Below are 66,487 nucleotides of genomic sequence, written 5' to 3'. Positions count from 1 at the left end.
CACTTTTCACACACCTCTTTAAAGGCTTTTGATCGGAAAGCAGGGCCATTGTCCATTAACAGTTCCTCAACCGGCCTTCTCTCCAAAAATATTTCTTCGATGACCCTCCTGATCGCCCATGCAGCTTCTGCCCTGATCTCTCTCCATATGGCAAACTTCCCCGGTCCACAGTCGATCATCGACAGATACAGCTTATGGCGATAATGGGTCATATCAATGGCCAATCGCTTCCAGTCCTCCGCAATGTGTAACTCTCCTGCTTTGTGTCTGGATGGTCCGGGGTCTATCGATTGGCACGCCTGACAGTGCTCCACTACCTCCCTGACCTCCTTCTCGGTGGTTTCCGAGTAAACCTCTCTTACCAGGAATAACATCCGTTCTCGACCAAAGTGGTGCATTTCATGTAACTTTTTAACTTCCTTCCCTGCACAGCATACTGAGGAAACTTCCTTTCTCTCTTGCAGCCAGGCCTTCTTTACCCATGTCATCGAATCTGCCTTGTTCTTTTCTGATGGGAACAGCACTACAGATACTTTTAACTGGAATTCTGCTATCAAATCTGCGAGTGCTCCGAGCCTACGCTTGATCAGCATTTCTGCAGCACCTCCAGTCCTAACTCTCTTATCGCCAGTCACTGCCGACCTGATCCATGAAACTACCATTGCCGAATCGGATTTGATTTCAATCGTTTTCAATCCCCACTTAAGGGCCAGATGTATTCCTTTCATAGCGGCCTCCAGTTCGGCTACGTTGATATGGGAATAGTCGTTTTTCTTTCTTAGCTACGCCGCATCTTCCACAGTTACACCTCCCATCTCTAATACGACGCCCAATGCCAGCCAGCGATATGATAGCGTCCCACCAGTCTCCTGCAGACCAAGAAGAGTTCTCGTTTTGTCAGGTCGGTTCCGATTTCAGGTATTGCATTCCCTCGTCTAAAGACAAGGCTTCCTTTGCCATCTCGGCATAGTTTCAACCCCAACGCCGCTCCTCCATCCAGGGACTCCACCGGTTTTGCAGTCAACCCATACCTCGCAACATGGCCTCTCACTTTCTCCGCTGTCACCTCTGCTTTCTCCATGAGAATGTCGTTAATGTACGAACTAGTGGCCTTGTCCACTATACAGTCTTTACTCAGCACCGTCTTCAGCATGGCAGTCATAATTTTGGGGGCTGAGCTCAGCCCAAAGCCTAACCTCGTCAGGCAATACATCTTCCCCTTGTACCGGACCGATTGATGTTGCCAGAGTTTTTCATCTACATGGATCTGGAGATAAGCTGACTTCAGGTCGACAATCTTAGTGGCCTGCTTCATCCTCCTCCATTTCCTCATCACCTCTTCGCATACATCAATCCCCTTTCCAGTGTGGCAGGCTACGTATCTGTTTAATTCTCTGAAATCCAGTACCAGTCTAACTTTATTCTTTGTGGGTTGAACAACCGCCAGTAATGGTAGCACTCCTTTTTCTTCCCCCTGTCCACAGTTTAAAAATTCCCTCCTCTATCAACCTCTCCACTTCTTCCTCAAATCCTTTTCTTATTTCTCCTCGCAGTGTTTTCTCGTAGCAGTTTACTTTGTTTCGTAGTTCCTGAGGCCCGGAGATCAATTTCCATTCCACCGTCCACCTCTCACCATCGAACCTCGCCAGGAAATCCTCGTCCTTGATGCAGCAAGCCTCTGGTTTTTGCGTTCTGATATTGCTATCACCTTCCACTCCTGCCATTCCTACTGCACCGAGGCATCTGAAAGTTACTTGGCCCTCTCTCAACGTAGCGCCCCCCAGTTGGTTAATCGCACTTACACCTAAAACCACATCAACATCACCAACCAGACGATCCAACACCAGGGCTCGTAGTCCAATAGGTACACCTTGCACCAGTACTTCCGCTGTTGTCTCTCCTAGGCATTTCACCTCTCCGCAATTCACGGTCTTAATACTCCTGGCTCCACTCCATGATTTAGCGACATTCTTTGTTACCAATGTCGTGGTGCAGCCTGATTCAACAAGGGCCATGGCTCTCTTCCCATTGACTACTACCGATAACTGAGGCAACGTTTCGTTGTGCGCCATTTCCACATAGAAAGGGGAACCACTGGCGCAATGGCTCCCCTTCACTCGTTTCCCTGGTCCTGTGTAGCAACGCAATAGCGGCTAATGTGCCTCACTCATCCACATCGGTAACAGGTGACCTCCAGTCTCGGCTCTTTGCAGTCCTTGAGCAGGTGAGGACCCTGGCACCAGAAGCACTTAATGGCAGGTCTCCTCTCCTGTCGCCTCGCTGCCTGTCTCTCGTCATTTAAGTGGGGCCTAATGCACTTATTTCCACTCACAGCTGCAGCCACGATTGGGCCCTTGACATTCTTGACTAGGACTCTGGCGTGGACCAAGAGACCGTCCACTTCCATCGTATTGATCTCAGTGATTCTCTGCATGTTTGCAGAGATTTCTTCTGGGAAGCCGTTCACTAGGTATAGCTTTACCGTCATCTCCAGGCTCCTCCCCACGTAACCAGCCAATCCTGCCACTCCTGATCTCCACAGCAAAGACGTCAACAGACTCGCCAGTCCACCTCAAACTTGCAAGCTTGCCGAGTGCTTCACATTAACTCTCAGCAAAAGTCAATTTCAGTCTTCGCTCCTCTGAGGCAAGGTCTCCCTTATCTTCATTGCGCATCTGCTAGTAAATAGTGAGGGCATCCCCCTCTAAGTAGAGTGGTAGCAGGGTGACCATGTCTTCGATATTTTGCAACCTTGCCACCATCTTTAATTTTTCCAGCCATTTAATTAGGTCACCCTCCCCAGTGAAGGGTCTCAACATCTGAGGTGAGAGTCTCATGTTAACCTGCTTGACACGCCGAAATAGCTTCTAATCGATACGAATCGCTCTCCCAACAGCGCGTTTCTGCCCTCATCTTTTCCAATCGATCACACCTGGCCTCTCACAACCAATGTCACACTGCACAATCTGAACGTCAGCAATACGAAATTCTTTTCAAGAGAAGATGTTCACGACTCTTTTCTTTCTGCTTCTCCAGGGAATTTTTCCCAGCTTTTATATCCTCCTATTTTTTTTTTTTTATACACAGTGATCACCACTTATCAAGGCCTGGAAGCCACTCAGGGATAGGGGTTATTGCAAGTACATTACGTTTGTGTGGAGATTTGATGAAGTGTTTAATTAAGGGGGCGGTTCATTAGGAATTTGTTAACATTGGACTTGAAGACATCCAAGTTGTAGTCCGGAGGGAAGCAGGCAGACGGAACAGAGTTCAACAGGCGTGCAGTTCTAGAGTTCTAGAAAAAAAAAAGAAAGAAACAGGAAAAAAATAGCTTCTCCCATCATGCCCTGCCTTCCCAAGATGCTCTTCATGTGTATATAAATGAGCTAGCCATCCTTTCCTTCTTCTTTCCCAAAGAACGATACAGATATGCCTGGTACGTTTTTTTTTTTTTTTTTAACCATATACCCTACATAAAGTACTTTTTCACATGATAAAAATCCGAAAATTGGAAGATAAGCTGTAAATAACTTATAATATGTTTTCATTCCGCCATTTTGAATTTTAGCAAATTTTTATTTCTTTTGGTGAGTTAAAGGCAAAATAGATTCACAGATTGCTAAAATAATTACGTGATTAATTTTGCGCTACGAAACAGATACTATCAAGAATTTTAAATGTCAACTGAATTAAAGGAATAAATTATAAGATGATCAACATTATGAACTTTAATATAGACTTTCGTCATTTATTCATTATATTGCTCTGTAATTACATTGAGCTTTTTAAATAAGGATTGGTATATATTATAAGGAAATAAAGAGTATCTCCACAGTTATATATATATATATATATATATATATATATATATATATATATATATATATACAATAACAATCGCTCCTAGTGACGATCAAATGTACTGATGGAAAGCGCTGAGAGGAATATGACCGAACAACAACTACTGGACGCCATAATGTACACCATGTCAGCCGAAATAAAAAAAAGACTGATCGGCGAATTGAAAAGTTATCCAATAAAATCGGAAAATATAACTCAGTCGTGTTCAATCAAACGTGCTTGAATTATGACTTGCTACCAAAAATACAAATACACACACACACACACACACACACACACACACACACACACACACACACACACACACACACACACACATACATATTGTTTTAACAAAATCAAGACATCAAAGAATAGATTGATAGAAACAAATAGTGTATTTCATAAACTCAGTAAAATTCGGAATACTATAAATAAAACTATATATATATATATATATATATATATATATATATATATATATATATATATATATACACGATACTTCCATTCAATCTCAAGAGACAATGGACACCTCCGTAAGGGTAGCAGCGCAGGTAATGGTGAGTAAAGAGTTGCACAATCTCCAACCACATTTCTTCTAAATTGACACTGCTTGGGTCCAGTGGCAAGGAGAGGCCCAAGACTGATTGGAAACAATGCCGAGATAAGTGGAGAGCACACACACCATCTGAAATTCCCAAATGGTCAACTATTTTAGTACTGACCAAACTCTTCATTGCTTAACTTCGGTGACCTGATGGGAACCGGTTTGTCAACATGGCTATGCCATATATATATATATATATATATATATATATATATATATATATATATATATATATATATATATATATATATATATATGTATGTATATATATGTATATATATGCATATATGTATATATATATATGTATGTATGTATGTATATATATATGTTTGTATGTATATATATATATGTATGTATATGTATATATGTATGTATGGAAATATATATGTGTATATATATATATGTTTGCATGTATATATATATGTATATATATATGTGTATATATATATGTTTGTATGTATATATATATGTATGTATATATATATATATATATGTATGTATGGAAATATATATGTATATATATATATGTGTATATATATATGTATATATATGTATGGAAATATATATGTATATATATATATGTATATATATATGTATATATATAATATATATGTAATATATTCATGCATATATATATATATGTAATATATTCATGCACAATTACAGAGCTCCCACGCAATTCTCCCATAATAGACAATAACATTTTGCCACCAAATTATCCTTCCTCCGACCCTCCCTCTGATATAATTATTAATCCAACAAACAAATCAACCAGCCCCTCTATTTTCAATCATACAACCAGCTTTAATAATAATAATAATAATAATAATAATATTTTTCATAGCAGTCATCCTAACACTGACAACATTAATTATCCCCTCCAAACCAATCCTGCTACAATCACTGTCCTACCCTCTGTTCATCAAAATGAACAAAATTTAAATTCTCTTCCCAGTATAAATCAACAAATTAATATTAATTCTCGACCCCGAGCTATTAATAAAACATATACATATATTGGTGCTACTTCAACTTTAATAAAGAAAAGAATTTCAAACCACACTTCTTCTTTCAATAACCAAAATTCAAATAATAACCAGGGAACTTCTCTAACTACACTGGTTAAAAAGCTTAATTTTTCAATTAAATGGACCATCCTAAAAAAAGTTAAGTCTTATACTCCAGGATCTAAGTCTTGTCACCTCTGTACATCTGAAGCTATAACTATTATCACCTCCCCTCAAAGTAGTAATATAATAAACTCTAAAAACGAACTGATCTCCTATTCCAAACATATGTCCAAATTTAAATACGGTAAATTTGAAATTACATAGCTATTAAGTTAACCCTTCAAATATATATCTTTTCCCATAATTTTTTTTTTATCTTACCTTCTAAGCTTTTTATATGTTTAATTTTATTTGTTTTTCTTTATTTCTTTGGCCGGTTTCCCATCTGCTGTCTCCGTTTATGGTATAAATATACCTATTAATTAAATATATACATCAGCCTACTCATTATTATTCTATATATTTGTTTACTTATATTTTACTATATGCATTTACATACACATTTATTTGGCTTATTCCGGAGTTTGTAGATACCGGCCATTCCCTCCCCTTAAATTGTATGTAAGTATGTATGTATGTTTTTGTTTAAGTTGTATATGTTTTTGGATATTTGTATATATTTATGCATGCGTGTGTGTGTGTGTGTTTGTATATATGTATATATATGTGTGTGTATTATTGTATATGTATACATATATGTATATATATGTATATGCGTGTGTGTATGTATGTACATGTATGTGTGCATTTGTGTGTCTGTATGTATGTATATGTATGTATATATATATATATATATATATATATATATATATGTATGTGTGTGTATATATGTATATATAGGTTTTTTTTTTAATTTTTAAACTTTTTAATTTTCAATTTATTTATTTTCATTTTTTTTTTTAATATAATAGACGCTCCATTTCATAAACTCTGACTCGTGTTTCTTAATTTAATTGTGGGACTTTCACGTGCATATTTAAGTTGACCTAATTATTAACGCTAACTGTCGCGCTTTTTGTCTTGGTTAGTTTGACCTTGCTTTTCAAATTTAAACTTTCACCGTTTTTCCGTTTTTTTTTTAACCTTAATTTACTTGAATCCTCCGGCCTTGGCAGACGTGTTTTAAATATTCTCTCCAGTGCTTTTTCTGTGCACATTTGAACTTTTCTTTTAATGATTTGGAACTCATTCCATTTGTGATTATTTCCAAGGAATTCTGCCTTTTGGATCATTTTGGACCATTTGGAACTTACCTGTTGGATTGGAAGTTTTTAATTCAAACGTGTTTGGATTTTACCATTCTTGGATTTTTTACCCTTCACCGGACTATCCTTTCATGTGAAATCTTTTTATCATTTTTCTTTTACCTCCTATTCCCCTTACCTCACCCTTTTTTTAACCAAGTAAGATCTGTGACTTACTTGTAGTTTCATTAAATACTTTTACATGCAAAATCCGATCCCACATTTTGCTAATTCCTGCCCTCTGATGAGAAGGAGAGTATTTCTTCGAAGCTCCGCGGATTAAGGACTATCCACTTATCTTGTGCTTTCTTTTTAAAATTAAATATGTTTTAACTCTTTTTCAAGATTTCTTTTAACATGTTTTATTAATCATTTGTTCATATATATATATATATATATATATATATATATATATATATATATATATATATATATATATATATATATTACAAACGCGTCTGATTGAACACGACTAAGTTTTTCTTTTTTCGATTTTGATGGATAAATTTTCAATTCATCGAGCGGGCTTTTTTTATTATTTGGCAGGCATGTTGTATATTATGGCGCCCAGTAGTTGTTGTTCGGCCATATATCTTCTCAAGCGCTTTGAATCAGTACATCCGACTGTCGCCAGGAGCGATTATGGTCATTTTCTATTACGTCATTCAACTCACATCTCTTAACATTTAACTTTCAATCACGTTTTTTCTATTCCGATCTGTTATTTTGAAACCTATTTGAGCATTTTAACATTAATTTACTCAAGGTCGCATTCCTGGTTCTTTTGTTTATTGTTCTACAAGACCCGTTTCAAATTCAAACACCTAGAAACACGTTTGTCTTTGTACACAAACTAATTCTGTATACCGACAAACAATAATGTTCTTTATCTAAGATGTCAAGTTTTAATATAAATAGGCTTTAAATCGACTATTAGCAAAGGTTAACCAGTGTCTCCCTGGCATAATCTAACAGATTATATATATATATATATATATATATATATATATATATATATATATATATATTCGCAGCAGGTCATTCTTTAGACACGTTTGATTGAATATGACAGAGTTATTCCTTTTTTCGATCTTGTTGGATATCTTTTGCCGAGCGGTCTTTTTAATTTCGGCAGGCGTATTATACAGAATGGCGCCCAGAAGTTGTTGCTCGGCCATATTTTTCTCAAGAGCTTTCTATCGGGCATCCGATTATCGTCAGGAGCAATTGTTGTTGTTTTCTTTTCCTTTTGGGCTTGGTATATTTATAATTTTTTTCTTTAATTGGCTATAAAGATAGGTGCAGGAGGGTTGGGGGCGAATTATTTTACTTTATTTTATGTTTAGTTTCGATTTTCCTATTTTATAATTTATTAATTTAGTTTCATTATATTTAAATACTGTTAGTATATTTGTCCCGGTGTTATATATATATATATATATATATATATATATATATATATATATATATATATATATATATATATATATATATATATAAAATAAAAATAAAATAAATTTATCTAGTGTTTCCTTTTCAGATTAAATATGTTTTTAACTCATTTCAAAGTGTTTTTTAACATATTTTACTAAGTGTTTGCTCATATATATATATATATATATATATATATATATATATATATATATATATATATATATATACTGTGTAAACAAATCGAGCTTAGGTATTTCGGACGATGTCAAAACATCGTTAAACTCACGACTCGCACAGCAGCTGCCAATAGCGTAATGGTTAGGAACCTTGACTGTCCTACAATCCTGGCTTGCGGTAGTTGCCTGTCTAGCCGCACTGATTAGCTGTGAAACAGCGAAACAGTACTGTATGTGGATGACTATATATATATATATATATATATATATATATATATATATATATATATATATATATATATAACATCTTTGATTTAAATAAAGGTTTTTTTTAATTTCATTGAATTACTATAATGCTTGGATATCATTACCTCACTGCTTTAAAGGACAGTCATCTTCGATTTTACCGAGCAATTTGGAACTAAACCTTTATATCCTTTTCTGCAATTTCCCCTGCTATGTGATTTCTATTTAATCAATTTTTTTTATTATGATTTTCCATGTCTAACTGACTTTAGCAAATAGGGTGAATACCATTATATCTATTTGCTAATATTTTCTCCTCTGAAGAGATGGTAGGCATCGAAATCCTATAGGATAAGAAGATAAAATTTCTAAAGTATTCTTTGTCTTACATAGAATAATAAAAAAATCTTTGATATAAAAAAAGGTTTTTTAATTTCATTGAACCACTATAATTTGTTTTATTTGCTCTATCTTTATATTGAGCAATTCCTATTTAGATGGGAGAATAGATAGAATATTAGGACCAGTAATATTTTGTAAATCTTATAATCACAGCTTTCCATACCAGCTGATTGTTAAATAAAGTTATTCAGAAGTATATATATATATATATATATATATATATATATATATATATATATATATATATATATATATATATATATATATATACTGTGAAAGCAAAATCAAAACTTCGGTCCTGGATATGACCTAAAACTATATCCGATGGTGAGGGCCCCAGCTTGCAGGCCTTAGGGAGTGTGGAGCCACCCTTTAATTGGCATGGCTCCCAGGTCCACTCTGACCCAGAGTGGTAGCACCTGTTAGGGTCCCAACTATGGGTTAAATCGATTACGACTTAAAAAACAAATATACTATATTAAAAAAATCGTTCTTCAAAATCACCAGATTCGGCATTAAATAACCTGGAAAGAGTTGATATGCCGTAAAACAAAACAACCAACCAACCAAAATCAAGACTTCAAAAAGGGTGTTGATGGCAACAAAAAGTGTATTTCATTTTACGTTACAATTGTTTCCATGTCCAGTCGAACAATTTCAAACATTATATCGTTTGAAAATTTTTCAAAACCAGCATTTCTTCAGACTTTATGAATAAACACACTTTTGACAATAGAGCATTTTTGAAGAGAAAGAAAAAAAGAAAAATTCCCTTAACGGGAAAAAGCATGTGAGAAACATTTACCTTTGCTGTAGCTACAGAAAAGCCCATTTAAATATTAGTATATTGCCTAATTTTCGTATCCTTATTTAAGAACAGAGTCATGAGAAGTTTTCACAGAAAACCCTAGATCATTAAAAAAAATTTTTTTTTTTATATCCCATTCGTTGAGTTCCTAAATTATTTGTTTCTTTATTTCCCAATAATTAATTTTTTTATAAAAAGAATTTTTTAATTTTTATTTCTATATTTATAGTATGGCCGTAACAACCTTGCAATAACGTTATGGTTAATTTTAGTTTCGTATTAGTGGCAAGTAATGTTTACAGATTATCGTTATTATAGTACTTAGATTAAGACCATTTTAGGTTTAAAGTTTAATTGAATATGAGAATAAATAAAAAGGCTGTATTATATATATAAATCCTTGTACAACATTTCGAGTGAGGTATTCTAATCTATTTATTATTATTCAATGTTTTAAAATTTATTGTCATTCTACTTGAATATGTTTTCATATCGTTTCTAAAGACAATTATGAAGTGAGATAATCCAATTATGTTGTTAATGATTTTTATTTCCTATAACAGCTAAAGGGAGATAATTCAGGCCGTTTGATGTTTTCGGTTCATTGATTACTAGAAGGCGTCTATGATTTAATAATTAATTTAATCAGACAGATCCAGAACGTGCTACGATGGCTTATTTAACAAATTAAGAATATAAATTATGTTTTTAATCTTAAAAAATTGTTTTTTACCCATGGGTTTAACCCACATCTGTTATTAATCACTTATGCTGCTCATGTCTTATAATTCGTGTGTTCTATTCTTGGGTATCTAAATAAAATAGTATATATCCTTTGATTATTATTCTGACAGCAAAACCACCCAATAGCTACAAATGTGTTTCACTCCGATGAGAAGATGTCTACTCCTGCATTTATGGGTAAAAACTTTTAGAACAAGTAGTTTTTTTTATAGCGGAAAAAAACGTTTTTATGAGAGCGCGTTGAAGGCAGCCATCTTGGATTAAAAAAAAAATTGTTTGAAGTTTAGAAATGCCAGAGGGAGATAACTCCAGTTAAAGCGCTGAAACCCCTCCCCATTTTTAATACTAGCTTTTCTTCCTAAAAATCGAACATTTTGCTTGGTATCATAACAAATTGTTTTTTCGCTGTAAAAAAAAAAAAAAAACTACTTGATGAAATTAAGTGAATTTTTTTCCGGAGAACTTCGTTCCATAACGGATACATACAATTTAAACTTTTTTTGATATTTTCATTTTTTAATGTCTGGACTAAACTGCATAAGTACCTTATATTTTGATACATTTTTTATACAATAAATGTTTCGATTTTCATATATTTTAGTGTTATTTATTTTGTTATTATATATTTTTGTGTTATCGTAAACACGTGTTTATGGTTGAGATTCACATAATGGCCGCTTGATGACAGTCCTCTTTCTAAGAACAGGGGTCGATAACTCGTCTCTGTTGCTAATATGTCACCGATATGCAAAAATGCCCTTATTTTAATAAGGAATTATTGAAATTAGTTTTGTTTTTAAATTATTGAAAACAGTTTTTGCATTCTTTGTTTTTTAAGAATTATTGAAAACGATTTTAAAATCTTTAAAAACTATTTCGTATTCGATACGTTTTTTATGATGTTCGAAATTTTGTTATTTTGATTTCAATAATTTTATTTTCTGTTTTGATTTCAATAATTTCATTTCTTATTTTGATTTCAATAATTTCATTTATTTTGATTTCAATAATTTTATTTTTTGTTTTGATTTTAATAATTTCATTTATTTTGATTTCAATAATTTTATTTTTTTGTTTTGATTTCAATAATTTTATTTATTTTGATTTTAATAATTTTATTTTGTTATTTTGATTTCAATAATTTCATTTATTTTGATCTCAATAATTTTATTTGTTATTTTATTTCAATAATTTTATTTGTTATTTTGATTTCAATAATTTCATTTATTTTGATTTCAATAATTTTATTTGTTATTTGGATTTCAATAATTTTATTTCTTATTTTGATTTCAATAATTTCATTTATTTTGATTTTAATAATTTTATTTTTATACTTTCATAAACATATATTGATTATATAAATTCAAATCTCAAACTTTCATTTTTAACAATAAAAAAAAGTATTTTTATAATTTCATAAACATATTTCTTATAAAATTTTAAATAAAGTATAAAAAAAACTTTTATTTTTTAACGTGAAGGGTGTGAGTTCCGTTATAGAAATGTTGATTTAATTTGAATAAAATAAAATATGTATCAGGTGCGCTTGAAAGCCAAATCACAACGCAATATTACGAAAATAAACAAATATTTTATAGCGTTGTGATTTGGCTTTCAAGCCAAATTATTGAAATCAAAACAAAAAAAATAAAATTATTGAAATTCAAATAAATGAAATTATTGTAATCAAAATAACAAATAAAATTATTGAAATAAAAAAAATAAAATTATTAAAATCAAAATAAATGAAATTATTGAAATCAAAATAAGAAATAAAATTATTTAAATTTTATTTTATTCAAATTAAATCAACATTTCTATAACAGAAATCACATCCCTAACGTTAATCTCACATTCCGGCATTTCAAAATACAACCGCTGAGAGATAACGCGCGGATCTTTACTTACTGACTTTTCTTTCTCTAACATTACGACAAGGCAGGAAAGAAAAGGGGGGAAAAAAAGAAATAAATAAAAATGATGTACAAAATACTGAAGATGGAGTTTGACTCCGAAAAATATTTAAATTATAAATTTCAAACAAGTAAAATATTTGTTGATTTTCATAATATTGTGTTGTGATTTGGCTTTCAAGCACATCCGATGCGTATTGTATTTGATATTTTATTTTTTAATTTTGTTATTAAAAGTGCAAATAAGGATTAATTGTATTATTTTTATGATTTTGTTCATTTTTTAAAAAATATTTTTCAATGATGTTTTTTTCTTTATATTTTATTTCAATAAATATAGATATACAGACAGTGTCGCTTGTATCATTATTAAATGGTTACTATATATTTCGGATTTGTTTCAAATGTGTATTAATAATTTGGATTATTTAGCAAAGACGACTATTTTTTTTTTTTTTACATGGTAGTCACCACTTATCAAGGCCCGGAAGCCACTCGGGGATAAGGGTTATTGTACAGTAATCAATGGGATAGTATTGTAGTAATCATTGGTAATGGAGATTTGATAAAGTGTCTTACTTAAGGGGGCGGTTTGTAAGGAATTTGTTTATGTTGGACTTGAAGACATCCAAGTTGTAGTCAGGTGGGAAACAGGCAGACGGAAGAGAGTTCCACAGGCGTGCACTTCTGAGAAAGAAGCTTTGCTCATGGAATCTACGTTTGGGTTTAGACACAGATAAAGAGTGGGAAATAATTACTTTCAGCTAGACGGGTGTTTTCCGTGAAAGATTGGAGAAGAAGAACCAGAGATTGGAGCTCAGACGAGCACTGCCATGAAAATAATGATAAAACAAAGACAGGCTCGCAACGTCTCTTCTGTGGGAGAGAGGCTGCAGGGAAGAGAAAAGGGCATCCCCCACTAGGCTACGAAGCCTATTTTGTACTCTGTCAAGGCAGGATTGGCTGTTTTTAGCAGCTTCTGCCCAGATGTGGCAGCAGTACTCCATCCTTGGACATACTTGGCTTTTATATAGGTTGAGAATTGCATCAGTAGTGAGATATCTACTGGAGCGGTAGAAGGATTCCATCATTTTTCCAGTGACCTTGGCAACAGATTTGATGTATGTGTTCCATTTCAGATCAAGAGTAAAGGTCAATCCCAGAAGCTTGTCAAAACATGGAGCCTCCCCAAGACGAGAGCCACCCATTTCAATTGAAGCTTTGTTCATGGAATCTATGACTATTCTCATCTTATGTGCGTGCGTATATGTGTGTCTGCGTGCGTGTGTTTGTCTGTGTGTGTGTGTGTGTGTGTGTGTGTGCCTGCGTGAGTGTGTGGGGGGGATGCGCGCGCATGTGCATAAGTATGTGCGTGTATGCGCGTGCGAGTTCCATTCTGCTATTTTTATTCTCGGAGCTAACTAATGAAGAATTTCTTACTGTCTACCTGCAATAACATTGCAGTGTTCTCGCGATATAAATAAGTGTTGGCAGACACGTGACTGACCTCTGGGTCAATAATAATTGGCAAAAACAACCTGTTCCCTTACATACTAGCGTTTGCTTTTCTTTTTTCTTTTTTTTTTTTTACGCCAACTTGCTTGAACTGTTGCAGTAGGTAACAGTAGAGATGAGTTTGGATGTGCAGCAGCACAGTGTCGAAACAATGGATAACACCTGTCCCTGTTGAAAACCAACCAGAGATAGCATAAGTGCAGCAACCACAAAATATTTTTGACAGTTTCTCGCACATTCCTTCACAGTATATGCCAGCAAGGTAATCCAGTGTTGCCAAGGCATGTGAGACCATGTGCTCTCTCCCGACAACAATTGCCAACCCCAAATCTGTATACTGTGGTCTCCTTCTTATTTTCTCTGAATGCATATATATGTATATGTATTTATATACGTGTATATATATATGTGATATGTGTGTGTGTCTGTGTTCATATATGTATATATATGTATATATATGTGCATAGTGTATATATATATATATATAATTATATATATATATGCATGTATGTATGTTCATATGTATACATATGCACATATATGTGCATATATGTATGTGCATATGTATATATATGCATATATATGTCTATATATATGCACATATATATATATACATATATATATATACACTCATGAGCAAAAAAAAAAAAAAAAAAAAAAAAATGGACCAAGAGTGAAAGAAGGAAGAAATCGATTTTTCAATATTTTTCCATTAATTTTTTTCTAATTTTAACTGAAAATTTCTATTTTACAGATCATTATTATTATAGCATATAATAATAAGTGGAAAAATTAATCCTAAAAATGGTAAATAAAAAATCGAATCGCAGGATTAAGGCAGTCCAAAATGACTTACAAGCAGATTTTTGATATTTTAAGAAAAGAAAATGTGAAAACATCTCTTTCTGTAATGAAGCGAATTGGTCAAAGGTTCGAAGTCGAACGCTCGGTAAAAAGGAAATCTGGATCTGGTCGCCCTAGAGCATCTACTTTGAAGGACGACCACATGCTTAAATTAACTGTTTTGAAGGTCGGTTGTTGGTTGTTTTTGTTTTATGGCATATCAACCCTTTTCAGGTTATTTAATGCCGAATCCAAAGATTTTGAAGAAAAAATTTTTAATAGAATATATTTGTTGTTTTCAAGTCGGTTTCTATTTAACCCATAGTTGGAACCCTAACAGGTACTACCACTCCGGGTCAGAGTGGACCTGGGAGCAATGGTAATTAAAGGGTGGCTCCACACTCCCCAAAGCCCACAAGCTGGGGCCTCACCACTGGATATAGTTTAAGGTCATATCCAGGACCCCCATTGAGGGACTTTTACACTCTGCGGGGGGGGGGGGGGGGAGAGGCAGTCGGTGTATTTTAATGCTCCACCGACAGGGCTCTGTTTTGAAGGATCGAAAGAAAACTTATGCTGACCATAGCAAAGAATTCAAAACAAGGGCTGGAAATTCTTTCTAGATATACAATATCTAGACAAATGAAAGAAATGGTATTTTCCTCTAAAAGGTGAGAAAGAAGGCATTTTTATACAAGAAGAACATCAATGATAGAAAGAGATTTTTCTCGTGTTATGATGAGAATGATACAGACTGGTTCAGGAATGTTTTCTGGTCAGATGAATCAAGATTTTGTCTTGTTAGTGATGCTCCTGATGCTCCCGAACGGTGCAATCGAAGAACTGGAGAAAGATTTTTGACAAGTGGCATAAAAATGACAGTTAAACACGGGAATGGAGGGATAATGGTATGGGGAACTTTTACTGCAGCAGGAGTTGGGGAACTTATTAGATGTGAGAAGTCAATCAATGCAAAGGAATACATTTGAATATTAGAAATAGGACTGTTACCAATTATCCAGAAGAAAATAAAGGGGTCACCATTTCATGTTGCGGACCAGGATATAAATACTCTAACTTGCTACAAGAAAAAATAATGAAACGAATTGAATGAAGGAAACAAAAAACTCAAATGCTGGAATAAAATAAACGTGTCGTTAATTTTCTGTTGAAAAATGAAAGTCTTGGGTGTACACGTGTTCATTCAGCCATTGACGACTACGCGTGTGGAAGGAAAGGGGAATGCAATAGAGAAACGCAAAGTGGCAAGCCGGCCTGTAGAAAGAGGGGGTTAAGCTCAGTAGAGCATCGCGCACATGTCTGTTTTGATGGACCAAAGCCGAAGGGGAGATAGAGTGAGAAAGTCAATCCAGTTCATGGAGAGAGAAAGCGTATAAAATGTACGTGTGCTTACCCCACATTACAGTAGCAGGGAAAGTGACGTTAGAGCGTGCGGTCGGTTCGTCGACTCAACAGGTCGAACACTGATCCGGACGAAAAAGGGAAGTTGACAGGTTTTGTTGACTTTTATACTGGGGTCAGTGTTCTGACTGCGCATGTCTGGCTTTCACTTTAAAGGAAGTGACGTTTCGCATGTGTGCGTACTTGTGCGCGTATGTGTGCGTATATGTGTGTATGTATGTGCGTGCGTACGTGTGGGTGTGTATATGTGAAGGAAAACATGTTCGAACATGACTCCCCCTCCTGGGGAGAAAAAAAAATATATATAAGAGAAACGTTATTTCGTTTTTGTTTTTTTATGTATATTTCTTCTTTTTTTTTTTTTTAATAAGTTATATATTGTTTGAAATGTTTTGGCCAATGAACTTTTCGACCAGTTTTTGTTGTTGTTTGTGGTGTGTTGTTTTTTGTAATTTCTTTGTCCGTTTCTGAGTGTGTGTGTTCTTGTATTGGAGTAGGAGAAACGTGTAATTGTTCGTCTATGAATGCAGGTTTAAGTCTGTCTATTGCTATAGTGTCTTTTTTTCTCTTTTTAATATCGTAAAATACTTTCGAGAACTAAATAAGGTCCGGAATAATTTGGACATAGTGTTTTTTTTACTGCGTCGTTCCTGATAAAAACATATTTACATATGTAAATATCGCTTGGAATGAAAATGTTTGTGTCTGGCTTTTTGGTTGGAGTAAATTTTAATTGTGACATTTTATGTTTTAAGTCTGTCACAAAAGTTGTCGTTGGAGAAATGTCTGTATTGTTTTCGCAGAATTGTCCTGGTAAAATCAGTGTTGATCCGAAAACTAATTCTGCAGGTGTGCTCTGCAAATCTTCCTTCACAGTGTTGCGAATTGCTAGGAGAATGAGTGGCAAGTTGTCTGACCAGTCTGATTTGTTTTTGTTCATAGCCAAAGATGCTTTTAATTGTCTATGAAATCGTTCCACCATACCGTTTGTGCAAGGATGGTAGGCAGTAGTCTTAATGTGCTTTGTTCCAAACAAATGGTTGAATTCAGCGAAAAGAGTTGATTGGAACTGTGAGCCCCTGTCCATTGTGATTACGGAAGGCACTCCGAAAATCGCTATCCAATCTTGTAAAATTGCTCTGGCTATTGTTGCGGCTGATATGTCTTTCACTGGTATTGCTGTCGGCCATCTGCTGAATCTATCGACTATAGTAAGGATGTGGGTATGTCCTTTTGAAGTGGGCAAGGGCCCAACCAAGTCGATATGAACATGAGTAAACCTAGCGTCTGGTACACTGAAAGTTCCTGAAGGTGATTTTGTGTGCCTGTGAACTTTGTTTTTTTGGCAAGGAATACAAGTTTTGGTCCAACTACAGATGTCCGTATTCATATTTGGCCAAACAAAACGTTCTGCTATTAATTTCACGGTGGCACGTTTTCCTGGTGGGACAAATTGTGGAAGTTCTGGAAAACTTGTCGTCTGAGGCTGGGTGAAATATAAGGGCAAGGGTGTTTTTGTGAAACATCGCAATAGAAATTTGTTGTTCTGAACGGTAGCAGCATTTCTTTCAGCTTCAGTAAAGTTTTGTCCATTATAGCTGGGAGCGTGGTATCGGATAATTGATCTTGTGCTATTAATTCCATACTTAGTGGAGTGAAATTTAAAAAAGCAATTGTTGCACGAGATAAAGCGTCAGCTACAAGGTTTTCTTGTCCTTTTACGTACTGTATATCGGTAGAATATTGGGCTATAAAGTCCAGATGTCGGATTTCTCGTGGACCATATTTGTCGACATGTGTGTGTAGAGCAAATGTTAGAGGTTTATGATCCATATAAATGGAAAATTTTCTGCCCTCGAGGAGATGTTTAAAGTGCTTAATTGCAAGGTAAATTGCAAGTAACTATCTCGAGAAAGTGCTATATTTAGTCTGCGCTTTGTTTAACTTGGCAAAGAAGAATGAAATAGGGGTCATTTTGTTGTCAGAAATTTAGTGAATGACAGCTCCTACTGCTATTTCCGATGAGTCCGTCGTAAGCGTAAGTTCCGTTGTATCGCTATCTTGGATATATGTAAGTTTGGTGAAGTTTGCCCAAGCAGTTTTCGATTGTTCGAAGGACTGTAGTGCAGGTTCTTCCAAAACTAACTGTTGGTTTTTGGTTCGTTTTTTTTAACAAGTCCATTAAGGGTGCGAGTCACGTGGAACAGTTAGGCAAAAGCGTCGGTAATAGTTAATTATGCCTACAAAACGGCGTGCTTGTCTGACAGATGTCGGTAGAGAGAAATTTGAAATAGCACTTACTTTTTCAGGCAAAGGGGAGATTCCATCCTTGTCAATTAAATGACCGAGAAATTGAACTTCCTGGTGGCCAAAAGCACATTTATCGGTGTTTAGTTTAAAACCGAAATGTGACAGTCTTTCAAAAGTTTGTTCCAGGTGTAGCCGGTGTTCTTCAAGGTTTCTGCTGGCGATTAAAACGTCGTCCACATAAGCGAATATGAATGTCTTCTTCCGCGACTGGAATTTGAAAATATGCCTTAACGAGGTCTAGTTTGGAGAAAATTTTGGCGCCTTGGAGTCCATTGGCAAGCCGGCCTGTAGAAAGAGAGGGTTAAGCTCAGTAGAGCGTCGCGCACATGTCTGTTTTGATGGATCAAAGCCGAAGGAGAGATAGAGTGAGAAAGTCAATCCAGTTCATGGAGAGAGAAAGCGTATAAAATGTACGTGCGCTTAGCCCCACATTACAGTAGCAGGGAAAGTGACGTTAAAGCGTGCGGTCGGTTCGTCGACTCAACAGGTCGAACGTTGGTCCGGACGAAAAAGGGAAGTTGACAGGTTTTGTTGACTTTTATACTGGGGTCAGTGTTCTGACTGCGCATGTCTGGCTTTCACTTTAAAGGAAGTGACATTTCGCATGTGTGCGTACTTGTGCGCTTATATGTGTGTATGTATGTGCGTGCGTACATGCGGGTGTGTATATGTGAAGGAAAACATGTTCGGACATATAGCCTTTTATATATTAGATTTATATTTGGTAAAAAAAATTTCTATAAATAATGGAGATTTAACAACTGTCTGTCTGTTGAATCAATAATATTACTTCTATTAATAATTTACTAGCGGGACCTGTGAAAATTCCACAGGGGACTCATTCATCTTCTCTATCTCTTCTCTATATAAATAAAATGAACTCATTTTTTCCCGTGGGATTTTGACCTTAATAGGATTAAAAATCAAGATATTTCATGCAAATACATTATGCACAAACGGCAGAACAATATCTGAGGTTTGTTATAGGCTTATTAGTTCTCAAATTCCTCGATAATCTTAGATTTCTATACTTTTTCTGCTGAGAAGTCACGGCCAAAATCGGTTAAGATCAATGGAAGTGGTAAAATATTTTCTCTCTTAAAAATTCCTCCTCCCCCTGCCACCACTTAACACCGTTTGGAGATCGTTCACAAGGAACAGTTGAGAAGAGAACACCGGTTTGGCTTCGTAGTTCTTTCATGTGAAGTTATTTAAAATCACTAAACTAAGCTGCAGTGCTCTGTGGCGTAGTGGTTAGCGTGCTGGACAATTCTCATTATATTTTCACGTTCGCGCCGACTTACCGTATTCGTTTTTTTTTTGTTTTTTTTTCCTAAACAACTGGAATGGACTTTTCTTGGTGGCCGAACTGTTAACGTTGCAGATGCTTTTTCTTTTTTTTTTTTTTTCACACTTTATTTTCCTACTTTTACTCATGACTCCGGGTTTGATCCTTCCTACTTACCTACCATAACATTTTTTAAAACTCCCCCCGTCCCGGAAACAAACACTCGGGCAACGCCGGGTACCCCCGCTAGTATGTAATATATTGATGTTGGCATTATTCAGCGTAAATGGACACGCTCTGATATTATTGTAGCTTTTTTGTTTAAATTGCAAAAGTATTTATCAAGCTAGCAGGGACGTCCGGCGTTACCCGGTCATAAAGCACCCTTAAATATGATATTTTAATTCTTGTAGATTTCGTATGAGATTTAAAAAAAAAATATGTTCATATGACTTAGGTAAATAAGCTTGAATCGAAACCGAAACCAAAACTTATGATTATATATATATATATATATATATATATATATATATATATATAATGAATAGTACGGAGTTATTCTGTTTACAATTTTCCTTTTTATCTTCTCTAATGTCCGAATAGTCCTTTTTGTGTTCTTCTCGAAATTGTATATGTTGGATCCATAATCGCGAACGCTTTCGACAGAAGTACTTCTATCATCCTCAGGCATATTGTAGAAATAAATGTAAAGATTGTTTTTTAATTTACGTATATATACATTTTTTCCTAATCACGTGGTAGCTTGTTACAAGTTAGGTGGACAGACTTTTAAAAAAAAATTTTTTTTTACATATATTAAACATTTATATATACAAACACATATATCGATAGTATAGTTTCATATCACAGATTATATCAAATCGAAATTAATAGTAGATGTAATAATACAGTTTCGGCTTCGGACAAACAGACAGACAGACAGACAGACAGACAGACAGACAGACACCAAATTTCCATTAGTAATTAGTATAGAAACAATCGCCCCCATTGATGAGTGAACCTCTGATTCTGATGTTGTACGCAGTTCGATATAGGGAGCAATTATTATTTTTACAAGGAAAGAATTTTTGTGAGTTTTTTAAAATTTTTTATTTTGGCGTGAACTTTGCGCTTTTTCGTATTAGTTCAAGCCAACTTGAAATTTTTATCTTTATTTTTATTTTTAAATAAAAAATAATTATAACAAAAATAGTAGTGTTCTCGTCGAGTAGTTTTTCTGTTTTTGTTTTAAATAATGACGTTATTTTTTAGGAAGCCATTCTTAACATGGGGACGGGAGGGTGTTGTGTACATATTCTGTACTTTCATCTAACAATTTAGTAAAAACAGGTATCGTAAAACTTTAATTAAACTTGAAAATACTATCAATAAGTGCACTTGCAACTGCACTAGCACCAAATAACATTTCACTGTGTTTTGATGAGCTTTTTCTTTATTTTTGTTTATCGCCACAAGTGCTAATCTGGACTTGCACCAATTTTCCTGTCAATAATTGCCTGTAACTATAATCTCCGGCAAAAAAAAAAAAAAAAAAAAAAATTATATATATATATATATATATATATATATATATATATATATATATATATATCCATAAAAAAAACGAAAAAAATAAACATATAACAAAATAACCCTTCGCGGGTAGATTCGAAAAAGTTGTCAAAAAACAAATATATAACAAATAAATGTTATCAAAGGCAAGATAAATTACTTTTCTACCAAACTAGATATAATTTTCGTGTTTTTATTCAATTTAACATGTTTATTCAGCTCAAAAAGCATACAGTGTTTACCGATGTATTGGAAAATTCAAAATGGCGGCCGACTCTCTCTTTAACACGGTAAGTTCGGGAAAAGGTGTTATAAATAATAAACTAGACAAAATACTATAAAAAAAACCACCGAATATGTCAACTTATGTCACGGTAACATATATTGAGCAAATTTCTACCAGTATTTTGTCTAGTTTATTATTTATTACACATTTTTCCGAACTTACCGTGTTAAAGAGAGAGTCGGCCGCCATTTTAAATTTTCCAATACATCACATCGGTAAACACTGTATGCTTTTCGAGCTGAATAAACATGTTAAATTGAATAAAAACACGAAAATTATATCCAGTTTGGTAGAAAAGTAATTTATCTTGCCTTTGATAACATTTATTTGTTATATATTTGTTTTTTGACAACTTTTTCGAATCTATGTGTAATACAAACCCTAATTCGCAAAGTTCAAGCCAAAATAAAAAAAATATACCCCCTCCAAAAAACAAAAACAAAGCAATTCGAACAAACCAAAAAAAAATGAATAAATAAATAAATAAATAAATAAATAAATAAAAAGCCATAATAAATAAGAAAAACTAGGCGCTCCCTAATTCGAGCTGCGTACAACATCGGAGCCAATGTGTATTTCGCTAGAGGGGTCTCACTCGTGTAGTCGTGTACATGTTGACACAGACAAGACACACTTGCAGAAGGTCGGAGTTTCCATCGACCGAGACAGTGAGACAGACACATTTAGATGAATATACCGGATATTTCGACGTATAAGGCGACCGTCAGATAAGACGAGGTTCAAAATTGGAGCAAATTTTAATAAATTTATTATATATCGGTTGTAAGACGACTGCTAAATCATGAAACAATGTTTGTTTAGCCTAGGCTAGAGATTGCAACACACGGTATCTTATGAAATATTGGTTTTAAAGATGAGTTACGCCGAAATATATGGTAGGAGTTCGAATAATCCAAATAATACCGATAATCAATCGTCATCTCCAAAATTCTGAAACATTAAATTATTTTTAGTTTTAATCTAATGAAGAGACGGGAGGTGTGAAGTTGCAAATTGGTTGCTCCTTTTTTATTTTAAAAAACAAAAACAAACAAAAAATATACGTTCCCACACCGGGAATCGAACCCGGGCCGCCTGGGTGAAAGCCAGGAATCCTAACCACTAGACCATATGGGAGAACGCCGAACATTGACGAGAATTATACGCTATTTAAAAAGTATACAGTCAGCAGCTAATATCAGCTTTTTGTCAGCAATTTGCTCGCTGAATTTGCATGACCCGTTTGTAATTACCTTTCCGCACTGCAGCAGCAAGATGTCACACAAGGTCGGAAGATGAGGATTGAAAAGACGAGAAACAGAAGGAAGAATACTTTGGCCTACTACAAAAAATGCCTGAGCATCCCCGTGAGTATTTAGTATTAGCTTTTCCTTTTTGTTTTTGAGGGTGTATTTTTTCCCTTTTAAAAATAAGTCACCACTTATCAAGGCCTAGAGGCTACTCGAGGATACGGGTTACAGCATGTAAAGTGGTCAGTGAGACAACAGCTTATTGATCGGTATTCCATAGGATTTGATTATTTAAGGGGACAGACAGCTCAACAAGTACTTGTTTACATTGGACTTGAAAACGACTATGTTGTTGTCAGTTGGATAGCAAAACCGCGGTAAAGCGTTCTACAGGCGAGCAATTTTGATTAAGGCAGTGGTGTGTTGAAATTTTTGACAGTTGTTGTAGTTAGACGAGTGTTTTTTTTTTTTGGCGAATGTGTACGGTACGACGGCGTATCATAGATTGAAGCTTAGGTGAAAAAAATGATAGAATAGAGATAGACTCGCAACGTCTCTTCTGTGAAAACAAAGAAGTAGGGAGGCACAAAGGTCCCCACCCACTAGATTTCGAAGACGGTTTTACACTTTGCAAATGTTGGAAAGGGTACTCTAAGCAACTCCTCTCCAGGTGTGACACCAGTACTCCATCTTAGCATGTATTTGGCCATTGCATACGTAGAGGATGGTGTCGGGTGTGAGATACTTTCTGGAGCAGTAGAATGATCCAACCATTTTTCCAGAGATTTTAGCAAAGCATCTGATATAAGTCTGTAACAAAATGCAAACGCGCGTATGGTAGCTGTATGAAAATGACCCAGCCGTGTGCGAAGTGACGTCACGGAAAGAAGGAAAAAGAAAAAAGATTATAAAAAGAACGTGTGTACAAATTGATGATCACAATCACGTTTTATTCGGGAAAGTATCCTGAAATAAATGTTGTATCAACAGAAAAAAACGTGAGTTGAGTTATTCCTTGTCTTGGTCTCCTTTGCGACAGAGTCTACAACGTGTTGGGTTCCGAGCGTCTGCATGTTTATAAATGTGTGTAACGTTATAAATCTTCCATTTTAGGTTAGAAGTGAAGGTCAGTCTCAGAATGTTCAGTTGTACTTTTTTTTTTGATCCCTTATCGGATATTGACATGTCGGGTTAATATTTACATCAGTAGATTTACTGCAATTTTCATCATCTATCTATATATCTATAAAAGTGAAATTGTCTCTGTGTGTGTGGCTGTGTGTGTGTGTGTGTGTACATTTCCCTACCAAACTACTCTGTTAATTTTCAGTCTACAGACTCGAGATTTGACAGAAGGGGTATTGAGATTTGGGAAAATCTTTTTAATCGGTTTTCGGACAGAAATTTTAATGTCAAAGAGTTAAAGTTCAACGATTTCACCTTTGAAAACTCTACCAAACTCCTCCGCTAATTTTGGGTCTAAACACTTGAAATTTTATTTTTATTTATTAATATTAAGGGGTCAAAATTGGAGTCAAAGTTTTAAAAAAATTGACCTCTGCGGCCTCTACTAAATTACTCAGCAAATTTTTGGTCTAAACATTTCAAATTTTACATAAAGTTTATTCAGACATAGAGCAAGCTTTTTACTCAGTTTTTGGCCGAAAATGTGGCTGCCAAGGGGTCAAAGTTCAAAAGATTTGACCTTTGCGTTTTCTAGCAAACTATTTAACCAATTTTGTGTCTAAACATTTGAAATTTTACATAAAGGGTATTCAGACATGCAGCAAGCTTTTTAATCAGTTTTTGGGCGAAAATTTGACTGCCAAGAGGTCAAAGTTGAAAGAGATGACCTTTGCAGACTCTACCAAACTCCTCCGCAAATTTTGGATCTAAACACTTGAAATTTTAAATGTAGGTTACCTGGACATGACTCAAACATTTAATACATATATACATACACATATAACGCCCGGGCTGAGCTGCTAGTTTCTAAAATAAAAATGAAAAACGTTAATTTCAAATTTTAACTTATACTTGTTCATTAGTTGTTCCTGTTTGTGATTTTACTATATTTTTGTGTCTGCAACCATTTTTTTTTTTTTTTTTGATTAATAAAAAATATTGCATTTTTTATTTATTTATTTATTTTTTTTTACTTTTTTATGAACCATCCTGAAACTCTTTACACCTGTAGTTACGTATCATATCTCTTTTCGTTAAAAATGATCAATAATTAGATGTCTGCAACCATTTCATTTTTCCATATAAAGCATTTGGTATTCTTTAAGGGTTTGTGAAACCCCTCAGCCTCACTTATGGAGCCCCAGGGCAGCATGGAGCCCACTTTGGGAAACCCTGCTCTAGGCGACAGGCTGTAAACTAATTCGTATTCCAAAAAAGGGCAAACATCTATGTATATAAAAGGCAAAATGTGTGTGACCATTTCGTGTATGTCTTCAACAGGCTTTTCGAGCACACGCTCCCGGGGTCGTTACTATCGCTTAAAACTGTGTATATAGGTCCTATATTATAATATCTAGGAATTAGGAAACCGCGTAGCGTATAGATTTATTTACGTCGATTTTTACAAAATTATTGCTATTTTGGCTTCTCGCGTGTTGATTGGGCTTTTTAGTATAAATAAACTGAAACTAAACTCAAACGACGTGTTCGCGGCATTGCGCCGTGAAAAACGTCGAAAAGCAATCAGCTTTGATCAATCATGTATATCAGACAGTCAAATTTCGATAAACAAACTCAGACGCTGCGTGACTTCTATTTGACCTTCTTAATTAGGTCAAATGGAAGCAGCAAAGTTAACTTTTATTACGCACGCCTTTTTTTATAGTTACATAAATAAATTCAAACATGTCTAGGCTGTATGTCGCAGTGGCCCAATGGTAACATCGCACGTTTTTTTTTTTCACACATTAATTTCCAACTCAAGGCTACGGGTTCGATTCTCATACTCACCTACCAAAACATTTTTTATTATTATTTAACACCCCCCGGAGTTTTGATTTACCTCAAGACACCCGGGCATCGCCGGGTACCCCCCGCTAGTCTATAAATATAAAAGCGAAAATGTATGTATGTAGGTGTGTTAACTTTTTCTGTGTCTACAAAAGGCTTCTTTTAGAGAAGCGGTCGCTCGCTTCACAACTTTTTAAAACTTTTTATATCACATAGAAATCGTAATATCTCACAGTTAACAACGAAGCTCGCCTGTCTATTTAATTTGCTAGATTTCGGGAAGATAAATATTCAACATTTGTCGCTCGCCGCATGTGGGTGAGTCTTTTTCCTATAACATCTTGGGGGGGGGGAGCGTTTAGCAGTAAATACTATCCCGCAGTCAAACTTGACCTCATTAACTCATTAAAACGAGCACCTGCTAAATCCAAGTAATTAAATAAATTCAAACGTGTTTCCATAAGCATGTCGCGGTGGGGCAATGGTTAGCGTCGCACGTTTTTTTTTTCACAACTTTGCCTCAACGGTTCGGGTTCGATCCTCATACTTACTCCCCCCCCCTCACACACACCTCCAAACACCCGGGCAACGCCGGGTACCCCTCGCTAGTTTCCTTAGAAAATAAAAGATCAAACAGCATTCTATTTATTATTTAATAACAGGCACAACAGGAAAACAAATGAACACATATCTAAAAAAAATGGCAGAAACACTAGAGGATGACCTCCAATCTGTAGAGGAATAGGGACAAAAATAGATGGTCACATTCAATGCTGCCAAGACTAAACTAGTTCTCTTCAATGATTAAGAAACCTTCTCTACCACCAACAGCAATGGCCAATGACTCTTTATCTGAAAGTACATCTTTTAAACTGCTTGGCCTAACGTTCACAGGAAACATCAGTTGGAACAATTACATTGAAAGCATTGCCAGGACCGCTGTGAGGTAGGTAGGTTCTCTCTACCGTGCTAGAAAACTACTAACACCCCAAAGTATCCTGTACCTCTATAAGGCCACCATTCGCCCATGTATGGAGTATTGTTGTCATATTTGGGCTGGTGCATTTGCTACTAGTCTCTCGCTCCTATACAAGGTTCAAAAGAGAGTTGCCAATCTGATAGGCCCTGAACTGTCATCTAAACTTCAGCCTCTGTCCCACTGATGAAATGTTGCATCCCTCTGCTTGTTCTACAAGTACTTTAATGGTGAATGCTCTGACGAACTGCAAGCACTTGTGCCTCCACAACGTAAATACCCTCGACACACCTGACAGGCAGCTACATCCCACCCTTTCACAGTTGAAATCCCTAGATGTAAAAGAGCTTTCTACTCCAGTAGTTTCTTCCCCAGAACCGCTAGACTTTGGAATTCTCTTCCGAGTCCTTGCTTCCCCAACTGTACTGACATGCAGAAGTTCAAGTGTAACGTGAACCGACATCTTGCTGCCCAACTCCCTACATAGTACCTCAGTAGTTGTTGCCCCTGATAGTAGCCCCCTACACCAAAGTAGCAATGTGCCTTGTTTGGGGTGAAAATGTAAAAAAAAAAAAAAAAAAAAAAATTGGAATTCATTATTGAGATGTATTTATTAATTTATTGCAGACAATTATCCTCATCTCTTCTTATCAAGGCCTAGAGGCTACTCGAGGATACGGGTTACAGCATGTAAAGTGGTCAGTGAGACAACAGCATAGTGATCGGTATTAGCTTAAATTCCATAGGATTTGACTATTTATGGGTAGAATTGAAACCTTGATCACCCTCCGGTGCCCGTGACGCAGTGGATAGAGACGTTGAGTCTCTACGGTTTGAGGTGAGACTTGTCTGGAGGTAGCGGTTTCAACCCTACCTAAAGCCGGCCAGAGGCTTAGTTGGCCAAAAACGTGGTGAAACAACTAAGAAAAGATGAGGATAATAGTCCGCAATAAATAAAATTAATAAAGTACTCTATTTCACGTTGACAAAGCCAAGCGACCCCTCTATCAAAACTTACTTTGGGTTTAAACACTGGAAACTTTAGATGTAGGTTACCTGGACATGAGTCAAACTTTTTAATATATATATATATACATATGCACATAAAGTTATGAACAGTATATAGGGCCCGAGCAAAGCCAGGTCGAACTGCTAGTTTAAAATAAATTAAATAATCATATGAAGTAGAAAAGGTATCCACAGTAGAAGCATCTTGAAAATGAAAAAATAGAATAAACAGATAAACTGTTTTAAAACACGTTTTTAGAGACAAATAAAAAAATTTTTACTTTATTTTCTCATCTAATTAATTTCGGATTTAAAATCCCTCGTCAGAGAATAACAATATTAATAACTAGCGTGACCTGTGGAAACTCCACAGTGAGCTCTTTCATATGTAATATATTGATGTTGGCATTCTGTGGATGCTCAACGTAAATGGAGACACTCTGATATTATTGTACCTATTTACTATGCCTCCCCACGGGACAGAGTTAGACACCAGGGTCGTTTTTTAACGTGGAGAAAAGGTACAAAAATAAAAATGGTCTCAGTCGTGAAGGATTTCTCCTCCACCGAAAGAGAACAAGAAATAGAAGTGCAGCATCCGAAGAACAGATACTAACCTTTGGTCTTGTCCCGCTGATATTATTGTAGCTCGTTTGTTAAAACTGCAAAAGTTTTTATTTATACTAGTAGGGATGTCCAGTGTAGCCCGGTCATAAAGCATGTTTAAATATGATATTTTAATTCTTACAGAGTTAATGTTCTATCGATTTTTATATATCATAAAGTTGCAATTTCAAAAATCAAAAAGAAATAAATCCATATGACTTGAGTGCATCAGCTTGAATTAAAACTAAAATCAAAACTTATGAAAAAAAAAAAAAAGAAAAAAAAAGAAATATATATATATATATTTATTATATATATATATATAAAACATTATATATACATTTGGATTTTAGCGTCACAGGATTATTTATCTTCCACCAGACTATCCATTCATGTGTAATCACCTTTTTCTTCACCATATTCCCTCTGCTTCACTTATTCTGTTTTCAAGTAAGATCTTTGACTTACTTGTTGTTTCATCAAATACTTTTGCATGCAAAATCCGATCCCGCATTTTGTTAATTCCTACCCTCTGATGAGAAGGAAAGTATTTCTTCGAAACTCCGCGAATTAAGGACTATCCACTTATCTAGTGTTTCCTTTTCAGATTAAATATGTTTTTAACTCATTTCAAAGTGTTTTTTAACATGTTTTATTAACTGTTTGCTCGTATATATATATAGATATATATATATATATATACAGGGTGGGCCAAAATACGGGTCCTATTTTTAAAAATTCATAAATTAATGTAAGTTTTAAGAAGTGTTGTTCGGCCAAAATTTGTTTTGTTTATTTCAAAAAAATCTCGGAAGGGTCAGTCTACACACACATAAAGTTTGGTGAGTTTAACTTTTATTTTGTGGAAGTTATTCAAATTTAAAGATAGGACCCTTATTTTGGCCCACCCTGTATATATAATTTGAGTCCAAAACGAAACCAAAATTCATGAAGAATTCTTGGTAAAATTATTTAAAAAAAAAAATTAGCTTACTGGAGTGGCATCAGCTATAATCGAAACCGAAACCAAAACTTATGAAGAATTCTTGGTAAAATTATTTATTATGAGAAATGGAAGTCCATAACAATTAAACGACAGTCACTCGGATGTAAGCGTGACACACAAAATAAATAAGACATATGCTATTCTATTAATATGTAGATAATAATAGTATAATAATTTTGTAAACAAAAAAAAGACACATGTAATCGAAATACCAAGTAAATATTTAAAGTTAATAATTCAGATTAATTTAGAACCATTCGCGTCACTATGGATAAGAATTTGTTCCGAGACTGATCGGACTTATAACTTTACAAAACCCTTGAATGCAGAGACTAGTGCACATGAGCTACAGGCGCAAACCAGACACGCAGAAACTGCTACAGATGTAAAACACAAAGAAACATCACATGGAATCATGAAAACTGAAACTGAATAATTGTAGGTTAACCCCACCTGCCTTCCCCTCACCTGCCTTCCCCCCACATTTTTTTTGTGTGTGTGTGTATGTGTGTGTGTGTGTGTGTGTGTGTGTCAACATAAACTTGTAGGGGAATAAATAAGATTACCGGTGTAGGGTAAGGAGTGAGGTCCCTTGAGAAAAGAAGAGGAGAGTCCGTACACATGAGGCACGGACGCAAAAAGTTCTTCTCCTAAAAGACAATGTTGGACAGGCAGAGTACAACTCTAGAATACCGCCCTCACTCCTCCCGTAAACCCCACTATTGAAGTGAGTAATCTTTTTACCTTAATGTTCTGAATTGCAGTGTTGTCATGTTTTCATGTTTGTTAATAAATTCTTGTCGTTTATACTTGTTGTACGTTTAGTAATTATTAAAGCTGGTCGGTAGTTTTGGGACTTGGAAGAACCTAAACCCGTACCAACAAACTGATGCCACACCAAATAATGAGGATCAAAGAAAATGGAAAGACTAAGGAGAGAAAGCACTAGCCAGACCTCCACTGGATCAATGCAAAGAAGACCGGGACCTTGGGGAGGGTTATTGCCACCCAAATTCCAGTGAAGGCCAATGGTCACCGCCAATGAGAAATCATTGGTAAGCGGCTGTTGCGATAACACAAATTCTTTTGCAAAGGTTATCGAAAGAGATGGAGAGAACTGGAAATCTGAGGAGACTTGTTGTCCCTCAGATTCCAGAGAACACTGCAAGTTGTTCTCAAAGAGAAATTTTTGATGATGGCCTGTATGACTACTCCTAGTGAGTAAATAATAATAGTAATAATAATAATAATTTTGTAAAAAATGTATTCAAAATCTAATATATAAACGGCTATATGTCTGTCTGTCTGTCTCCATATTTTCAAACACCATCTCCTCCGAAACTAACAGTCACACAGTAGCGCTAGGATCTTCAAATGATTGGATTTTTTTACAAACCTTTTTTTTATGGGTTTTTGGCCAATTAAAATAGGTTTTAAGGGGTCAAAATTGTAAAAAAAATCGTTATACATTTGAACAGTCATCTTAGTTTATTTTTAATTTTAATTTTTAGTCAGTTCATATTCGTGTCACGTTGGTACAGTGGTAACGTCACCAGCTTTTGATTCTAGCCGATGGCACCCAAATATATTTTTTTTTACTTTTGAAATCGCGACTCTATAATAACATATACGAAATCTGGATAAATTAAAATATCATATTTAAGCGTATTTTACACGCGGGCAAAGCTAGCCCCCCCCCCTCCTCCTCGGCTAGTCTTGTTTCTCCACTGATGATGGGTTATTACCTGAAAGGACCTTTGGAATAAGTACCATCCACAGTTAAAAAAAAAAATAAAAATTCAGGTAGATAAATAAATAAATATAAATTAAAAAAATAATATAAAAAAAAATTATTTATTCATTTATTTATTCATTTATCTGCTCGTAACGACTGTACATTCCTGTATTGTAAGTCTTCAAAAATATTGTTTATTCTTTAACAATGCTTCAAGCAAACTATGCCATACTCCTTGCATAAATATATTTTAATACAGAAACTGAGACATGTGCCTGCAACTATTGTTCACTTCTTGTAACGGGGGGGGGGGGGGGATACTCAAGCTGAGATCGAAACCAAAACCTAAAGACAGTGAATCAAGTATGATAACCATTAGACCAGCGTGACACGATCTTTAAAAGATGTTTTCAAACCTACTTATTCTCAATATAAATAATCAGTAATGTGAACGATTCATACATGTGCATTCGTGAAACAGTTAGCAAACAGATAAAAATCCGACGACTCCCACATACCAATTTTTATCCTTTAGCAGCCCTTTTTTCCAATTAAAAAGTTTTCCACATGTCTGAATATCCTATATACTAAATTTCAAGCATGTAGATCAAAAATTCGTCGAGTATATAGGCTGAGAAGTGTCCTCACACACACACATTCTCAATTTTATAGATATATAGATAAATATACAGTAGAACCCCGGGATACGGCATTAAAAATTAGTAACAAAATACAGTACAGTAGATAATACACATGTATATAATCAAATAATATTATAAATTACACCGTAAGGTGAGGCAAATACCGTAACCAGATGCCGAAAAAACATCGTATTCCACATTGTAACCTGAAAAAACTGTCTCTTAGGGTCACCAAAGGAGCAATTGATGGAAATATAGTTTTGAACAGTGTAAGGGACGTAACTCAGCGCAAATTAATGTTTTTTTTTTGTGTGTGTGTGTTTTTTTTTGGTGTTTTTGTGTTGTGTTTTTTTTGTGTGTGTGTGTGTGTTTTTTTTGGTGTTTTTTTGTTGTTTTTTTTCTTTATTTTTTTTTGTGTTTTTTTGTTGTGCTTTCTTTTTTTTGTTGTTTTGTGTTTTTTTTTGGTGTTTTTGTGTTTTTTTTTGTTGTGTTCTTTTTGTGTGTGTGTGTGTGTGTGTGTGTGTGTTTTTTTGGTGTTTTTTTTTGGGGGGGGGGGTTCAGTCTGGCGATAATAATAATATTACCAACACTAAAATATTATGTTTATTCGGGACTAATTAGTTAAATAATATTATAAACGGTGCGTATTCTCTCCTGATGACCCAATATTATCTATAAGACGAAATACCCCCCAAACATGACTATATAAAGTTTTAAAAGATATGCTATGAAATACCCCCCCCCCCCCCCCAAAAAAAAAAGCACCATCCTATAAAACTTAGATGAGGAAAGCCCTAGAAAGGCGCTTTATCTCTCTCTCTTGACATTAACTTTATCCGAACAGAAAACCGCTAATAAACATCAGTATATACAAGCTTATAAGGTAAACGGTTTCTCTCAAATACAACTTCTGTTGTTCGCTTGCTTCATAGTTTCTACTATTGTTCCGGTAGTAATTTTTATCCTCTATAAATATATTATTATAATATTTTTAAGGTAATCAAATTTTAGTAATTGATCATTTCAGTTTCATTTAAGTTAACTGCGTGATAATTTTGGGTCTAAATACTTGAAATTTTAGATGTAGGTTACTTGGACATGGATCAAATTTTTGAATTTTTTTTTTTTTTTTTTTTTACACACGCATCACCACATTATCAAGGCCAAGAGGGTACTCAAGGATAAGGGTTAAAGAGTGTACAGTAGAAATTGGACAATATAGTAATCATTAGTAATGAAAATTCGGTAAATTTGATAACTTATATATTGAGCCTAAAAACAATAAATGTTAAAGGAGTCAAAATTGGGGTCAAAGTTAAAAAAATTTTTACTTCTGCAGTCTCTACAAAATTACTCGGCCAATTTTTGGTCTAAACATTTGAAATTTTACATAAAGTGTACTCAGGCATAGGGCAAGCTTTTTAATCGGTTTTTGGCCGAAAATTTGCCTGCAAAGGGGGCAATATTAATATTACTAACACTAAAATATTATGTTTATTCGGGGCTAATTAGTCAATAATATTATAAATATATTATAATATTTGCAACGTAATCAAATTTTAGTAAAGTTAACTGCGTTATAATATAAATTTGTTTACTTAAATCGCTATTATAAGCTGTATAGAATTTGCATATCTTGTAGTTTCACATATCAAGGCCTAGAGACCACTCAAGGACAGGGGTTAATGTGTGTGTTAATGTGTCATTCGGACAGTTGCATAATAATCGTTTGTAGAAGTAATTTGGTATAATTAGATTATTTATGAGGACGGCGCAACAAGAACTTGTTTATGTTAGACTTGAAGATAATGATATTGTATCTCCTAATTTTGTAATGTTTAAAATTTAATATTCTTAACTGTGAATCTAATCTGACTAAAATTAATTTATTATTATTATTATTAGTTTGGTGCAAAAATAGTGTCGTTTTTTGATATTCAATTTCAAAACATTATAACTCCTTTAATACTAAATTTTATTAATCAAATTAAGAACCACTAGAATCGACATATAACATGGTTATATATATCAATGAATTCATAAATCTATGAATATAAAAACGAAAATGTATGCACGTGTGTATGTGTGTTCGCTTTTTCTGTATGTCTACAAAAGGCTTTTTTCAGAGAAGCAGTCGTCGGTTCACAACTTTTTAAAACTTCTTATATCACATGTAAATCATAATATCTCAAGAGTTAACAACGGAGCTCGCCTGTCTATTTAATTTGCTCGACTTCGGAAAGATAAATATTCAACATTTGTCGCTCGCCGCATGTGGATTAGACTTTTTTCTATAATAAAAGCGACACTAATTCTGGTGGTATTTTTCCGGTCTCGATCGCCGGAAATGTCCGAAAGCAATCAGCTTTGATCAATGTGGAAATATCATTTCCTTATATCAGAAGACAATTGCTATTCAATTTCGGCAAGTGGAGCGGGGGGGAAAAAAAAGCATTCCCGCACTAAATGAAATGCTACCCCGCAGTCAAAAGTTGACCTCATTAAAACGTGCACCTGCTAATTTAAGTAATTAAATTCAAACATGTTTCCGTTAGCATCTCGTGGTGGCCCAATGGTTAACGTCGCACTTTTATTTTTTTTCACACTTTAGTTTACAACTTTGCCTCAAGGGTTCGGGTTTGATCCTCATACTTACCTACCAAAACATATTTTTTTAAATTTTACCCCCCCCCCCCGAGTTTTGATTCACCCAAAACCACACACACCTCCAAACACCCGGTACCCCTCGCTAGTCTATAATATAAATCTCATCTGTCTGTTTAAATGTATGTATGACTACCTAAAGCTTTTGACAGAGGCGACGGATTTTCACGAGGTTAGTATCGTTTTGAAGCTTGTCCCTTCGGATGACAAATATTGAAAAATTGGCTAAAAGCATTCATTCTTTGACTGAGCACTTTTCTACAGAGACGGATCGCTTTTGTTCACTGATATTTTCGATTGACTAGCGTTAATTTAAACCTACGTCACTTCCAGTTTGCCGATGGGCGCAACAGCAAACGTCATGTTTTTTTTTCTTTTTTCACATTCTTTTCCGCCTTCGTGGTACGGGTTCAAGCCTACCTGCCTGCTACCACTTTTTTTTCCTTTTTTTTTTTTTTTGTCTCAACACGAACCTCCAAACACCTGGGCAACACCGGGCACCCAGGCTAGTCACATATAAAAGTAACATATGTGAGAAAACGATATTGTTTTTTCACCAACCCAATATTTAACAAATAAGTTTACCTATATATTATTTTAATTGGAATTCATTATTGAAATGAGTATTATTTATATTAATTTATTTATTGCGGACAATTATCCTCATCTTTATTAGTTGTTGTTTCACGACGTTTCGGCCAACTATTCCTCTGGCCTTCGTCAGGTGGTAACCGTGACGGATAGGAACTTTGAATTTCCTAACTGCATTCTCAGCAATCACTGCCATCTGTAGTTGTTATCATCGCACTCACGGTTCCAGATGAGCATTGTCTGAAGATAGCGGTTTCAATCCTACCCAAAGCCGGCCAAAGGCTTACTTGTCGTCTCACCACGTTTTGGCCAACAACTACGGGTGGCAGTGATTGCTTAGAATACAGTTAAGAGATTCAAAGTTCCTATCCGTCGCGGTTACCACCTGACGAAGGCCAGAGGAATAGTTGGCCGAAACGTCGTGAAACAACAACTAATAAAAGATAAGAATAATAGTCCGCAATAAATAAATTAAAATAAGTTTAACCTAATATTTAACAAATAAGTTTAACCAAGGTTTTTTGAGTGAATCATAATTTTCTTTCAAAACATAGATACGTAAATCTTGTAATGTTGGATTCAAATATGGGCGCATGTACGGATTTAATCACCCAGTTGGGTGTGAATTAATGTATACCTTTTTTCGCATTGGTAGGTTCCAATATTTTTGAAATTAGACTTATTAGTTTCTTTTTTTTTTTTTTTTTTAATGATTTTTAAAAATTTCCAATTTATTTTAATACTAGCAATGGGTGCCCGACATTGCCTGGGTGTTTGCTGAGCAAAAAAAAAAAAAAAAAAAAAAAAAAAAAAAAAAAAAACGGTAATTTTTTTTTAACTTTGACCCCTATTATGACCCCTTAATATTTATTGTTTTGGGTTCAAATCAAGTTATTAAGTTAGATCCATGTCCAAGGAATCAATATCTAAAATGTCAATTGTCGGAGGAGTTTGGTAGACTTCTCAAAGGTCAAATCGTTGAACTTTGACCCCTTAACAGCGAAATTTCTGGCCGATACCTGATCACATCGATTTTCCCAAATCTCAGTACCTTGTATATTAAATTTCGAGTCTGTAGACTAAAAATTGACAGAGTTATTGCGTAGGGAAATGTACACAGACACAAACACACACAGACACGTTCACTTTTATAGATATATAGATTACTTATCCTTTTTAATCCAAGGAAAAAAACATACACACACACTCCTATAAATTTGTCTTTTTTTGTGTATTAATATTCATATTAAAAACCCTTTTTACTATTTATTTCAAAAGAAAATACAACTTTGTTATATATAGGTCGTGGAATTGCATTCATCTGCAAAAGATCTAAAAAAAAAAAAAACAAAAAAAAAAACAAACCAAAAACCTAATAGATAATTAATTAAAATGAATGTTTAAAAAATATGCAAATTAGCTAGATCTTTTGCAGATGAATGCAATTCCATGACCTATATATAACAAAGTTGTATTTTCTTTTTAAAGTCGTATCAAGATTTTTTATTATTTATATTCTAAAATATTTATACTTTAAATTTTTTGTATACTGAAACTTTTGGCTTGTAAACTTAATTTTTATTTCTTGATTTTATACATAGACACACACACACACATCATAATTTAGTGATTTCAATGTTATATGATGTGAAATGGTTAAATTTCAAATCTACAATTTTTTTTCTATGCAAGACAAAGAATACAATTCAATAAGCCCTTAACCTACAGGTTTTCGATGTTTACCGATCTCCTCAGAGGAAAAAGTATTAGCAAATATTATAAATGGTTTTTACCTAATTTGCTAAATGCAATAAACATAGAAAGTCATAATTAAAAGTTATTAAAGTTTTTAAATCAGAGTAAGGGAAATTATATATTGGTTCAGAATGAAAAGGATATTGAACTTCATATCCAAATTGTATGGTAAATCCAGAAGATTTTTGATAGCAGGGAGGTAATAGGATCCAATGTGTATCAATTCTTTCAAGGCACAAGGTAACAATCCGAAGTATGCATGACTCCTTGGTTTCTCCTTTGGTTAGAAGAGATATCCGGTAAATATTTGGTTATATCAATCCGGTGAAGATGTTTTTTTAATAAACATATAAATTATTTTTTATTAAATTAATTTATTAATTTTTATTGAATTATTTTATTAAGACCGATAATCACTGGATTTGCATGTAGATTTATTGCATTACATTATTCTGAAATATATATATATATATATATATATATATATACTTTATTTTTATTATAAAAAAAAAAAAAAAAAAAGATTCACCTGAAGAAGGTTGGCGGTTATATTGGCCGAAATGTTGCAAAAATAATACTCAAGAAAAGAACAGTAGTTTGAATAATCCAAATTTTATTTGCCTTTCTTTTTTTTAGGGTTGGGTATATATCGAATTTCCTTATAAGGTGGCACCATATGCGTCATGGAGTGTCTCTTTATCTTGTCCGAGTGAGAACAATTTACGAGTTGTAAAAGATATGGCAATTAATTTCCATACATATTTTTATATACATACATGCATACACACATATATATATATATCTATATGTGTATAAAATTATATGAACATTCTAAGTAGTCTACATGGATCATCAACGTTTTAACATTTTCATGTTTCTTCATGACTCCAAATGAATTTTGTAGTTAGAAAAAAAAAAAAAAAAAATTTCCCAGAATGCCATTGAAAAAATGGAAGGAACAAAAACTACTATTTTAGATTTTATCCATTTCTGTCAGCAAAAATTAAAAAAAAAAAAAAATAAATAAAATGTCTGGGTCAAAAATAAAAGTTGTCGCTTGTTCCGCATTTTCGACAGCCCACTGGGAAAATTTAAACAATTTTTTATTTTTTTTTATTTACGATATTCACTTGGAGTGCTGACAAAACATAAAAATGTTGAAACGTTGATAGATCTGCGTAGACTCCTTACAATGTTCATATAATTTTATTTATTTAAAAGCTCTACACATGTATTGAGCACTTTTGGACAAATATTGGTTTTTAGTTTATTGTTAACAATATACTTGAACAAGTATTACAATAAAGACAGAACATTGTTGAACACATAATTTGCTTTGTCCCTTTCTCTCCCTCTCTCTCTCTATATATATATATATATGATGATTGCAACGTCTTGTCAGACGCGTGCCACTCCCTCAGACATTTAAAATCCATGAGCCCAAATGCCTGAGGGAGTATCTATACACAGATGATGTTACAGAGTCTTAGCTTTGTACGACAGCTAAGTCTCTCTCTCGGTTCAAAATGTTGAGATCCAGCAACAAGCAAGAGCAAGATAGCCAGCAACAAATTAAACTGCAGACCAGCTTAATGCGGGTACTGGTCTTCCGCTTTATGGTTTTTTAAATCAGAGATTTGCTTCTCCTAGAAGGGTTGCCTTCACCACGGCTTACGGGAGCCCTCTCCACCCCAATACACATAGCTATATATATATACATACAGAGCGCTCTATTATAAGAAAAAATTCTGAAAATAAGAGCATATTATTTATATTTTTTTAGTTATAGAAAGTTTAGATGAGACAAATCATCAGTACCGTTGGTTTCAAACCTGATAATACGGGACCATGTTAGATTCTCATATCAAGCTCTCTTCAGCCAATACTCATCTCTTTTTTTTTTTTTTGTATCGGCTGAAGAGAGCTAGAAATGGGTATCTAAAACGGTCCCCTATGATCAGATTTGAAAACGATGGTACCGATGACGTCTTATCTAAACCATGCATGCATGCATGCATACATACACACACACACATACATACATACATACAGGGTGTCCAAAAAGTTACTGAAGGGTTGAAAATCTTTGTTATTTTGCCATTAATGATTATTCTTTTCTCTCTATTTCAGATATTTTGCAGATTATATTTTAGAAATTAATTCATGGATCAGTATAGCATTGAACAACATAAAATCAGGGCTCAATTGTTTTGACGTAAAGAGCTTATCGACGGCATTTTCATGTAAGAGATAACTCACAACACAATTTGAAACATTGTGCGCCGATTTGAAGACCAAGGAGCTGTACTTGATCTTCTGCAAGCTGGCAGACCTCGAAACATCATCACAAATGAAAATAGGGAAAGAGTACGAGAGAGCATGAAGCAGCATCCTGAAACATCGATTCGGCAATGTTCCGCATAACTTGGGATATGTCAAAGTTCAGTACTCAATATTCTGCAAAGTTTAAAACTCTTTCCTTATAAAGTGCAGCTTATTCAACACTGAAGAATTTCAAACAAGGGTTCAATATGCAGTTCAAATGCAAGAATTTGTCTGGAATGACCCCAATTTTCTGCAAAAGTTGATTATGTTAGATGAAGCCTATTTTCATTTGTTAACCAACAAAATTACAGATTACTCCTGGTCTTAAATGGAACTCATACATCAAATCTGTTGCCAAGGCCGCTGGAAAAATGGTCGGATCCTTCTATCGATCCAGTAGATATCTTACTGCTGATGCAATTCTTTATCTATATAAGAGCCAGAAACGTCCAAGGATGGAATACTGTTGCCACATCTGGGCAGGAGCTGCTAGAAAGGACTTGTCCTGCCTTGATAGAGTTCAAAATAGACTTCATAGCCTCGTAGATGTCCTTTTCTCTTCCCTGCAACCTCTATCTCACAGAAGAGATGTTGCGAGTTTGTCTCTGCTGTATCGTTATTTTCATGGAAAATGTTCGACTGAGCTTCAGTTTATGATCCCCCCTCGCCAAACTTTCACAAGAAACACTCATTTAGTTGAAAACACTATTAATAATTCCCCCCACTCTTTATCTGTGTCTAAACCTAAACGTAGATTCCATGAACAAAGCTTCTTTCTTAGAACTGCACGCCTGTGGAATTGTCTTCCATTTTCCTGCTTTCCAGCTAACTACAGTATGGTTGTCTTCAAATCTAACGCAAACAAATTCTTGATTAGCCGTTCCACTTGTTAACAAATTTACTGAATTTCCATTTACTAACGATTACTATATTGTCCAATTTCTACTGTAAACTCTTTAACCCTTATCCTCGAGTGGCCTCTTGGCCTGGATAATTGGTGATGCCTATGTAAAAAAAAAAAAAAAATCCATAAAATGGCGTGGAATAACGGAGGAGAAGATTATTGGACCTTATTTTTTTGAAGCTCAAGACAAAAATGCTGTCACTGTTACTGGAGAAAGATAGCTGATTATGATTACAGACTTCCTGTGCCTACAAATTCAAAATACACCCCAAATATAGTTCTAACAAGATGGGGCAACGGTGCATACAGCGCAAGAGATACCATGGAGCTTCTCAGGCAATGCTTTGGCGGCAACATTATCTCTCGCATTGGCAATGTCAAATGGCCACCACGGTCCCAAGAAAGTGCACTCTATTATGTGCAGTAACAGAGGAGAAGATTATTGGACGTTATTTCTTTGAAGCTCAAGATGAAAATGCTGTCACGGTTACTGGAGATAGATAATGGACTATAATTACTAACTTTCTGCACGCACAAATTCAAAACAAGCCCAGATTATGGTTCCAACAAGATAGGGCAACGGCACATATGGCGAGCGAGTTTCTCAGACAATACTTTAGAGACAACATTATCTTTTGCTTTGACAAGGCCACCACGTTCCCCAGACTTGACTAGCACCGACTTTTTCTTGTGTGGGATATCTTAAAGAAAGAGTCTGCAAGAATTGGAGGAAAGCATCAGGAATGAAATAAGGGAGTTAAATCATAATCCAGAGATTCTGCAATCTGTCATGAATGATGTTTTGGAAAGAGCACAAATACGCAAAGCTAAAAATGGGCAACATTTAAAAGACATTATTTTTCATGAATAAAAATTGTTTAAATTTAGCATTTTTTTTTTTCAATTTCTCAACGTCTTAGTCAGATTGTATCAAAATTATAGAAAGATATTAAAAATAAAGAATCTATTTAAGTTCAAAACTCTTCGGTGACTTTTTGAACACCCTGTATATATATATATATATATATATATATATATACTTTTAGTTTTAACAAAACAAGATACACCCAAAGAAGGTCAGAGATTAGATCAAGCAAAACGTTGCCAAAATAACACTCAAGATGAGACCAGTAGACTGAATATTTCAAATTTTGGTTGTTTATCTTTTTTTGGTGCACACGCTACAATTATGTTTCAGAAATATTTTTTTCAATAAATGTCGATAAATGGTATTTTATGTTTCAGAATTTTTTTTTTTTTTTTAATAAGTGTCGATAAATGGTATTTTTTTTTTTTTTTACATACACGTTGCAACTACATTAAAATTTTTTTTTTTTTTTCAATAAGTGTCAATAAATGGTATTTTTTTTTTAATAAGTGTCAATAGATGATATTATATAGTTGCAACTATATATCTTACAGAAAATGTTTTTTTCGATAAGTGGTATTTTTTTTTTTACGTACATGTTGCAACTATATCTTTCAAAATATTTTTTTTCAATTAATGTCAATAAATGGTATTATATAGTTGCAACTATATATCTTACAGAAAATGTTTTTTTCGATAAGTGTCGATAAATGATATTTTTTTTTTTGGTGTACACGTTGCAACCATGTTTCAGAAATTTTTTTTATTTTCAATAAGTGTCGAACGGCATTTTATTTTTGGCGCATACATTGCAACCATGTTTCAGAAATTTTTTTTATCTTCAATAAGTGTCGATGAATGGTATTTTATTTTTGGTGCATACGTTGCAATCATATTTCAGAATTTTTTTTTTTTTTTCAGTAAGTGTCGATGAATGGTATTTTATTTTTGGTGCATACGTTGCAATCATATTTCAGAAATTTTTTTTGGTACTTGCGCAGAATTTAAACCCAATGTAACTAACCGTCCACACGGTTTTGCTCAGAACGTGACGTCATGTGCTCAAGTTTGACTGTAATCCAATCTAAGATGCCAATCAATGCGTGGCAAAGGAGCAGATGATCTTTGGAGGAAATATTGGGAAAAAAAAAGTCAATGGGACCAGCCAGGAACTTCAACAGTTTTCTTTTAGAGTTTATGTGGTAAAAAAATTTGGTAACGATCCTCTTGTCTCCATTTTAAACCAAATATCGGAAATTTACCTGACTGGGTTGGCAAAGTTCCTTCCACATCCGCTGTCTCTTTTCACCCGACTTTGACATAGACTTTTCTACGGTCACATCAAACTATTTCTAGGGGAATATCCCGGCTGTCTTAATTTAATCTAATTTTAAAAAATTGGTTGCCCAGTCCCACCTTGTAAGGTAAAAAAAAATGTTCATGAAAAAAAAAAAAAAAAAATTATTTTACATTAGTTACAAAAATGAAAGAAAAATGAAAAAAAAAAAAGAAAAAAAAATACATGAAAAGCGCATAAAAAAGTGCTTTTTTCTTTAAACTTTTGTTAAAAAAAAATATGAAAAAAAAAAAATGGTTTTCTTATTAGTTTTATTCAATTTTGTTTGATTAAAAAAATTTTTTGAATAAAATAAAAATAAAATATGTATTATATATGTTTGAAGCCAAAACAACGCATTATTACAAAATAAACAGACATTTATTTTGTTTGAAATTTATATTGAAATACATTTCGAAAGGTAACCTTCATCTTTAGTATGTTTTTTTTTTTTTTTTTTTGCCATGTTGTTGTTGGAGCAAAAATCAGAAAGTATAAGTCCGTTTGTTGTTTTTACGGTGTGAATACAACTTGTTTATTTTTTTTTCGTTAAAAAAAAAAAAACAAAAAAAACAGAAATTTTTACGGTAGGTTGTTATTTCTTTTTTTATATTCATTATTTTTTTTTTTGGTGATTTTATTATATTTAAATGTTTTCTTCAGTATTTTCGTTGAGTAGCGTTGTATTTATGCCCTCTGTGAAAACTGGCAGTCGACATGTTCCGAGCAAAGCTGAGCAGCCAGTTAGTTACGTCTGGTTCAAATTCTGCACAAGCACCTTTTTTTTTTTTTTGATGAGTGTTGACAAATGGTACGTTTAAAAATTTTTTGGAGGATCAAGGTTCATCGAATTTCCTTATAAGGCGGCACCATGTGCGTCATCGAGTGCCTCTTGAGCTTGTCTGAGCGAGAAAACGCTTTGGCGCAGATGTCGCAGCTAAAAGGCTTCTCCCCCGTGTGTGTGTACATGTGCCGGACGAGATGGTAGTTACGCGTGAACTCCTTCGAACAGATGCTGCACTTGTATGGCCGGATCCCGCTGTGGATCAACTTGTGACGATCGAGATGGTGGCTGCGTGAGAACGACTTTCCACATTCTGCACACTTGTGCGCGTTCGTCCCACCGTCGAGGTTGCTGACCGGCACGCTGCGGTAATGGTGGTTGTTGGTATGGGGGTTGTAGCTGTTCTTGATTCGCAGCGTTAGCGAGTGCGTGATGGTTCGGTGGTTCTCCAGGTGCGATAGTTGCGTGTAGGTTTTGCCGCAGAGATCGCAGTGGTATTCGGAGGAGTCGTCTCCCTTGTCGTTTGAAGTTGATTGTTTCCCCACTTTTGGAATTGACAGTGGAGTCGGCGTGATTGCGTTCAACTCGGTTAAAGTTTTCTCCATGTTTTTTTTTTTTAACAGAAAAGCATTAACCAAAGGTATTTATTTTTTAATGAAATACTGACAAATATGCATACATATAGCTATTATAATAAATTTGTATTCCTGTCTGTCTGTTTGTTTGTTTGTTCACAATAAATTTTAATACTGAAAACAGACTCTTCTAGACTTTTATTCCTGCATGATATCTATATATGCTATTTATTCAAAATTAATTAAAATTTAAGAGGTTATCTCATTTGCATATTACATGAAAGAACATCTAGCTCTAATTTTTTAATGAAGTTGATTTATTTAATTTGTTTTTAATTATTAAAACCAAAATCGGCTGCGTTTAAAAACGAAAGTAAGTTTTCATTTAACTTATGAGTTATTTCCCTTTAAGCTATGAGATTTTATTTCCCGTTTGAGTTTCAAAGATGAAGATGATTATGTTTTATGCTTTCAAAAATCCAAAATATGGTCAACTTTCAGGAAAAGCGTAACAACTTAGAATATTTGGCATATCTTAAATAATATGTGACTAAACCCTCGACCTGGCAATACGTTTTTACCTGGCAACGCTGGGTATGTACAGATTATATATATATATATATATATATATATATATACACACACGTGATAGGTCGATTCCAATAGTTTTCTTGATTCCAATACAATTACTGATTCTGATCTAAATTTCCAATTCCGAATCTCTAAATATTTAGCTATAGAGTTGTCGTTTTGCAACTTTTCCAATTAGTGCACAAACCCATGTAACCTTTCGCAAATGTAAAAATATACCTGGGAAGGGGTGGCGGCAGTGATTTTAATTTTATAGGTAGTTTAAAATTTATAAATATTCATCGATTTGTCATTAGTACTAGCAATGAAAAATTAAGTTTAAAACCAAACCAAAAAAGAAAAAAAAAACAATTATAAGAATAGTTTTTGGCACAAATGTTTTCCGATTAATCGCCACAAAATTTATATTTTTGTATAATTTTCGTCTTCTTTGTAAATTATTTTTAATTCCTTTTACTTTTCGAACAGAATCCAGTTTCTTTTTTCTCAGTCATCACAAAGTAATCATTTTAAGAAGAGGAAGTCTTGCATTCCGTTATTTATTGGCACCATCGTATTATTAATCAGAATCCCGGTTAGTAGCTATGCCTTGTGAGCGAAAATATCTGAAAATGAAAAAAAAAAAAAAAAAAAAAAATATTAAATATATAATGCGTAACTGATTTAAGGAGAGATGTATGGATATACAAACATGGTTATAGTCTGCTACCGTACTTCCTAACTTCCGGCGTAGCTGCTACAGGCTAATCAGTTCTTTCCCTTTCATTTTTTTTTTTTCAGTATTTCTATTGTGAAGCGATTTATTGAAATAAAATATAAGAAAAGGACATTTATTGAAAAGTATACAACAAAATTATAAAAAGATAAAAAAATAACACAATTAGTCTTTATTTGCACTTTTAATAACAAAATTTAAAAAAAAATCTTTTATTTTATTTGAAATTTTATAAGAAATATGTTTATGAGATTTTTTAAAAAATAGGTTTTTTATTTGAATTTATACAATAAATATACGTTTATGAAATTTTAAAAATAATTTTTTTATTTGAATTTATTACAATAAATATACGTTTATGAAATTTTAAAAATAAGTTTTTTATTTGAATTTATTACAATAAATATACGTTTATGAAATTTTAAAAATAAAAGTTTTTTATTTGAATTTATTACAATAAATATACGTTTATAAAATTAAAAAAAAAGGTTTTTTATTTGAATTTATTACAATAAATATACGTTTATGAAATTTTAAAAATAAAAGTTTTTTATTTGAATTTATTACAATAAATATACGTTTATAAAATTAAAAAAAAAAAAGGTTTTTTATTTGAATTTATTACAATAAATATACGTTTATGAAATTAAAAAAAAAAGGTTTTTTATTTGAATTTATACAATAAATATATATTTATGAAATTTTAAAAATAAAAGTTTCTTATTTGATTTTATTACAATAAATATATGTTTATGAAATTTTAAAAATAAAAGTTTTTTATTTGAATTTATACAATAAATATATATTTATGAAAGTATAAAGATAAAATTACTGAAATTAAAATAAAAAAATGAAATTATTGAAATCAAAACAACAAAATTTTAAACATCATAAAAAAAAACGTATCCAATGCATAATATTCCCAAAATAGTTGGTTTTGATTCTTTGCCACAAAATTTGTTTTCAATAATTCTTAAAAAATAATAATTTCAATAATTCTTAATACAAATTTTTTTTAGATGTATTTTCAATAATCTAATTTATAAAACTCACTATGTTTGTCTGTCTGTCTCCATATTTTCAAACTCTATCTCTTCCAAAACTAAAAGTTGACGAGTGACGTTAGGGGCCTCAAATGATTGGATTTTTTATGGACCATTCTTTTATGGGCCGGTTAAAATAGTTAAGGGGTCAAAAATAGGTCAAAATTGAAAAAAAAAAATCGTTATACATTTTGTACATTCATCTTAGTTTATTTTTAATTTTTAATCAGTTCATATGTGTGTCACATTAGTACAGTGGTAACATCACCAGCTTTTTCAACTATATGGCAAATAAATGTTATCAAAGGCAAGATAAGTTACTTTTCTACCTAACTGGATAATCTTTTAGTGTTTTTATTTAATGTAACATGCTTATTCAATTCGAAAAAACTGTTTACCAATGTACTGAAAAATTTAAAATGGCGCCGGACTCTGTTGAACATGGTAAGTTTGGGAAAATGAGCAAAAAATAAAAAAACTATACAAAATACTATTAAAAACCGACCGAATATATGTCAGCTTATGTTACGGTAACATACATTGAGCGTGTTTCTAACAGTATTTGTATAGTTTTTATTTTTAACTCATTTTCCAAAACTTACCGTGTTTAACAGACTCTGGCGCCATTTTAAATTTTCCAATACATCGGTAAACACTATGTTTTTCGAGCTGAATAAACATGTTACATTAAATAAAAACGCTAACAAATTATCCAGTTATTGAGAAAAGTAACTTATTTTGCCTTTAACATTTATTTGTTTTTTTAACAACTTTTTCGAATCTATGTGTAGTAATACAAACCTCCATTTTTTTTTTTTTTTTTTTTCATATCGCCATTCTTTGTTTTTTTTTTTCAAATTATTATGCTTTTTTGGGGGGTGGGACCATGGGACCATGATTTTTGGTGTCCATGTTTTATTTAAAAAAAAAAAAAAAAAAAAAAAAAAATTCGGATTTTATTTCAGCCTTAGGTTTTAATAATGTGTTTTATATAAAAATAAATAATTTTTAAAAATTTTTGTCAGTCAAATAATTTATGCCGCTGAAATACATATTTGCCAATTGTTTTAAAAATTAAGTTAAATTCTAAATTTGTACTACAGTTTTTTTTTTTTTTGTGCTAATGCAGAGAGTGATCCGCGCTATATTTTAAATCGTATTTCCACGTTTAAAGTTTTTTTTTTTTTTTTATTATTCAATTGTAAGGTTAAAGTACAGAATAGATACAAAACACCCTCCCCTCCCCATATTAAGAATGGCTTTTTAAATAACGTTATTATTTCAGCACGGATCACTCTCTGCATGAGTACTTTTTTTGGTATTATTATACAAACACCGTGACAGCGTTAGGGTTAGGGTTAGGGTTTAGGGTTAGGTTTAGGGTTAGGGGTTAGGGTTAGGGTTAGGGGTAGGGTTAATTCGCTGTCACGGTGTTTGTATAGTTTTACCCTTTTTTTTTTAAATTTATTATTGAAAATAAAACAGCGTTTATGCAGAGAGGTTATCGTGCCATAGTATTTTCAAGTTTTACGGTATTTTTGTTTATTAAATTGTTAGGTGAAAGTACAATAGTTACAAAACACCCTCCCCTTTAACGTTGTTATTTTAGCACAGTACGTTCTCTGAATATGTACCAATAAAACAATTCTGAAAGACAATAAAGTTTGTTTGCTTATTTTAAAATTGATAAACGTTTAATGCACTTTTCCAAGGCAGTCAACATGAAGCAGAACGCTCAGCAGAAAACGGAAGTAAAATAAACAAACAAAAAAAAAAACACCTCCAACTTGAAGATAACCGGATGTTATTAAATAATATAAAATATTTTTTAAATTAATTTTACTTCCTTTTTTTTTTTTTTAAACTTATTTCTGTGAATAAAATTTATTGAGAATTAATTTTATTAAAAAAACAACAACAAAAAAAAATAAAACCCATTGTTGTCACGTGACGACGTAAACCCCAACAGACGTTGATCACGTGGTATGAAAAGTTACGGAAGACCGCAAGGGACATAATCATTTATTTATTTCATGCTTGTGTAGACGGCGACTTTCTTTTTTTTTTGAACCAATGCATTACAGGTGAAAACATTCTCACATACGTGCCATGTCGAAATTAGTATAAATTCCAAAAAATTATGAAAAAAATGATCCAGTAGAAAAACAATTACAAGTACAGATAGAATTTATTCAATTATCGAATTTTATCGTATGTTTTAATGTAGAAGAGTTGTGCGACCAATTCAGTATGATTTATCTCCCTAGACTTATATTCAGGACCTGCTATTTTAAAACAAAACGTAATTGTGGACAATACTTTTTGTTAAAAATACGTCTGACACATCCTTCACTGGATCATTTTCCATAATTTTCGTAATTTATACCAATTTTGCCAAATGACATGCAAGTACATAATGTTTTCACCTGAAATGCGTGAATTTAAGAGATCACCAACTTACACAAGCACTTTTTATTTGATAAAGAACATTGCCAAGGCTGCTGTGTAGAAGGTAGGCTCTCTCTACTGTGCTAGAAAGTTATGCCTGAAAGTATCCTATACCTCTACAAGGCCATGATTCGCCTATGGATAGAGTATTGTTGTCACATTTGGACTGGTGCATCTGCTACTAGTTTCTTACTCCTGGACAGGGTTCAAAACACCTGATAGATCCTGAACTGTCATCTAAGCTTCAGCCTCTGTCCCATCGATGAAATGTTGCATCCCCCTGCCTGTCTTATAGGTATTTTAATGGTGGATGCTCCGACGAACTACGAGTCCCTGTACCCCCACCCTCGATGTTGCTCTTTATCAGTAAAAAATCGTCCCTTCTCTAAAAATATTAAAAAAAAAAAAAAAAAAAGATGGCTGTCTGTTTTAAATTGGCTATTTTATTTTATAATAAAGAAAAATTCATATTGAAGAGACTTACTTTTTTTTTTATTATAGATTAAAAAAAAAATGTGCAAGTGAATTTTTTTTTTTTTTACATAGGCATCACCACATTATCAAGGCCAAGAGGCCACTCAAGGATAAGGGTTAAAGAGTGTACAGTAGAAATTGGACAATATAGTAATCATTAGTAATGAAAATTTGGTAAATTTGATAACTTATATGCTCATCAAGAACTTATTTACGTTAGACTTGAAGACAACCATATTGTGGAAAGCAGGAAAATGGAAGACAATTCCACAGGCGTGCAGTTCTAAGAAAGAAGCTTTGTTCATGGAATCTACGTTTAGGTTTAGGCACAGATAAAGAGTGGGGGGAATTATTGATAGTGTTTACAGCTAGACGAGTGTTTCTTGTGAAAGTTTGGCGAGTGGGGACCATAGATTGAAGCTCAGTCGAACACTTTCCATGAAAATAACGATACATCAGAGACATCTGTCCCTTTACAATTTATATAAAAAATTATTCAGAAAAAAATAAAAAAATAAAACAATGTATTGTGTGTTGAAATTTTTTAAATCAATTCCTTTTAGCTTTAAAAGATTAAAAAACAAAAATTTTGCTAAAAAAATTTACCAAAAATTGTTTTAAATCCATCGTTGTTTGTTTTATTTTATTTTTTATTCATAACTAGTCTGGGTGCCCGGATGTTTGGAGGTGTATGTTGAGCAAAAAAACAAAAAAAGTTGTAGTAGGCAGGCAGGCTCAAACCCGTGACGCAAAGGTGGGAAAGAAAAAAAAAAAAAAAAAAAAAAAGGAATATTGGCCAATTTTTCAATATTTGTCGTCCGAAGGGTTGATCTTCAAAATGATACTGATCTTGTGAAAATTCATCACCTCTGTCGAAAGTTTTTGCGAGACATACATACATACATTTAAACAGACAGATGTGATTTATATTATAGGTGTGTTTTTTAAATTTTCAATTACCGTGGAATTTCCACAGATCCTGCTAGTCTATATATTAGTACCTTTAACGTACGTACGTACATACGTGTGCCACGGTTTCCAGATTATAAATTATTCGATCAGGAGATCCTATTTATTAAAACATAGAATAGGTGATATACTACAAACATTAAATTAGTATATAGAACACTAATTTAATGTTCGTAGTATGTTATCACCTATCTATGTGCAGTTCTAAGAAAGAAGCTTTGTTCATGGAATCTACGTTTAGGTATAGGCACAGATAAAGAGTGGGGTAAATTATTGATAGCGGTTTCAGCTCGACAAGGGTTTTTCGTGAAAGTTTGGCAAGGAGGGACTACAGATTGGAGCTTAGATGAGCACTTGCCATGAAAATAACAGTAAAGCAAAGACTCTTGCAACGTCTCTTCTGTGGAAAAGAGGTTGCAGAGAAGAGAAAAGAGCATACCCACTAGGCTACGAAGTCTATTTTGAACTCTGTCAAGGCAGGATAAGTTGCTTCTCACAGCTCCGGCCCAGATGGGGCCACAGTACTCCATCCTTGGACATACTTGGCTCTTATACAAGTAGAGAATTACATCAGCAGTGCGATATCTACTGGAGCGGTAGAAGGATCCCACCATTTTTCCAGCAGCATTGGCAACAAATTTGATGTACGTGTTCCATTTCAGATCAGGAGTAAAGGTCAGACCCAGAAGCTTGTCAAAACATGACGACTCCCCAAGACGAGAGCCATTCATTTCAATTGATGCCAGATGGAAATCAGTGTTGTTGATGTAAAGATAGAAACTTGGTTTTAGATGCATTAGAATTAACCAGCCACATATTTCCCCATGGCACCACGTGCTCAAGATCAGAGGAGAGAGAATCAGAGAGAACTTGGTCATTTACGGCCTTTGAAGTGTTGCCATAGATGGTAGTGTCGTCAGCATAAATGTCTATGAATGATTTTAGAGATCATTGATGTAGATCAGGAAGAGAGTTGGGCCCAGGATGGACCCTTGAGGGACTCCAGCATTAATACTGAGATCTTCTGATTCTTACCCATTAACCACTGCTCTTATAAACCTATCAGAGAGAAATGATTTAATAATTGAGAAAACATTGCCAGCTATACTGTAGCTGGAAATCTTATAGAGTATACTTTTAAGACATTAAAAAAATGAAAATATCAAAAAAAAGGTTATATTGTATATATCCGTTTTAGACTGAAAATCTCCGAAAAAAAAAAAATTTCATTCAATTTGATTGAGTATTTTTTTTGTTTTTTTTTACAGCGGAAAAACACGTTTTTATGAGAACGCGCTGAAGTCAGCCATTATGGAAATTTTTAACATGCCATGAGGAGATAACTCAATTTAAAGCACCGATACTCCCTCCCCATCTTTAATAACTACCTTTTCTTCCTAAAAATCGAACCTTTTGCTCAGTATCAAATTTTTTTCGCTGTAAAAAAAAAAGAAACTACTTGATGAAATTAAGGGAAATTTTTTCAGGAGAACTTTGTTCTATAACAGATACGTTAAATATAACCTTTTTTCAATATTTTCATTTTTTTTAATGTCGTGATTAAACTGTACAAGTGCCAAATAATTATTAACGGAAAAACTGTTTTCGATAAAGTTTATATGGGGAATAAATTTTGTCTGACATTATGACTTACGTTCATCACGTGACGTAAGCAACAGAACTTAATTATCTCCCCTATCAACTGATCTTTTTTTTTTTCTTTTTTTTTAAGTAAGCATAATACAATGATTTCACGATTTCTTTTTTTTTTCATTGATAATTATTTTTCTACCTTATCGTCTTTCTTAATTTTTGGACATGTTACTATTTGAGACCTGACAATTCTTTCGCTTGAAATTCAATATTTTTTTCCATGTATATAATGTAGAAGCACCTGGTGTTTATTTTGATACCAGCTGGCAGCCCGGCGACCCGGCGTTGCCCGGTTGTTTGTACAATATGCTAAAAACATGATATTTTAATTTATGCAGATTGCGTATGTATTATTATAGAATCGATCCTCTATTGATTATTTATATACTGTGAGGAATAATTTGCCCGGTGGACTAATTCGCAAAAAATAAAAAATAATGATAATGTCGTTCATCAAATTCCGTCTGTGTTTTCTTACAAAATTCTCTCTGTTCAACATGGTAAGTTTGGGAAAATGAGTTAAAAATAAAAAAACTATACAAAATACTGTTAGAAACTCGCTCAATATATGTTACCATGCGTGACATAGGCTGACACATAATCGGTAGGTTTTTAACAGTACAGTAAGTTTGGAAAAACTACACAAAATACTGTCAAAAACCCACCGAATATATGTCAGCCTATGTCACGGTAACATATATTGTGCGAGTTTCTAACAGTATTTTGTCTCGTTTTTTATTTTAACTCCTTTTCCCAAACTTACCGTGTCAAAGAGAGAGTCGGGCGCCATTTTTTAACTTTCCAATACATCGGTAAACACTGTCTGTTTTTCGAGCTGAATAAACATGTTACGTTAAATGAAAACACTAAAAACATACCCAGTTAGGTAGAAAAGTAACTTATCTTGCTTTTGATAACATTTGTTTTTTGACAACTTTTTCGAATCTATGTGTTCAGTAATACAAACCCAATTTAATTAAAATACTGTTCTTGCAGTTAATTTGCATTTATGTTACTGCAGTAAAATAATAACATTATTTAGAAAGCCATTCTTAACATGGCGAGTGGAGCGTGTGTTGTAACTATTCTGTACTTTCACCTAACAATTCAATTTAAAAATCATTCCCTTGTTTTACGATTTATTTCCCTTGTTTAATTTGTCGTCTTTCTTTGTACAAACATAGAAACGTGTATGCATATATGTAGCCAGAAATGTTTACAGTTTATTAAATAAAAATGTTAACTAAATAAATTAATGTGTTTACTGTTAGTAAATAAATTTTAACGCCAGAGAAAAAGGTATAATTTTACCGTTTTTTTTTTTCCGCGTATAAAATATGTCATATCTAATCACGATCATGTCGACAAAAGAAATTAATATTTCCTCTTAATTTTTCACATTTACAAAAAAAAAAAATAATAATTATACGCAAAAGACAACAATTAATTTACCTCAAGAAATGGTTTTTGTTTTTTCTTTCTCGTTGGTTTTATTGTTGGGAGAACGTCGCCATTTGTAAAAATTGTGAGGACGGTGTAAACAAAATTAATTCCCCGCCGTTAAAAAATACCGGGTTAAATTTAAAATCAACGACCCTAATGATTGAGATTGTCGGACTGACTTCCTCATCTTGGTTGTTATAAGTTTACAGTTACCCAAAGGTGCTGAGTTCAATCCTGAACGAAGGCAGTGAAAAGTAACATTCAAAACAGAGAATCAGCAACTATGTCCCACCCAGAGCCTATCTGGAGTCCGAACACGGTACCCCCGTAATAATAATAAAGGGTTGGGTTCGAGACTCCTAACAAACGGTTCCGCGGTTCCCCAGTTAGTTCGATACAAAAAAACACCTGATGAAGGCCGGAGGGCAAAACGACCGAAACGTTGTGACGATAACAACCAAGATGAGGAAGTCAGTCCGACAATCTCAATCAATGAAAACACCTCATCTCAAAAATACAGACAGTTACCAAATATTTACTTATTTGTGCACTTCATGTGGAACTTGGACCTGGCATAAGCGCTTTTTTTTTCTTTTTAATTACTGCTCCTTGAAAACGCATGCGCAAAAGGTCCATTTATCCATTGAATTTCTATCACTTTCGTCTACTTATTTTTAATCGAGTGTGTCTGTATTTTATTTTTGTTGGAATTATATTAAATTAATTTTAATTTAGAAAAATCAAAATTGACTTTACTGGAATTTATTAAAGAACCATGTGTGGTCCATAATAAAAACAAGCACGAAATAAAATAAAATTAATTTTGATATAAAATGATTTAAAAATAAAAATAAATAAAAATAAAATAAATTTTGATAAAAATGAAATAAAATAAAAATAAATAAAAATAAAATAAAAACAAGAACGAAATAAAATAAAATTAATTTTGATATAAAATGAAATAAAAATAAAATGAAATACAATAAAATAAAAACAAGCACGAAATAAAATAAAATTAATTTTGATATAAAATGATTTAAAAATAAAAATAAATAAAAATAAAATAAAAACAGGCACAAAAAAAAATAAAATTAATTTTGATATAAAATGATTTAAAAATAAAAATAAATAAAAATAAAATAAATTTTGATAAAAATGAAATAAAATAAAAATAAATAAAAATAAAATAAAAACAAGAACGAAATAAAATAAAATTAATTTTGATATAAAATGAAATAAAAATAAAATGAAATACAATAAAATAAAAACAAGCACGAAATAAAATAAAATTAATTTTGATATAAAATGATTTAAAAATAAAAATAAATAAAAATAAAAACAAGCACGAAATGAAATAAAATTAATTTTGATATAAAATGAAATAAAAATAAAAATGAATAAAAATAAAATAAAAACAAGCACGAAATGAAATAAAATTAATTTTGATATAAAATGAAATAAAAATAAAAATAAATAAAAATAAAAACAAGCACGAAATAAAATAAAATTAATTTTGATATAAAATGAAATAAAAATAAAAATGAATAAAAATAAAATAAAAACAAGCACGAAATAAAATAAAATTAATTTTGATATAAAATGATTTAAAAATAAAAATAAATAAAAATAAAAACAAGCACGAAATGAAATAAAATTAATTTTGATATAAAATGAAATAAAATAAAAATGAATAAAAATAAAATAAAAACAAGCACGAAATGAAATAAAATTAATTTTGATAGAAAATGAAATAAAAATAAATTAAATAAAAATAAAATAAAAACAAGCACGAAATAAAATAAAAAAAAATTTCAAGAAAATTATGATAAAGTAAATGAACCAATGAAAACCTTTTGCTCATGAGTTTTCAGGGAGCTGTCATAAAAAAAAAATATGCAGGGTCCAAACGCAGGGTCCAAGTTCCCCTTGAAGCACCCGCATTTGGATTATTCAGACTACTGTTCTCATCTTGAGTGTTATTTGTACAATGTTTCGGTTGATGTAACCTCCGACATTCTTCAGGTTGTGCGAGCCTTTTCTAGTCTCGCACAAAAACACGCGTTCACATCTCAAGCTATATTACTTGTCATATGCATACGCACACACAAACATACGCGTGCACGTACACACACGTACATATATTCACGTTCGCGTGTATACACTCACATTCACATGTATACACACACATGTACTCACATACGCACACACGTACGCACACATGGACAACGTCACTTCCCCTTGAAAGGAAATCCACACATGTGCAAAAGACCACCGGAAACAACTATAAAAGAAAGAGCAATAAGCTGCTTCCTTCTCTTTTTCAACTCGCCTTCCGAGCTGAGTGGTCGACGAACCATTTCGCCCTTTCGGGGCGCGCGCGCTTCACGCCACCCGCTACTATGCGTGGGACAAAAAGCTAACAGACAGTACATACACTTTATATGCTTTCTCTCTCCATGAACTCGATTGACATTCTCATTCTTTCTCTCTCTATATATACAACTTGTGCCTGAGAATACCTTCGCGTAGCTGACTGCTAACATGGCGCACAGCTTTACTGATTTCAACCCTCTATCTTTTTCTTTGTCTACACGCTGGACTGCCATTTCTTGTTCCACTACATTACTCACTCCTCTTTCCACGCGCGGACATGAACACGAGTTACACCTAAAACAGTCATTCTTCAACAGTAAATAAACGACACATTCATTTTATCCAACAATTTTTTAGTTTTTGTTTCCTTCATTCCATTCGTTTCATTATTTTCTTTTGCAACGGAATTAGGATAAATATATCCTAGTCCTCTACAAGGTGCATCTTGTTACAAACGGGAACTTGCATGTCGAAGTCGAGAATCTTTTGGACAAAGTAAAAATTATAGATAGAGAAGAACGCCAGAAAATAACATGACTCAAAGAAGCAGCATATATGCTGGGCGACCTTCACCTATGAAGCAGACTTAGTATAGAATTTAACACAATATAGAAACCATTAATTATTAAAAAAAAAAGCTAGCAGGGAGACCTGACGTTGCTTGAAACTGAATGATTATCAATGAATATTTCACACTCCTATATTTTTATTGTCATCGAAATCCATGAAATCGCCCAGGGAGGAAGCTGCACATGCCTCCATACAGTAACTTAGTCCAAAAGATATATTACTAGACTACCCGTGACCCGTTGGGTCAGTATGTTATATTAGTTATGGAATTAATGTATGAGCGTGACACTTGTGACATAAAGAAAATAGTTTTTTGTGACATAACAGAAACATTTCTATGAAAGTATATTAAAATGAAAAAAGAATATAGATAGATTTCTAGGAGCCGTTCTGTTTATAATTGTTTACTTTTGAAAAAAAAACAAACTTACAGCCATTGAATTATAAGTGGTTTGCCATACTTATAGGTATATGTGCACTGAACAGATTCCATAATACTTAAAGTTAAATTCAAATTTTGATATATCTTTTAATTTAAACGCAAAAAAAAAAAAAAACCCAATTGGGATGCTGAAAATGTACACAGTAAAACAATACATTTTATTGCCGCATTGATTATTTATTTGTAATGCAAATTTTAAAAAAACATTTTGGGGTTATTTATTTATGTTGGTAGTGTAGAAGAAAATGTATGAATGTTTTTAAGAAAGGTGTATTAAAAAATGGAGAATAAATTAAAAAAAGGAAGGCGGTGGGGAAATCGCCGTTGTAAATTGTTCTTCTGGTTGTCAATGGGTTAAAATTGATTTATTTGTAAGAAAATTGTGACAGTATAGTTGTAATACAGAATTGTTGCAAAACATCCTCACCCTTCCCATATTAAATGATAATTTCTAAATAACGTTAATATTTTAGTGCACAGGTCAAATTCTGTAAAAGTAGCGATTTGTGTTTATTTGTTTACGCTGTTATGGGTTTATGTTTATGTACGTATGCGCGACCAGAAGTCGTAAACCGGATGTTGGGTTACCACAACCGTTACAAGGTCATTTGAGTTTTATAATTATATAGATTTTACATTGCACTCTAGGGAGCCTACTGTTTCTTTTATAAAATTATTTATATAAACTTCTTTCCAGTTAATGGAAAAAGAAAACCTTAAGAAAGTTATGTGCAGGGTTTGAACATACAGACCATGTCATGCCCCCCCCCCCCCAAGAAAAAACACGTACAAGTCTTGCAGTTAATGACAAAAATTAAGGAATTTACATGCTGAGATTGAACCTTTTCTTTCATTCTATGTTGCAATTGCTTTTGTAAATATTGTTTGTCAACTTACTACACCCTAACACCATTCTTTTACTTGTATTTTTCTGGTATACTAGCAGGAAGACCCGACGTTGCCCGGGATTGAATGATGATCAAGGAATATTTCACACTCCTATATTTTTATTGTCACTGAAATCCGTGAAATCGGCCAGGAGGAAGCTTCACATGCCTCCATGCAGTAACTTAGTCCAAAATATATGTTATTCTACATGATAATGACTAGAGAACCTACTGTTTTTTTTATAAAATTATTTCATATAAACTTTTTTTCTAGTTAACGAAAAAAAATTAAGGAATTTACGTGCCGGGTGTTAACCTACAGACAACGTCATGCAACGCCCCCCCCCCCCCCGCCAAAAAAAAACGTGCAATTGCCCCACCGCGAGATGCTAACGGAAACACGTTTGAATTTATTTAATTACTTGGATTTGGCAGGTGCCCGTTTTAATGAGTTAATGAGGTCAAGTTAAACTGCGGGATAGTATTTCATTTACTGCTGAACGCCCCCCCCCCCAAGATGTTATAGAAAAAAGACTTACCCACATGTGGCGAGCGACAAATGTTGAATATTTATCTTCCCGAAATCAAGCAAATTAAATAGACAGGCGAGCTTCGTTGTTAACTGTGAGATATTACGATTTATATGTGATATAAAAAGTTTTAAAAAGTTGTGAAGTGAGCGATCGCTTCTCTGAAAAAAGCCTTTTGTAGACATACAGAAAAAGCGAACATATATACATACATACATACATACATACATACATTTTCGCTTTTATATATATAGATATAAATTCAGTTCTAAGTTACACTCTTATGAGGAAGGTTTGTAGCAACTGCTATGCCCAGCCAGAACAAATGTCCGGCAGGAACATTCCACAGCAATCACCACTTTGATACACTCACGCGCATGAAGAACACGTAGGAACATGATGTTGTTATGTGACAATTGTACACATAAAACAAAACGAACTGTTACGCTCCCTCATCTATAAATATAAAAGCGAAAATGTATGTATGTATGTATGTTCGCTTTTTCGGTATGTCTACAAAAGGCTTTTTTCAGAGAAGCGGTCGTTCACTTCACAACTTTTTAAAACTTTTTATATCACATATAAATCGTAATATCTCACAGTTAACAACAAAGCTCGCCTGTCTATTTAATTTGCTCGATTTCAGGAAGATAAATATTCAACATTTGTCGCTCGCCGCATGTGGGTTAGTCTTTTTCCTATAACATCTTGGGAAAAATAAAAATCCCACAGTCAAACTTGACCTCATTAACTCATTAAAACGGGCACCTGCAAAATCCAAGTAATTAAATAAATTCAAACGTTTTTCCGTTAGCATCTCATGGTGGGGCAATGGTTAACGTTGCATGTTTTTTTTTTTTTTTCACACTTTAATTTACAACTTTGCCTCAAGGGTTCGGGTTCGATCCTCATACTTACTTTTTTTTTTACCCCCCCCCCCGAAGTTTCCACACACACCTCCAAACACCCGGGCAACGCCGGGTACCCCTCGTTAGTGTATAAATACAATATACAATAAACAGGCTGGAACATTCAAGAAGGCCTATATATAAAGATTTACCCGCCAAAAATAAAATCAGTTTTCCCTTCAAATTCTCAACAATGGCATATGCCCGAGGAGACTCTGTCTAGACATAAAACAGCAATTTTGTGTTGGAAAATTTAGACATTGTAATGCTCAAATGTGATGCGAAATATCATTATCATTTGCAACCACCAATGTTGGGCGAATTATTATATTCTTGCACGCTGTTGTTGTGCTTTGTGAATCTATTGACTTTCTTCATTACAATATGATGTCTGTCAAAGACGAAATTAAGGTCTACTGCTTGACCTGTTTTGTCCGCCATTGGACAGTATCTACAGAGGACTCCTTAAGGCTACCCGACTTGCAATATCCATCTTGGAAGATTTCTCTCAACTCTTCAACCTGCGCGGTTCTTCGTCAGTGGAGTCTTGAACCCATCATTTATCGAAGACGAACTATTATTCCCTTTGGGAATGTTACCAGCCCATGACGCATCTTTTTCAATATGGATCTTTTTGCTTTAATAAAATTTATGTTGAAATTTAAAAGGTGAGCCTGTTGTAATTTCTGTTTGGTTTCCTTCCATTCTGCCAGGGGCAAAACCTATGCAAGGATTTCCTCACAGTAGCTATCCATTTCTCACATTTAATTAAAAGCCTAAAAAACTGTTTCACTGAAAATATTTCTTCGAAACCGGCTCATCCTAAAAATATATCGTCCAAATCAAAAACAACCCCCCCCCCGCCCCAAAATGTAAAAAAAGTAAACTCCAAAAACTGAAGATTCCCTAAAGTAGGGACTATCTCCTAAAATTATATGAGTCTTATAGTCATTGCTAAGGTCTCATTCCGATTTATTAAAAATGGCATAATGTAAGCAAACAATAAGGTATTTGCAGCTTCTCTTCCAATTTTCGTAATTTTTAGTCATACCCAAATGCATTTTATTTCCTTTTGGTGGATTCATTGTTGCTATTTCTTCTGATGAATTAAGGGCAAAATAGATTCATTGATCTATATAATGATTAAATGAATGATTTTGTGCTATGAAACAAATACCCATCATTTATCGAAAATGAACTATTGTCCCTTCGCTAATGTTATGCATCTTTTGCAGTATGGATCTTTTTTTTTTTTTTTTTTTTTACATAGGCATCACCACATTATCAAGGCCAAGAGGCCACTCAAGGATAAGGGTTAAAGAGTGTACAGTAGAAATTGGACAATATAGTAATCATTAGTAATGAAAATTTGGTAAATTTGATAACTTATATGGAACGGCTCATCAAGAACTTATTTACGTTAGACTTGAAGACAACCATATTGTAGTCAGCCGGAAAGCAGGAAAACGGAAGACAATTCCGCAGGCGTGCAGTTCTAAGAAAGAAGCTTTGTACATGGAATCTACGTTTAGGTTTAGGCACAGATAAAGAGTGGTGGAAATTATTGATAGTGTTTACAGCTAGACGAGTGTTTCTTGTGAATCTTTAATAAAATTTACGTTGAAGTTTAAAAGGTGAGCCTGTTGTAATTTCTGTTTGGTTTCGTTCCATTCTGCCAAGCTATGCGAGGATTTCCTCACATTGTTTTTTTTTTTGCAAAAGATATAGTTTTTTCCTCCCTCCCTCTCTATTATTCTTTTGTTTTCTTTCTTTTCAAGAGTCACGTTGGTTTATAATTGTAGTTTAAATTCTTATAACATTAACTTGTTTTTTTATTTTTTTTTATTTTACAGTTTAAGTTCCCAGAAATCAAGGGGCCCACAACCTGGGGCTAACACTTGACCTCTATGTGAGTTATATAGATATTTGAATGTTCTATTAAAATTCTTTACTTCTCAAACTCTGTGTTAATAAAGAAATTGAGAACATAATTTTCCTCTCCCCAATTAACCATTTTCATATGTTGTAGTATATCTTTCGTTTTGGTCTCATGGTTTTACTGGATTCCAGGACAAGAATTTATCTAGTCTGGTGGAGTATCCAGCTTCGTGTTATTACTTGAAGTAAGATAAATTGGAGAACGTGCACCATTCCCCATAAAGCTAATGTGGGTTTGCCTGTTTCCCACCTGACTACAACTTGGATGTCTTCAAGTCCAACATAAAAAAGTTCCTGATGAACCGCCCCCTTAAGTAAGACACTTTATACGTAGAAAGGAGATCTTATTTGGGCAGCGAATACTATGTGATTTTGAATGTTTAGTCAGGGTTTACTTTTAGAGAAAGATATCCTCATGCCAGGTTGTTCTGACAAACCCGTGTACAGAGAGACCTTAGATACTCGGGGATAGTGTCTAGTAGACATTCAAGTTCTCTCCAGGAAGCATTAGTAGAAGATTTTCTTTTAAACAAAATCAAATAGAAAAAAGATAAGATGCATCATTCCTCATAAAAGCTAATGTAAGTTAGCCATAGTGAGGAGATCTTATTTGGGCAGCAAATACTATGTGATTTTGAATATTTGGTCAGGGTTTACTTCTCAAAAAAAAAAAAAAATAAATCAACAATCTGACAAGACACGTTGACATTTATACTGCAAGAGAAATTAAAAGACGTTTCAATTATACCAGTCATCATAGGAGCAACTGGGCTTATGAAAAAGAACTTTAAAAAGTACATAGCAAGCATACCCGGTGAACCAAGTGCAAGTGAAATACAAACGATTGCACTGAAAGGGACGGCTAGAATCCTGAAAAGATCTCTTGGTTGGACTCACTAAAATAGGGGTAAATGTCAGACATCTGGTTGGATGTCCCATCCCCTAGAAGAAAAAGTTTAAGAAAAATGAAAAAAAAAAAAAACAAGAGAAAAAGATGTGTGGTCTAAGCAGCAATAATGAATGCAGGTTCTGTAGCACTGAGGTTGAGAGTGTGGGCCACCTGATTTCTGGTTGCAAAGTCCTACTTGGAGACGGTTATTATACAGATCGCCATAACGGAGTTTGCAAATACCTTCACTGGAAGATATGTAAGAAACTCAACATTCAGTGTAGTAAAACCTCCTGGGAACATATACCCGAACGAACAGTTGGGAATGACAACTACACCATTCACTATGACTACATAATCCCTACTGCTACATATCTTGAAAACGCAGCTGTTAAACCAGATATAGTGATTTGGGACAGAGCAAACAAAAAAGCGACCGTAATAGAGGTCAGTGTACCCAATGATACAGGGCTTAACAGAGTTGAGAGGGAAAAGATAACAAAGTATCAAGGACTTATGTATGATATGAAACGAAATTGGAAATTAAAAGACGTTTCAATTATACCAGTCATCGTAGGAGCAACTGGGCTTATGAAAAAGAACTTTAAAAAGTACATAGCAAGCATACCCGGTGAACCAAGTGCAAGTGAAATACAAACGATTGCACTGAAAGGGACGGCTAGAATCCTGAAAAGATCTCTTGGTTGGACTCACTAAAATAGGGGTAAATGTCAGACATCTGGTTGGATGTCCCATCCCCTAGAAGAAAAGGTTTAAGAAAAATGAAAAAAAACCCCAAGAGAATGCCTACTAGACACTATCCTCGAGTGTCTAAGGTCTCTCTGTACAGGGTTTTGTCAGAACAACCTGGCATGAGGATACTTTTTCCATAAAAGTAAACCCTGACCAAATATTCAAAATCACATAGTATTCACAGCCCAAATAAGATCTCCTCACTACGGCTACCCCATAGCTTTTCTGAGGAATGGTGCACATTCTCCAAGTGATATTACCCCAAGTAATAGCACCAAGCTGGATACTCCACCAGACTAGATAAATTCTTGTCCTGGAATCCAGTAAAACCCAGAGACCAAAATAAAAGATATACTTCAACATATAAAAATGGTTAATTGGGGAGAGGAAAATTATGTTCTCAATTTCTTTACTAACTCAGTGTTTGAGAGATAAAGAACTTAAATAGAACATTCGAATATCTATGTATCTCATATAGAGTTCAAGTGTTAGCCCCAGGTTGGGGGCCCCTTGATTTCTGAGAACTTCGACTGAAGTAAAATAAAACCAAGAAGATGGTATATATATATTATTTAAAAAAATTTTTTTGCAATTTTAATTTTTTCATATTTTATGGATTGGAATTCATTATTGAGATAAGTATTATTTATTGATTTATTTATTTCGGACTATTATTCTCATCTTTCTTAGTTGTGCTTTCATGACGTTTTGGCCAACTATTCCTTTAGCCTTTTTCAGATGGCCATCGAATCTCCTAACTGCATCCTTGAATGAATGAGACGTTGAATCTCTACAGTTCCAGGTGAGCATTGTCTGAAGATAGCGGTTTCAATCCTACCCAAAGTCGGCCAGAGGCTTACTTGGCCAAAACGTGGTGAGACGACAACAACTATGGAAGGCAGTAATTGCTGAGGATGCAGTTAGGAGATTCGGAGTTCATATCAGAGAAATATTTGGCCAAAACGTTTGTGAAACAACAACTAAAAAAAGAAGAAAAGAAGATAAGGATAATAATCCACAGTAAATAAATTAATATAATTTTTTTAAAAACAATATTTTTAAAAAAATAAATTAATAATTAAAAAAAAAAAAAAAATTAATATAATTTAAAAAAAAAAAAAAAATTAATATAATTTTTTTTAAAAATAAATTAATATAATTTTTTTTTAAATAAATTTTTATATATTTTTTTGAAAACAAATTAATATAATTTTTTAAAACATAAATTAATATATTTTTAAAAAAATAAAATAATTATAATTTTTCTTTTAAATAAATTAATATATTTTTTTTAAAAATAAATTTATATAATTTAAAAAAAAAATAAAGTAATATAATTTTTTTGAAAACAAATTAATATAATTTTTTAAAAAAATAAATTAATACCATTTTAAAAAAAAATAAATTGATATCATTTTTTAAAAATAAATTAATATAATTTTTCTTTTAAATAAATTAATTTAATTTTTTTTAAATAAATTAATATAATTTTTTGTTTAAATAAATTAATATAATTTTTTGTTTAAATAAATTAATATAATTTTTTAAAAATAAATATAATTTTTTAAAAATAAATTAATATATTTTTAAAAAAAAATAAATTAATATAATTCCTTTCGTGAAAATATTAAATAAGCAATGGTTAATTCAATGATTATAACGGTAGTTCAAGAAATTAATTTTTCTTCGAGTTGTATCAAATTCATTAATACACACTTTAAGGGCTTTTTTCACAATATTCTTGAAAAAAAAATCATTTTTCTTTTTTATTGTTACAATTTACGAAGCTTTATTTTCATAAAAAAAACAACACAAAAATAAATTCTTTTTTTTTTACTACTGAATATCATAACTTTAGTAAATGTGTGTTTTTTTGTTTAAACAAAATAATACATTTCCACTTTCAAATAAAAATAATGGGTTCATTATATTTTGTGATGAATACCGAAAATTTCATTAAATTTGTTAATTTCTTTTCTGAGCTTTTGGTGAATTTTTAAGTCAACATTTTTATACATTTTGAGCATCGGCATTCATTTTGCATGTACCTACTAACATAATATAGTTAGCATTTTGTTTAGTTCATTTCTTTTTTATGAACCCATTATTTTTATTTGAATATTTTATTTGAATATTTGAATATTTTATTTGAATATTTTGAATATTTGAATATTTTATTTGAATATTTTAATATTTTATTTGAATATTTTATTTGAATATTTTATTTGAATATTTTAGATTCAAATAAAAATAATGGGTTCATTATATTTTGTGATTATTATTTGATAAATACAGAAAATTTCATTAAATTTGCTTAATTTCCTGATTTTTTATGAATTTTTAAGTAAGGGGAGGGGTCAAAATTTTTATACATTTTGGTTATCGGCATTCATTTTGCATGTACCTACTAACATGATATAGTTAGCATTTTGTTTGGTTCATTTCTTTTTCTTAATGTTATTTTTCTTTATTTTAGGGTGTTTTTAATGCTTAGTAATATCTACTCCTTCATCATTCGACAATTTTTCTTTTCTTTTCATGTTTATTTTTATTTTCTTGTTTGTTTTTAATTTTGTCTTTCTACATATATGTTAAAAAAATTGAATTTTTTGCTTGTAAATGAAAATGTTTTTAATGTTTTCTAAATAAAATTTTGAAAAACTTTCATTCATGAGGGGATATTCTAAATAACTTAGACCCACAGGGTGAATGAGGTATTATGATGCATGAAAAACTAACTTGGCGAAAAGATACAGTGGATGACCACCCTCCTCCTCCTCCAATTCCCTTTTGGCTTCATGCCTCATTGCTTTTAGGACTACCCCCCCCCATTAATAAATGAATAAAATGTATAAAAAAAATAAATAAATAAAAAGATGAATAATAAATTTAAAAAAAAAATTCTAGCCTTTTGGCTAAGATCATAGTGTAGTATCTGTTCTGATACTACAACTTTGAATGCTCTTACGAACTGCAAGCACTTGTATCCCCTCGACGTAAATACCCCCAACAAACCCGACAAGCAGCAAAATTCCACCCCTTCACAGTAGAGATCCCTAGATGTAAAAGAGATTTCTACTCCAGTAATTCCTTCCCCAGAACCGTTAGACTTTGGAATTCCCTTCCGGATCCCTGCTTCCCCAACTGTACTGACATGCAGATGTTCAAGTGTAACGTGAACCGACATCTTGCTATCCAACTCCCTACATAATACCCCTGATGCTTATGTCCCTGATAGTAGCCCCCACATAAAAGTGGCAATGTGCATTGTTTGGGGTGAAAATGTGAAAAAAAAAAAAAATAAATAAATAAAATAAAATAAAAAAAAATAAAAATAAAAATAAAAACAACTGACCTTATGTTAATTTGTCCCTACTCAATGTAAGCGAAAACCTTCTATACTAAAACAATTTTTATTTTTACTTACTTCCATAGTGCTCCTTTTTTGGGTAGCCGGGTTTTCCTCACATTAAAGACTACCTTGTGTCAGATTTTGCTTTATTCGTTTTTCGAATAAATAAATAAATAAATAAATAAAAATAAAATGCAAATAAACTTTTAGAGGGAGATAACTCTGATTTTTATGAAAATACAGAGTTATGTCCCTTGATTACAAAAATACCTTATAAAGATCATCTCTTTCTTTCTTATCGAATACTGAAGGCCAAAATCATTTATTTATAATTCATTTTATATTTAGTGTCTACCGTCTAGTCTCCCCTTCACGGAAGTAGATGTTGAAATCGGCGCTTCTGTTTTAGAGGAGGATTATGTAAGGGAGATAACTCCCATTTACTGAAAAAAAAAAAAAAAAAAATAAATAAATAAATAAATACCGAAACAGTTTACGAAAATTAATATATAAAATTTATTTCCCATTGAGTTTTTGTTTCATGCCCCCCCCCTAAAAAAAACATGCCCGGAAATTGTTGAGGGACCAAGATGGAGATGTTCCAACGACATCTCATGGAGTTTCTTTGGGAGAAAAGGGGAAAGGGAGAAGTATTCTCTGGCATAATTCTTGCGATATGTGATATTTTTTTAAAATTAATTAACACGAATTTATTTTTTGTAGTTTTCACATTGTTTCATCGTTTTAATTTAGGTTTGTGTTAATTAACAAGTTAACTTATTTTAC

The 66,487-nt window shown here is 33.1% G+C and overlaps 1 protein-coding gene, 1 long non-coding RNA gene and 1 other non-coding gene across 3 annotated transcripts; 1 reads left to right on the top strand and 2 right to left on the bottom strand.

Moving 5' to 3' along the window:
- The first annotated feature begins 22,368 nt into the window (after positions 1 to 22,368).
- Positions 22,369 to 41,459, top strand: LOC145268805 (uncharacterized). Its single transcript, XR_013864928.1, has 2 exons — positions 22,369 to 23,090; positions 39,062 to 41,459. It is a non-coding gene; the product is annotated as an uncharacterized LOC145268805 (long non-coding RNA).
- On the bottom strand, positions 22,789 to 22,860 carry Trnae-uuc (transfer RNA glutamic acid (anticodon UUC)). Its single transcript has one exon. It is a non-coding gene; the product is annotated as a tRNA-Glu (tRNA).
- On the bottom strand, positions 41,294 to 53,189 carry LOC145268804 (uncharacterized). The gene is made up of 2 exons (XM_080124428.1): positions 53,069 to 53,189; positions 41,294 to 44,919 (listed from the first exon to the last, which is right to left on the bottom strand). The coding sequence occupies exon 2, from the start codon at positions 43,751 to 43,753 to the stop codon at positions 43,208 to 43,210; it is 546 nt and encodes a 181-aa protein (XP_079980554.1). The 5' UTR covers positions 43,754 to 44,919; positions 53,069 to 53,189; the 3' UTR covers positions 41,294 to 43,207.
- Between the last annotated feature and the right edge of the window lie 13,298 nt (positions 53,190 to 66,487).

The sequence above is a fragment of the Euprymna scolopes genome, chromosome 44, assembly GCF_053919585.1.
Source record: "Euprymna scolopes isolate OS-2025 chromosome 44, ASM5391958v1, whole genome shotgun sequence".
Taxonomy (NCBI): domain Eukaryota; kingdom Metazoa; phylum Mollusca; class Cephalopoda; order Sepiida; family Sepiolidae; genus Euprymna; species Euprymna scolopes.
This window is presented reverse-complemented; position numbering and strand designations above follow the sequence as displayed.

Excerpts from the sequence above, each read along its gene's own strand:
- LOC145268804 (XM_080124428.1), bottom strand. The coding sequence starts at position 43,753 with ATGGAGAAAACTTTAACCGAGTTGAACGCAATCACGCCGACTCCACTG.